The 58180-nt window shown below is 60.6% G+C and overlaps 4 protein-coding genes across 6 annotated transcripts; 3 read left to right on the top strand and 1 right to left on the bottom strand.

The window, feature by feature from the left end:
- Nucleotides 1-3974: 3974 nt before the first annotated feature.
- Nucleotides 3975-8290, top strand: MRGBP (MRG domain binding protein). Its single transcript, XM_026503872.4, has 5 exons — nucleotides 3975-4178; nucleotides 5120-5241; nucleotides 7174-7255; nucleotides 7588-7662; nucleotides 8102-8290. Exons 1-5 carry the CDS (start codon nucleotides 4031-4033, stop codon nucleotides 8281-8283), a joined length of 609 nt encoding a protein of 202 aa, XP_026359657.1. The 5' UTR covers nucleotides 3975-4030; the 3' UTR covers nucleotides 8284-8290.
- Nucleotides 8291-13891: 5601 nt separating this feature from the next.
- On the top strand, nucleotides 13892-22565 carry OGFR (opioid growth factor receptor). Its single transcript, XM_026503873.4, has 7 exons — nucleotides 13892-14111; nucleotides 16667-16735; nucleotides 17360-17438; nucleotides 18292-18370; nucleotides 19279-19345; nucleotides 19887-20035; nucleotides 20644-22565. The coding sequence occupies exons 1-7, from the start codon at nucleotides 13938-13940 to the stop codon at nucleotides 21587-21589; spliced, it is 1563 nt and encodes a 520-aa protein (XP_026359658.1). The 5' UTR covers nucleotides 13892-13937; the 3' UTR covers nucleotides 21590-22565.
- Nucleotides 22566-24643: 2078 nt separating this feature from the next.
- On the top strand, nucleotides 24644-42647 carry COL9A3 (collagen type IX alpha 3 chain). The gene is made up of 32 exons (XM_057312448.1): nucleotides 24644-25191; nucleotides 25809-25877; nucleotides 26969-27004; nucleotides 27566-27637; nucleotides 28262-28315; nucleotides 29053-29088; nucleotides 29348-29371; nucleotides 29602-29655; nucleotides 29982-30035; nucleotides 30387-30428; nucleotides 31479-31535; nucleotides 31906-31959; nucleotides 32479-32532; nucleotides 32823-32876; nucleotides 33121-33174; nucleotides 33582-33635; nucleotides 34271-34324; nucleotides 35046-35099; nucleotides 35198-35251; nucleotides 35405-35449; nucleotides 35550-35603; nucleotides 35698-35751; nucleotides 36262-36315; nucleotides 36436-36503; nucleotides 37586-37625; nucleotides 38075-38119; nucleotides 38835-38867; nucleotides 38995-39141; nucleotides 39254-39308; nucleotides 39748-39930; nucleotides 41006-41083; nucleotides 41994-42647. Exons 1-32 carry the CDS (start codon nucleotides 25120-25122, stop codon nucleotides 42182-42184), a joined length of 2049 nt encoding a protein of 682 aa, XP_057168431.1. The 5' UTR covers nucleotides 24644-25119; the 3' UTR covers nucleotides 42185-42647.
- Nucleotides 42648-42806: 159 nt separating this feature from the next.
- TCFL5 (transcription factor like 5) lies at nucleotides 42807-54602 on the bottom strand. 3 transcript variants are annotated; one of them, XM_026502828.4, is made up of 6 exons: nucleotides 53898-54602; nucleotides 52757-52943; nucleotides 52338-52500; nucleotides 50530-50776; nucleotides 48394-48535; nucleotides 42807-43563 (listed from the first exon to the last, which is right to left on the bottom strand). In XM_026502828.4, the coding sequence occupies exons 1-6, from the start codon at nucleotides 54569-54571 to the stop codon at nucleotides 43441-43443; spliced, it is 1536 nt and encodes a 511-aa protein (XP_026358613.2). In that variant the 5' UTR covers nucleotides 54572-54602; the 3' UTR covers nucleotides 42807-43440. The 3 variants fall into 3 exon arrangements, with proteins under 3 accessions (XP_026358613.2, XP_048078251.1, XP_048078252.1); XM_048222294.2 differs by having other exon boundaries at nucleotides 50530-50773; XM_048222295.2 differs by lacking the exon at nucleotides 42807-43563 and adding an exon at nucleotides 43932-47844 and having other exon boundaries at nucleotides 50530-50773.
- Nucleotides 54603-58180: the final 3578 nt, after the last annotated feature.

The raw sequence follows: 58180 nt of genomic DNA, 5'->3' as shown, positions 1-58180 counted from the left end.
CAGGGCTGGAGTTGGCTCTGAGTCATCTTGGGGGCAGGAGGTCTTCAAGGCCGACATCCATAAAATACCAACCTCCAGAGATCAACGGTCTGCTCCTTGTGCCCTGGGGCTGGGCCATGTCTAGCCGAGAAGCTGAGAACAAACACCTTGCCTGAGGTAGGGCTCCCTTCCCTGCACCTCTGCCCACGCTCTCCACAGCCCTCAGCGCCGACATCTGTCCTGGACAAAGGGGACCCTGCAGACTGGCCCATAGGCTCCTTCAGGGCCGTGGGAAGAGAAGGAGGGGGGCAGATTGGTCAGTCCTGCAGGGGGGACGAAATAGGAGTGCTGTCCCCAGGGACCCCCACTCTCAGGGAAGGTGAGAGAGTACAGGGTTGGCCCTCCACGGGTCAAAGCTCGGCTCCCCAGCTGGTATAGCGGACCATTTATCCAGCGTTCCTGTGCCTCAGTTTCCCACACACACAAAGGGGAGAATAATAGCCACCGGCAAAAATTAACCAGGCTTATTCTTCCTGACGGCTTGGCCCCTACAGTCACCGGTGAGGCCACTGTGCTCACAGCTGTCCTCAGGGCCTGGCTCTGATGACCAAGGGCTTGGGAGGCCACGGGTCCCCTGACAGGCAGTTGACAGGAGGCTCAGCTTCCCCAGGAAACTGGAAAATGAAACGATGCTCCAAAGCAGCTCAGCTTGGCCCCCATCCCGCCTCAAGGCCGCTTGAGAGCTGCAGGAGAGGCTGCTGGGTGGAACCCCCTCTGTGGTCCTCACGTGAAGACCCCAGGCCCTGACTCCGCAGCGCGGCGCGCGTGCGCGTGCTTGCGTGCGCGTTCATGCGTGCATACGCACCTGGGGGCGAATCTGCATTTCTGACAAGCCCCCCCCCCCCGTGTGATGCGAGCTGCTAGAACTTAGCCCTCTTCTGTGCGGTCTGTCGCAGAGCCCAGGGACAGGAAGTGCGCAATGCACCCCACGAGGCCCCGGTGGCTTTTCATAGCACACCGTGCACAAAGGACTTACCCATCAAGGCGGGAGGTGATGAAATCGGTTGTTGTGTGTTCTTACCTGGGGGTCCTCTGCACCCACAGAATCAGCGCCTGGGAAGCCAGGGTCTGGGGTCTGCCCTTGGCCATCACGGCCCAAGTCGTTCACTCCCCCTACAAACCCTAAGGAGCGCCAGCAGGGACAGGGCCTCCCTGTCCCTCGTTCACGGGGCTCACTTCAGTGAGAGGCAGATGGGATGCTATGGGCCTGGCAGTCTCTCTCTTTCAAGACAAATCAAGCTGCTGACCAGACAGTGAGCAGGACAAACGGGGTCATCACAGCGATTCCTCATATGCCCCGTGTGAAGAATTGGACTTTCTTTTCAAAATGCCATGACTGGCCCCCTGGCCCGGTGCCAAGGGAACAGGAAAAGCCTTCACTTGGGGCACCTGGGTGGCTCAGTCGGTTACACGTCTGCCTTTAGCTCAGGTCATGATCTCAGGGTCCTGGGATCAAGTCCCACGTCAGGCTCCCTGCTCCGCGGGGACCTTGCTTCTCCCTCTGCCTCTGCCTCTGTCTCTCTCTCTCTCTCTCTCTCTGTGCCTCTCATGAATAAATAAATACAATCTTTAAAAAAAAAAAAAAAAAAGCCTTCACTTGGTTCCTGACTGCAGATTTCTGAGATGTGAGTGCTGGTTTGGGTCCAAACAGTGGGTGGGAGACGCCCCCTAGAGGTGTGATGTGTGGGCTGCGAGCCACAGCTAGCACTGGATGGGAAATTTCTGCCACCATAGCTGGCGGCCACTGGGTCCCTTGGGCACCTCACACCGCTGAGGCCCCTCAGCCCAGGAACGGGGATAACGTTGCCTCCCTTGATGTCCAGATGTCAGGACAAGGCCCAAGGAGGCCCACAGTTGAGCAGGTGGACGTTAGCCAGTGGGGCCCTGCACTGGCCTCCCAACTCTGAGAGCCATGCTTTCTCTATCAGCGTATTTCTCCGGTGTCTGGGGGGTGAGCTCCACTATGTGCACCAGTGAGGAGCGGCCCACAGGGCAGTGCCAGCCAAGCTAGGGTAGGATTCCATTTCTGTCCCAGAGACTCAGAGGTGAGGACAGTGTGCCCAAGGGAAGGTAGACAGACAAGGGCATGTCTGACCAAAGCCTGCCAAACTCTCCTTCGTCTGAACCCGACTCTCACAATCAAGATCCAGATGTCCCCTTGAGAGTGGAGGACAGGTGCCTTTGATAAGCGATGGTCACTACGTTCCAGAGATGACATCAGCTTCCCAGGCAAGAAACTCTACTTGAGCAGAACCCAGAGCTGGTCTTGGGAATAATTTACAGTAGCCAAACTCATACAAGACTGATGAATAAACCAGATGGCTCCTGTGTTCATTGGCCACGGGAGAGATCCCTTTCCAGGACCTAGGTGTTTCCCATCTGGGGTCCAAGACCCCCATTGCTGGGATTAAGATATTTGGGAGGCCTACTGCATCTTTTGAAGATGTGGACGACACAGGTGGCAGTGGGGGGACAAGGGGGACCATTTGGCCTCAGTGATCAAGAGAGTTGGTCAGTTGGTCACTGTCCACCTGCTGTGTGCCAGACCAGCCCTGGCCCCCTGGATCTGACTGACAGCTGGCAGGGAAGGTGGACGCTGAACAAGTTGTCACCAATGGTTTGCAATGACAAGCAGGCAGCATAAGCACCGCAGGACACTGGCTGAGCGGCAGGACAGTGAGGGACCAGATGGGATCCTCTTGTGTGGGGGTCAGGGTAAGGTCAAGGACTGAGTGAGGAACTGATCTCCAGAAGCCACCACCCATGACCCAGCTCCCTCCCCAGCCTGCCAGGCCTGCCCTGCTCTGGTCCCCCTGGACCCTCAACTGGGCTCCCCCTTGCAAGCCACCTTCTGGCACCCAAGGCCATACATGCCTCTCCTTCCGTCCCTCTGCCTGTGCCCCAGCCCTCAGCAATCAGGTCCAAGGTCACCACCCCAGGGCGCTCTCCTGACCCCCAGACACAAGGGCCACATCTCCCAGGCGTCATGGAGGGGACCCGATCGCCAGCAGCCCCCCTGGCAGAAAGGACTCAGGCCCCAGACCACTGAGCCCACTCTGATCCACCGGGCTGTCCCGGGGGTGGGGCTGACCAGAGCCCGCACCAGCCAAGGGTAGCGCTCAGCAGAGCGGCACCAACAGTTCACCTGGAAGCCTGAGCTGAGCGTGTGTCCGGGTCAGGCCCAGGCCCGGGCATGGGCACGGGAGCAGCCAGGGGACAGGGCGCCCGACCATCAGCAGTCCCCCTGAGGAACGCGCTGTTATGGATTTCATTGCACGGAGGAGGAAACTAAGGCCTAAAGACGCTCGGCACCTAGCCCGGAAGCCAGGCCAGAGTCTACACACTGCGGGAGGCGAGGAGCGTTCTCAGCGGCGGCAGCAGGGCCCCAACGCCGGTGGGCGTGGCCTGGGGACGGGGCGGGGCGCGGCCCGCGGGGCGGAGCGGAGCCAGCGGCTCTGATTGGGTAATGCGTCGATTCCTCGCGGGACTTCCTCCAGGGCGCGGCCCCGCCTTGGCCCCGCCCCCGGGGAAGGCCCCGCCCCGGGATCAGGCCCCGCCTCCGCCGTGGGCCGAGTTGGGGGGCAGTAACCTCCACGGAGGCCCGTGGTCACGGTGAAGTCGGGCCGGGGCAGTGGAAGCTGCAGGGAACCCAGGCCGGGAGGCGTGGTCAGTTGCCTGCTCTTCTTCTGAAGCGCCTCAGTCCCAAGTGAGGCTGCAGTCCCACCCCGCGGAGCGCACGGCTCGGAGGGGCCGAACCCGGAGAGGCGCAGCCGGCGCCACCACCTCCCCACCGGAGCGCTTCCGCAGTCCGCGCGTGCCGACCGTGCTGCGCCGCGGGGGCCGCCCCTCAGCTGCGCCTGCGCCTGCGCCGGCGCCGCGCACGGGCCCGAGCGCGAACCCGCCGAGCGCGCGCCGGCCCCGCAAGTGCGCCTGCGCGGAGGCCGTGGCCGCGCCCGCTCCCGCTGGGGGCTCGTCGCTGGGCGCCCGGGCCATGGGGGAGGCCGAGGTGGGCGGCGGCGGCGCGCCGGGCGACAAGGGGCCGGGGGAGGCGGCCACCAGCCCAGCCGAGGAGACGGTCGTGTGGAGCCCCGAGGTGGAGGTGTGCCTCTTCCACGCCATGCTGGGCCACAAGCCCGTCGGTGAGCGGAGCGCCGCCGAGGCCGCGGACCCGCGTGGGGGCGGGGCGGGCCGGGCAACGGCCGGGGGCGCGGGGCGGGGCCTCCCACACCCGCCCACCAACCTGCACCTTCTCCTCCCTCTGCGCCCGGCCAACCCTGCGCCCACCCACCCCTCCCCGCCGACCCTGCCCCCTCCTGCACTCCTGCTGTACTCCTCCACCCTCTGTACCGGCCTTCTGTCCCCTGCTGCATTCCTCCACCTTACTATACTTTCTCTGTCCCCTCCTGAGCCCACCAACCCACCCCCCGCTGACCCTGCCCCCTCCTGCACCCCTCCTGTAGCCACCCACCCCCCAGCGACCCTGCACCCCTCCTGTACCCCTCCTGTACGCCTCCAACCTTTGTACCCTCCTGTCCCCTCCTGCACCCCTCCACCCTACTATACCCCTTCTGTCCCCTCCTGAGCCCACCCACCCACCCCCAGCGACCCTGCACCCCCCCCGTACTCCTCCACCCTCTGTACCCTCCATTTGTCCCCTCCTGCATCCCTCCACCCTGCTATACTCTTTCTGTCCCCTCCTGAGCCCACTCACCCACCCCCCCCGCTGACCCCGCCCTCTCCTGTACCCTCCCTCTGTTCCCTCCTTCCCCCTTCCCTATCCCTCCATTCTCTGTACCCTCCCTCTGTACCCTCCTGCACCCCTCCACCCTACTATACCCTCTCTCTGTCCCCTCCTGCATACCTCCATCCCCCAATATCCTTCCTCTGTCCCCTCCTGTGCCCACCCCTCCCACCCCCATCATTAACCCCACCCCTGCCTATAGTGTTCCACCCCTTCCCGGTCCTATATCCTCCGTTTGTATCTCCTACAACCACTCTCCTGACCCCTGCCTCCCACCTCTCTCCTCCCCTCTTACTTGCTGCCTGTGCCTCCTCCCCGGCTGACACTTTTCTCCCACAGGTGTGAACCGACACTTCCACATGATCTGTATCCGGGACAAATTCAGCCAGAACATTGGTCGGCAGGTCCCATCCAAGGTCATCTGGGACCATCTGAGCACCATGTATGACATGCAGGCGCTGGTGAGCCAGGTCCCCTCTCCCCCAGACCCAGCTCCTCCTCAGTGTTTGCCAGGCCCTGTCTTTAGGGGGCTCTTTGTCCTGTGCACGTCCCAGGGGGCAGCAGGAATTAAACAAGGGGCTCCAAGTAGTTTCACTAAAAACCCAAACTTGGTGACGGTAGCTGGCTCCCCTCACAGAACGTCCTTCACGTGGGGTGGTCAGTGAGAGTCTCTCCAGGGAGATGACCGGGAGCTGAGGCCTGTGGGAGGAGGCGGAGGCCCCAGAGTGCTCTAGGCAGGAAGGCAACAGGATCCGAGTCTGAGTCGGGTGAGTCTGGTGGCTTCTGTGAGAACCAGGCAGGCAGGGTCCCCGTCCTCACAGGACCCCCAGCTAGTTTCATCCCAAGGCAGGCAGCTTCCACTAGGTGACCGGGAAGGCCCAAAGGAACAGGGATGTTCCCACAGAGGGCCAGCAGGTGTCAGGGTCCTGTGGCAGCAGGAGATGGTGGGTCAAGATGCTAAGAGGAGGCCAGAGCCCCTGGAGAGTGGGGTGGGAGTGGGAGTTACAGGGGCGCAGAGTGGTAGGAACTTGTCCCTGGCTGACTCGGGGCCGCACCAGCCCTCCCAGCTGAGGCCTTTGTCCAGACCCAGTGCTGCCCTTGCTTCCTGTTGGCTGTGGGCAGGTCATTTGCACTTCCTTGTGATACCCTAGAGAGCGGATAAAGGTGACAGCTATGCTCTGGGGACTGACTGCTTGGCCCGCAGGAAGCGTTCTGGGGAGCAGCACAGCAAGGACCAGCAGCCGTCCTGAAGGGGCTGCTCCACAGGGGACCTCACCCCCACACCTGTCACACTGTGGGGTCACTTGGTCCCCAGACTCCCGGGGCCCTGACTCTAGGACAGTGGAGGCCAGAAGCCAGACACAGATGTGAGGCTGGCAGGGTCCCTGTCCTGGAGGAGCTCTTGGTGCAGCCCAGGAGACAGACACTGACACCCCGCACCAGGCCCACAGAACCCTGGGGAGCTGCTGCGGGGCACCACTCGGGGTTTCGGTGCTGGACAGGCAGGCCGCTTTCTCCCCTCTCCTCCTCAGCTTCTCCCCACCTATCCCTTGTTCGGGACTAGGCCAGACGTCAAGGCTGTCACCTCCTTAGACCCCCGTGCTCCTCTGGGGCTGCTGCCGGGGTCAGGCGAGACCCTGGCAGTACGAGTCTGTGGCCCCCACCGCAGGGGGACCCACAGGCCCAGGAGCCGTGGAGTTACTGAAGCTCCAGGAGACGTTGAGCAGCATATTTGCAGGCTAGCAGCTCGCTGTAACACAGCCCCCAGGCTGCCCAGAGGAGCCGTGTCTGCTCAGTCACAGTCCAGACCTTTTCTGCCAGCTCCCCTTTCCATTCCTCCGGGGGTCCTGTGTCTCCAGGGTCTCTGTCCCTTTTGGCCTGTGGGACCTGTAGGACAAGTGGACTCCAGTAAGCGCTCGGTGTCCCTGACACCACTTAGCTTTACCTGGTTTCCCAGGTGGAGGCTTGCCTCTCCCGCACCGTCTGTGCCTATGAGCACGTGCCCACAAAGACGGGACCGGAGATGCCACGGCCTTTTCTTGGGCGGCCACTGCCCTCTGAACGCACGCTGGTGGGGAGGGAGCCGCACTGGGGCAGCTATGGGGCATCCTGACCACTGCCTCCGCCACTGCCCCCGGGGGGATGCCAGGAGGTGACCCCTGCTGGAGGCTGGCACTGTAGCTTTGCCTTCTGCGGGTCTGTTAGAAAAGCCCAGCTCATAGACCACGAGCAGAAAGAACGTTCTTCAGCCGCTCACGCCCACCTCCACAGCCGTCCGAGACTGTGCGCCTTCATCCCATGCTCTTAAATTGGCTCTTAAATGTTTTTGATGACTTGCTAAAATCACTTTTTTTTTTTGTTTCTATAACAAAAATTGCCGTTTTTGCCATCAGCATGAATCTGAGATTCTTCCATTCCCAAACCCAGAGAGGAACTTTGTCCTTCCAGAAGAAATCATCCACGAAGTCCGAGAAGGTGAGGCTCCGGTGGGTCGGGTCTGGTTCGGGAATGACAAGGCAGGATGTGGGCTGAGGGCAGTGGTGTCAGGGTGAAGGTCGCGAGCCCCAGGGAGGAGTGAGGGTCGCTGGCGTGGTGATTCTTGGCCCAGGTGGACTGGGGGGCGGGGGCGGGTCTGGGGAGCCTTGGGGTCTGGAGGGAACTTGTTCAAGAACAATCGGCTCTCTTTGAAAGCGGCCTGGCGGCAGCTGAGAACCACACACACAGCCGTCCCCGGCCTGAGCCGTCCGCAGCATTGGGCAGGGCCGCGTCTCCCACCGTTTTGGTAAACGTCAGCTGTCGCCCCACAGGAAAAGTGGTCATTGAAGAAGAAATGAAGGAGGAAATGAAGGAAGATGTGGACCCCCACAGCGGGGCGGACGATGGTGAGTGGGGGGCACCCCTGACCCTCCCCTGGGCCCCGCGCACAGCCCCACATCCCCAGCCTGGGTGTCTAGTCTGCTTGAGGCCAGAGCTGCCCCGTCCGCTCCCCCACCCGCTTGGGAGGGAGCCTCGTGTGGTGGCGTGGGTGGCCCACACCGCAAGCAGGCCCTGGGGTGGCCTCGGGCCGGCACCCAGTCAGGTGGACGGAAAGCGTGCACTGCGCACACAGGCCGAGCCCCACGAGGCAGGGACGGCGGGTGGGCAGGGTCCTGCGCCCTGGGGCCGCAAGGGGGCCATCCTCTGGAGGACCTGGCTCTGCAGGCCCCGCGGCAGCCCCAGCGCAGAGGGCCGTGTGTGTAGATACAGGTGTCTATAACTTAGCAGGAAGACGAAATAAAATTCTGGATATTCTGTTTTCAGCCAAATGATTTTGTCTCCCAGTTTTTTCGTCTTCAGGAAGCTTGGGGAAAGCAACGGAAAAGTCCAGCAAAGACAAGAACTCCTCGGACTTGGGGTCCAAGGAAGGGGCGGACAAGCGGAAGCGCAGCCGGGTCACCGACAAAGTCCTGACGGCAAACAGCAACCCCTCCAGCCCCAGCGCTGCCAAGCGGCGCCGAACATAGTCGTGGCTCAGCCATGGCAGGGGGCCGGGGCACCGTTGTCACCTGGATGGACGCCCGCAGCCCACCGCCTGCCCTCGGGCACCTGAGGCTCCCACAGGGCCCAGTGCAACCCCCTGGGGCTCCGGGGGCCCGAGAGACCGGCTCGGGTGCGGAGAGCCGGGAGTCAGGCGTCCGGGCCCTGTCGCCCACCCCGCGCCCCCGGCCGGGCTCCACGGAGCAGAGCGCGGGGCACGGGCAGGACAGCTGGAGTGGCAGGCAGGGTGCCTGCTGTGTCGTCGAGGAGCGCCGGTCTTGCTGGGCCACTCGGTTCTTCCCGTCTGTCCGCGTGTCCATCTGTCAGCCGCTCTTCCTAAACCGGCTGCCCCCCTCGGGAGAAAGAGACTCAGGCCACCCTGCCGCACGTGCGCCGGAGAAACCGAGAACTGGATACTTTGCCTAATTCACTTGTACTGTAACGATGTATATAATTTGGTGGTATTTCACTATTTAATTTTTAAGAAGCCTATTTTACTAGTGTTTTATATGAAAAAAATACTGCAGAAGGTAACCCTGTGTTGTATTTTTCCCAAGATGCTTTGTGTTAGGGTAGCGATTGCTGAGACACTTTCCGCTCGGTTTTTATATGCCGGAAACAGAGTTTGTACGGGCTATTTTTGTATCTCCCGGTAACTTGCAGACAGACCAAATGAGCGTGTGGAGGGAGGTGCGCAGCCGGGGCGACTGAGATGCTTTCGTCTGAGCGCCAACCATTAAAGCACAGACGCAGCAGCCCGAGTCTTGTGATTTTGATGCCGAAATGAGTTCCCTTTTCTAGCAGTGCGGAGTGTTTATTTTCCCGAGGTTTATAGTGCGGCCTGTGCACTCTGTTTCGTGTTCCATCGCTACAATGTGCTTACCAACTAGAGACAGGGCCGGAGTGGAAACTCTTGAGTGTGACAAGTCCTTCAAATACAAAGTGCGGGGATGGCAAACAAGGCAGAGCTGGCGGCCGGCGGAGCTGGGACGGCCGGGGCTCGTCCTCAGGCGACGGGAGACTCGGGCTGAGTCTGTTCTCCACAGAGGAGGGTCCAGCCATCTGGGCAGAGCGAGACGGAGACGCCCTCCCTCCTGGTCAGCCGCCGCGTCCCAGGCTCTTTATCTCGACAAGTCACCTGGCAGCTGAATCCCCGTCCACCGGGCTGAGCCTCCCCCCACCGCCTCGGAGCAGGAGGCCAGCCTGTGGTGCAGCCCGCCAGGCTCAGCGAGTGGCCCAGCGCCATCGGAGACTGGCCTGTGCCAAGCCCGCCATCACTTGCGGGGCCTTGGACACATCGCGGGCGCCCCTTCTCCCCAGCAGGGCCAGTCCCCTGACACAGAAAGAGCATTTCGTGTTGGGGCTGCTGAGCCTGTCAGCCCTGCGCCGGCACCAGGAGCAGAAGCTCAGCTCAGGCCGACCCACTGCCGGGGAGCTTGGGGGGCGGGCCTCCGGCACGGGACCTACCTGAGCAGGAAGCTGGTCAGGGCCCAGGATGGAGTCCAAGGCTGCCACTTCCCCACCCGGTCCTGCCACTGGCGTTTCTTCTGGGTTCTGAGAGGCAGTCCCATGAGACCTGCTGCTGTCCCAACATAGACACCATGCTCGCCCCCAGATGCCCAGACGGGACTGTCGCTGTGCTTGCCACAGAGCAGGGGACGTGCCCCACGTGTGCCCGAGGGGAAGGGGGAACAGAGGTGTGCGTTAGAGTGAGCTCAGTACCCTGCAGCCCTCCCATGATGCCTGCGAGAAGCCTGGTCCTTCGAGAGACAGAATTGGCAGGGAAATGGGGCAGACAGCTCTGCAGTCACAAATGGTGCCAACAAAGATGGAGGGGTCTTCCACAGACTTGCTGGTAAACCCCTGTCTGAAACAGTATCTTCAGGCCCCTCAGAACATGCTGGAAAAGCCTAGTACCTCGTTCGGTGAGTTAACATCTATGCGCCTAAGAGAGGTGGGGTGAGGGGCATGCCTGGTGAGCCCATCAAGACAGAGGAGCAGGTGCCGCCCCACCCCCTCAGGCGTCTTTTTGGGGCCCAGTCCCCATGCCCTTGTACCTGGGGGGCCTGCGGTCCTCGGAGGGGTGAGGCCAGCCCGAGCATCCCTGGCCTGGCCGGCTCTCACCGTCGGGGCTTTCCTGCCCTGCGGCTGATTCAGGTCAAATTCACAGGCATCTGGGGCATTGAATCTCCCTGGCGTAGGGGTCCTGTCTGTGACACGGGGGTCTCATGGGCCCTGCTCGTGTAAGTAGGAGATGTCTAAAAGAGGCCGGGAGCTGGGATGAGGTGGCCGCAGAACAAAGGGAAACCACAGTCGGTCGGTTGTGGACCTAAGCCCAGGAACCTCCACAGAGGCTCCGTGTGCGGGACACCTGGGACCGAGCACCCTCCCTGCAAGGGGGCGGGGGGGTGGCGGGGCAGGTGGGTATGGTCTCAGCACTCCCTGCTCTAGGCCAGCCCAGCCCCCCCAGGGGTGATGCCGGAGGAGAGTGGGCTCCCAAGCACGTACATCCTGAGCCATACTGAGAAGCAACGGGGTGCAGCAGGGCTCCCCTGGGGCTGAGGGTGGGGCTGGGGCTTTGGCTGCAGCTGGTCTTGCTGAGGAAAATGTTCAGGTGGGTCCAACCTGAGCACTGAGCCTGTCTGCTGACCTCCTGCGAGATCCCTCAGCGGGGAGCAAGGCCACCCGCGAGCATACCACCTACCGCTAGTGCACGGACGAGGCACAGGAGTGCGCGTGCAGGCGTGTGTGCACGTGTGTGTGCGTGCGTGTGCATGTGTGTGCCTGTGGGCATGGCGTCCTGGGCAGCGCTGGCAGCAGGCACTGCTCTCAGCCCCCTGGCCCACCCCCTGGCCCAGCCCAGGCAGCAGGCTGTCCAGAGCTCCGAGCCCCCACGGGCATCCCCGGGCTGTGGACGGGAGGAATCTGTCTCCGGCACAAGACTGGGGCTCCAGCTTCTTCCTGCACCGGAATCTAGGCTCCAGGAGTCACACGCCCTGAGGTAAGCCCGGGGCAAAACAGTTGACAAAAGCAACTCAGGGTGTGATGGTGTGACTACTACTCGTAAAGCAGCCACGGGCAATGTCTTCAGAGCCTCTGTTGTGGGACCGTCTAGTCGGAGGCTCAGTGCCTGAGCACAGGCTGGGGCGCCGAGCAAGATGCCGCCGCACAGTGTGCACGTCTGCTTTCCGGGCAGCGCCTCTCAGAGCAGCCGAACCCTGTCCTACCACCCCCAGTACACGGACCCCTGCATCAGAGGCTCCTGGCGTCGTCCACCTGGAAGTCGTAGCCAGGGCTCCAGGGCCAGCTGTGAATCACACAACCAGGTCAGGCCTGTGTCGGCAACTTGCATTGGGCTAGCCTCGCCAGAAGCTGCCAGGTGCACGGTGGCTGCCCGCTCCCCCAGAAACCTGCCCTGGCCATCTGTGGCAGACCATTTGCAGAAATGCCCAGATGGGGGCACCCGGGGGGGCTCAGTCGGTTAAGCATTGGACTCAGTTTTGGCTCAGGGGGTGATCTCAGGTTCCTGAGATAATAGGGCCTCGTGTTCAGTGTGGAGTCGCTTGGGTTTCTCTTTCTCTTTCCCTCTGCCTCTCACTACCCACCCCCCACGCCCGGCCGCACTCTTTCTAAAATAAATAAATCAGGAAGAAAGAGAGGGAAGGGAAGGAAAGGAAAGGAAAAAGGGAAGGGAAGGGAAAAGGGAAGGGGAGGGGAGGGGAGGGAAGGGAAGGGAAGGGAAGGGAAGGGAAGGGAAGGGAAGGGAAGGGAAGGGAAGGGAAGGGAAGGGAAGGGAGAAAAGAGGAAAGAAAAGAAAAGGCAGCCTGGCCCAGATGTCCATAGCTTTGGGGCGTCCCCATCATCCTCTTAGAAAGTGAGGCAGAGTGCACGCAGGTTCAGCCAGGTGAGAGTGTACCCAGAGAATTAACGAAGATCGACAAGCCAGCAAGGAGTCGGGACCCACACCAAGAAAGGCCTTCACTGGTGCCCACAACCAAGATTGGAAGGTTCTGGTGGGCTCTCAGCAGTCACTGGCCGCGCAGGCAGCCTGGGCCTGTTAGCTGGCTTGCAGGGCTGGGGGAGGTCAGCATCCCTGGGGGGCCGGCTGGGCTTGACCCCACAAGCCATGCTCATGGCCGGATCCACCCAAAAGCCAGACTCCGGTTTCAGCTAAGCTTTTTGAAGCAATGAAGGGCGGCAGTAGTTAGTTACAGAAGACAGATGTTGCCTGGGGCGGCCACCCCCAACGTTCATTTTGAGGGGTGGGTCACCAGCTTTGCTGGAGCTCCTGTGACCACCCGCGGATGTCAAGGCGGAGACTAAGTAAGGTCCCCGCGGTTTCTAGGAAGTCTGCCGCTGAAGTGATCCTCAGCTGTCTGAAATGTGCCACCGGCAGCCGCCCCCAGCCCTCAGAGAGGCCCCTGGGGTGCTTAACGGGGGTCACTTGTGTTGAACGGCCTCAGGGCGACCCCCAGTCGTTTCTGCGTCCTGCTGTTTGGCCCTTCGTGCGCGCCCTCCCTCCAAGTGCATGCAGCCCCTGTGCTTTCTTGTCCCTGAGAGAAGGTGGCTAAGGGGACAGAGTTCAGGACTCGCAGCTACACCAGAAAGAGACTCTGGCCTTCTAGAAGCAAACTGCCCAGTTGTGAACCGACTATGGAGGGACACAGGGCTCCCCATCCTACTCCCCCAAGAATGATTTCTGCCTAAGTCTGGGGGGTCATGGAAGTAAACTGCCGTCCAAAGGAGCCTCTGATGAGACTGCAGCCCCAGCCTCCACCTGGAGGGAATATCCTGGGGACATCTTCTGGGGGGGGACACCTTCCAGGGTGTATCCTCCTGGGGGTCAGCCTTATGGAGGGACACCCTCCTGTGGGCCTCCTCCAGGGACATTCTCCAAGGGGGTGGGTAGACTTCCTCCAGGAGGGACATTCCTCTGGGAGGACTTCCTTTAGGAGGACACTCTTTGGGAAAAGGGATATTCTGGAGGAGGGGGCTTCCAGGGGGTGGGCATCCTCCTGGCAGAGAATCTTCCAGGGGAGGCTTCCTCTGGGGGAATACTGTCCTGGGGGGCATTCTGGGGAGTGATCCTCTGGGATGAGTGTCCTCCACAGACATCCCTGCAGGGGGTTCCTCTAGAGTGGCAATACTCCAGAGGGCATCCTGGGAAGGGCATCTTCCAGGGAGGGGCATTCTCAGGGAGGAGGCCTTCGGGGGAAATTCTCTAGGGGGTGTCTGTCCAGGGCTGGGTGCTGCCGGGGGCAGGAAGGGGATATTCTGGGAGGGACTCTCCCGGGGTAAGTAAGACACTCTGAATGGACAGCCTCAAGGAGACATCCTACAGGGGGGACATTCTCGCAGGGGGAAGGGATGTTGTGGGGAGGGGGTCCTGGGGGGACATCCGGGTGGGGCGCATCCTGCGGGAGAAATCGCCGCGGGAGGGGCACCCTGGGAGGAATCTTGGCAGCGAAGGGCGCGAGCTTCCTCCGGAGGGACGTTCCCAGAGCGCGGACATCCTCGGGGCGGGCGGTGGCGACGGCGACGGCCCCGCCCCGGCCCGCCCCCTGGCCCCGGCCCGCCCCCGCGCTTCCTCCCTCGCTCACTTTCGCTTCCGCCTGAGCGCGGGTCGTACCGCGGCCCGAGCATGGACGACCCGGACTGCGACTCGACCTGGGAGGGGGACGAGGAGGAGGACGGCGAGGGCCCCGGCGCGGGGGGCGACGAGGATGGCGAGGCCGGCGCCCCGGGGGACGCGGACGCGGAGGACGAGGACGAGGACGAGGAGGACGCGCGGGCGGCGCGGCCCGGAGCGCTCCAGGTGCAGCCCCGACGCGCGCTGGGGTCCCCGCGCCCCCGGGCAGGCCTGCCGAGCCGCCGGGAGGTGGGGGTGAGGCCCCGCTCCGGGGAGGCCGCTCCGCCTGGACACCCGGCCTGGGGCCCGGCGCTCCCTGCAGCTGTTGCCCTCTCCCCCGCCCACGGCCTCCTCGTGCCCCCCTCAAGACCCCCGGGCACCCTGAGATCTGCCGGGACCTGCGCCTCCCAGCTCTGGCCCAGCCCGGGGACCTTGCAGGGAGACACAGGGCCGCCCTCAGATCCGCGGCCCCAGAACGCAGTGCTGTGCCGACACTTCCTCAGGGGGATGCCCTGGGCACATTCTTAACTCCCCTCTCTGTCACCTCCCAGCCCCAGGCTCTGTCCTCCGAGGAGATCCCAGGCCTCGGTGCTGCCCCTCCACGCTTCTGCCCGCCTCTCTGCCTCTTGGCGCTGCCTGATTCTGCCCTGCAGCTGCTCGGGGAGCGCCCCGCCCCCACCTTTGCTCCGGGGGTGCAGCACCCACACTCGGGGCCCCGCCTTCCTGGAGGTGGCCTTGGAGGCTCCGTTTCTGTGACTTGTCCGAGCCAGGCCTGCACCTGGAGCGCGCTGGGGTGACCCTGCTGGCTGTCATGGGCAGCTGTCACTTGTGTGACTACGGATTACTTGTGACCAGCAGTTACTTTTGTCGCTGCTGGTTACTTGTCATTACCATGGTTACTTTTGTTGCCACCAATTTTCTCCAGTTACCACTGGTTACTTTTGTTACTAGTGTTACTCTTCCTTACCAGGGGCTGGAATTCACCCTGCCCCGGGCAGGCACGGTGGTTCCAGCTGGGGTTCCAGGTGTTACGAAGGACACGGCATGGTAGCTGTCGCTTTTGGGGGATGGTGTATTCACAGCGTGTCTGATTTCCAGGCTGCAGGGACTCTGGGTTGGATTCTCCCCCTAACAGATGAGAGCCCTGGTTTGGGGTTTATCTCTGTGTTGGGAGTGGTCGGTGAGAGGGACCCCGAGGGGCTCCTGGACCTGTCAGGAAGGCCCGAAGCCTGAGCCCATCGATGCTGTTTGGGGCAGGCGTGAGGCTCTTGGGGAGACAGGCTGGGCCGTGGTCAGGGTCACGGGCGTGGAGTGAGAGGGCAGGAGTCTGGCTCTTTTCCTGCGGCAGATGCCTACTTGGATGGAGCGAGAGGACGCTGTCCTTGCCGTGGCTTCAGGGGCACTACTCCTGAAGCAGTGCTCTGGCACCTCGGCCACCTGTGAGATGCCCACAGTCCTCCGCCGCCTGTAGCTTCTGTCCCTCCACAAGTCCTAACGGCCTCGCTTCCCCTAGCCCCCCCATAGCACTCCCCAGCTGCCCCACACTGACCCCGGCACAGCTCCTTGGTGCTCTGCCCTGGGCTGTGTCATCTGTGCACCTGCGAGTCTGGCCCTCTTGCGCTGACCTGGGGAGGCACCTGGCTGGACCCAGGGAGGAGGAGAAAGTGAAGCTGGCGGTGGGCGGGGCCAGCTTCTGCTGAGTTTTGGTTTCTCCGCTGGCCCTTGGCTGGTAGGCGAGAACATTACCAGCTTGCCCTGGTCTATAAATTGGGCAGAGAGGCACCCCCCGATCCTCGCTGGAGCTCAGAACCATTTGGAGCATCTGGGGAGTGGGGATGGAGTCAGAGCCAGGGGACACGGTGGTAGGCCTGGCCTCCTGACTCCCCTTCCAGTGTTCTTTTGCTCCTTCCAGGATCCTGGGACCCAGGTATTTCCCTGGCTTGAGCTGTCCCGTCTTGTCATGCCCAGGAGCGTTATCTGCCGGGGCCCTTTCTCCTCCCCAGCTTCTGTGAGACCTCAAGCCCGGCACAGCCTTCCTCATGCCTCCCACGCTATGACAGGATGGGTCAAGCCGCATTTACCTAGCGTCCTAGTTGCCAGTTACCTTCCATCCTTCCCAGGACCCTGGGATGCTTGGCCTGCGGAGAGGGGGGCTGTAGGTGTTGGGGGGCAGCGAGGAGCTTCTGCATCTTGCCGAGAAGGATCCCCCATAGGACGGGAGGCCGGGAGACGCAGGGTCTGGTCCAGGAGCGTTGGGCTTGGGCAGACACAGGACTGGCTCCCTGGGCCTCGGTCATTCATCTCTTTGTCAGACAAGTGTTTGGGGCCCCTCCCAGGGCTGTGGGCTGTGAGGCTGCTGCCTTTGGGGACACAGGCCTGGTGACAACTTAGAGCACAGTGCAAAGAGGAAGCAGTGGAGTAGGTCCCCGGGGGGAAGTCCTAAGCCTGGGGTCCAAGTGGAAGTAACCAGCGAGTATGGGAGTAGGAAGTAAATGTAGAGCTGGGGGGAGGGTGCTGCCCCCCAAGAATGTGCTGGTCAGCCTGGGCGTCCTGAGAGCTGGGGCGGGCAGCAGGGGCCCAGCAGGCGGCGGCCTCGCTCCAATCCCTCCCATCCCCTTTGGTTTTGCTGATAGCTGACCCAGGTCCTTGCTGCCCTTACTGTGATGGGGGCTCACTAGGGGTGGGGCCTGCCTGCCTGTGGGTCTCCCGTGGGGCTCTCATCCCCTCTCCTCTCTTCCCAGGCCAGGATGCTGGGGTCCCGAAACTGGCGAGCCATGCGGGACACACGCAGGTACCGGCACCATTACCCGGTAGGTAGCAGCTGCCGGGGGTGCCCTCCCACCTTGGCAGCCCGGCCGGGTCGGAGTCCTCCCACCCTCCACCCGGAGAAGCCGTCCAGACAGCGTGTCCCGTCAGCCCTGCTCTCAGACCAGGTCCCCTGTCCCGCCTTGATGGCTGCTCCTTCCCCTTATCGCCGGGTGACAGGCGCAGCGGGCCGGCTGTCCAAGCTCAGCGCCCTGACCTTTAAAACACGGGGCCAGCATCAGCCAGTAGGCCCATCCACACAAGGTCGCACGTGCGGGGGCCCGTGCTGGTGGCATTCCTGTTGCCCTCGTCCCTGCCCTCTGCACCCTCGTCTCAGGCAGCCCCCGGGCTGCCTCGGGGTGGGGTGGGGGGCAGATGATGGGGACCTGCCAGCCCTGGTCCACACTCGCGAGGAGGGGAAGGTGGCGGTCAGAGGGAGTAGCTGTCCTCACCTGCGGGGTGAGGGGCCCAGGCTGGGTACGGGGGTCCTCACAAGCCCTCAGCATCTCAGAGGTTTGTGCGCCCAAGAGCAGACGCCCCCTCCCCCAGGAATGTTCTAGTGTGAGGGGCCCTTGGAAGCAGCCTATTTCTGGAGATGCTCCCACAGGCACCTTTCTCTGGCTCTTCAGGATTTGATAGAACGGGATGGCAACGGGGACATGCCAAACCTGAGTTTCTACAGGAACGAGATCCGGTTCCTGCCCAACGGTGCGCGCTTGCTGGGCTGCCTGCGGCTCTGTCCCGTCCGTCTCCCCTCCACCTGACTGCTTCTGCCCTCTGGACCCGGCTGGTCGGCCCGGGTTTTCAGCTAGCCCCGCGGCACCCCCTTCAGGCCGCTGAGGGGACCCCCCGGGCCCCAACCTGCAGCGTGTTTTCTGTGAAGGGCCAGGCAGGGAATATGGGTGGCTTCGTGGGCACCCCTCCGCTCCCCTGCCTTAGCGGGAAAGCCGCATATGTAAGCGAACAAGGAAGTATCATTGTGACGTTTTCAAATGGTTGGAAAAAACAAGGTGCAATATTATTTTGTGCAGTGAAAGTTACGTGAACTTCAGTTATCAGTGTCCGTGAGGGGGACCCTGTTGGGACTCACCCGTTCACGCACACTTCGTCTGCGGCTGCCTTCCCCCCACAGCGAGGCACAGGACATGTGGCCGCAAACGCTCACTGTCTGGCCCTTTGCAGAAACAGCAGCCGCCCCCCTGGGACCCAGGCTGTGGGAGGTCAGGTTCCAGCCGGCAGGCTGTGGTTTGGAGGGGCTGGTGAGGCCACCTTTCTGCAAAGACAGGTGTGGGTCTGGAACCCCCATGTCCTTCTCCCGAGGGGCTTCTGGGGCCTTCCCACCCAGCAAGCCCAGTGTGGTCTTCTCACCCAGGTCTGCCCTCGGTCGGCGGTGGAGGTCCCATGTCCAGACTGCAAAGAAATCAAGGGCTTTGGTTGGGGGGTTATGGTCACATGAGACGTATACAAGCTTCTGAGCCCCAAGGTCCTCAAGAAAGGAGGGGGAGGGGAGGGGGCGGGCTTCCAGCAGCTCCTCACTGACTTGTCGCCGTGGGGCCCCCAGGCTGTTTCATTGAAGACATTCTTCAGAACTGGAGGGAAGAGTATGACCTCCTGGAAGAGAATCACTCCTACATCCAGTGGTGAGTGGTAGGGCCGGGGGGGCGGGGGGGCTTACAGAGCAGGGGCCCCTATCTCTCCAGATGCTGGCTTTGCGCTCTCTGCTGTCCTGCGTCTGTGGGTTCGGCAGCTGTGCAGGGCCTCTGAGGCTGGGAGCTGAGCGCTGGCGTGGAGGACAGGAAGAGCAGCACGCAGGCTGGCTTGCCTGGGGGGTACCCGGTGCCAAGAGGCCGTGTGGCCCTGCAGAGCCCCTCGGACGCTCAGGGTGGCCGGGTTCTAACTGTAGTCTGAGGTGATCCTTGCCGGCGTGGCTGCCTGGGGACCCTTGACATTCCCCCCAAACACAGTGTGCGTTTGAAGATGGCATGTTGGGGGCCTCTCCTGGGCACAGAGCATTGTGGGGAATAGCTCTGCAGCATTCATGACAAGAGAAAAAGAACGTAAGAATAAAGAGCCTGGGTGGCTCGGTCGGTTGAGCGTCTGACTCCTGGTTTTGGCTTAGGTCGCGATCTCAGGGTCGTGAGATCGAGCCCCACATCGGGCTCTGTGCTCAGCAGGCAGTCGGCTTGAAGACTCTCTCCCTCTGCCTCTGCCCCTTCCTCTGCACGCTCGTGCTCCCTTCTCTCTCTAAAAATAAATAAATCTTAAAACGAATAAAGAGGAGAGTCTGGAACGCCCTGCTGAGCGCCCGTCCTGAGCCTCCCGTGGCTGCATGTGCCCCTCCCCTGTGCCCTGGTCCAGAACAGCCCCCCTTGACTTTCCTGCCCTCGCCCCCTGCCTCTGACTCGAGACAGCCCACAACACAGGTTCATCCAGCCAGGCCCTCCTGGAGTTGAGGTTTGAACCCCGAGAGGCTGGTGAGCGCGTGCCCCGTGCCTGGGAGCCCGTGTTTGCCGCGGATGGGGGACCCGTGCCGTGTCCTCTCCCACAGGCTCTTCCCTCTGCGCGAACCTGGAGTGAACTGGCACGCCAAGCCCCTCACGCTCCGGGAGGTTGAGGTGAGCGGTACAGGCTGGAAAGCTGTCCCTGCCCTGGGAGCCTCTTCCCTCCAAACAGTCCTTGCCTCTGTCCCCTGGTGCTCCCCATGGGCTTCGAGAGAAATCTGATTTTCTTCGGTAGTTCGCCTCAAGTCGGGGAGCCCAGGGCCAGGGCTGTGAGCAGAGTCATGGTGACCGGGGCTTCTTCACACCTGGTTTGCGCTGGGACAGGACACTTGGAGGGATGCGAGGGTCTGGGGAGCCGAGGAGACTGTGTTTCCTGCCATATGCTCAGCCCTGGGAGCCCCCTGAGCTGTCCCCGGGGGCTGGCAGAATTCCTCTGGGGATTAAAGCAGATGCCTCAGGCCCCAGTGAGACCTCGTAGCAGCTAGAAGAAGAGTTACTTTACGAATTCTTCTCTGGACTCCTGCCCTCTGTCACTTCACCCAGAAGTCTGAGTCCAGGCTGCTAGATGAACCCGGGGCTGAGGGAGGTGTCAGCCAGCCCGATGTGCTGGTGATGGCCCCTGAGCTCTCCACTGGCCTCGGGGGCTGTGTTCCAGGCATTTAAAAGCTCCGAGGAGGTGAGGGAGCGGTTTGTCCAGGCCTACGAGCTCATGCTGGGGTTCTATGGGATCCAGCTGGAGGACCGAGACACCGGGCAGGTGTGCCGAGCCCAGAACTACCAGAAGCGCTTCCAGAACCTCAACTGGTAAGGAGTGGCCCTCACCCCACCCCCAGTGAGGAGAATGGGGGCTGTGCTAGGTTTCAGGCAGGTGTGGGGGAGCACTTTGGGGAGGAGGGACTCCAGGGGTGCTCGAGCAAGTGACTAAGGCTCTAAGCACCCTCTTTGTTTACAGGGTGGGGTGTGAGAACCCAAAGAAAGTCCTACCAGTCAGTCTCACGAGCTGTGCCCCAGCATCCACCTGGGCGTGGGTCAGGCTGCCCACAGCTCAGTCAGCTTTGCAGGCACAGGGCCCCTCACCCTGTTGAGAAGCACTGGGTGGGGAGGAAGCGCAGGGGGTGAATCAGCCCTGCACGTGGGTAACAGGCGCCTGTGCGAGGCCCCGTGCTCTAGAGGGTCCCCTCCAGCTCTCCGCTGGCCCTGCCACGGCTGGGGTCGGGGAGGGGGTGCCACGGGGACGGCACCCTTCTAGAAGATACATCACAGCCTCCTCCCGCACCATCTGGGCCCACAGGCCACTTTCCCCGGGGCTGGGGGTGAGAGGGCGGGGCGGAGGCTGCAGGGGGGCCAGCCGGGAGGAGGAGGGCGGTCGTGCCACCGCCAGCGCCCCCCCCCCCCGCTTGCCCCCGTCGCAGGCACAGCCACAACAACCTCCGCATCACGCGCATCCTCAAGTCCCTGGGCGAGCTGGGCCTGGAGCACTACCAGGCGCCGCTTGCGCGCTTCTTCCTGGAGGAGACGCTGGTGCGCCGGGAGCTGCCGGCCGTGCGCCAGAGCGCGCTGGACTACTTCGTGTTTACCGTGCGCTGCCCGCGCCAGCGCCGCCAGCTGCTGCGCTTCGCCTGGGAGCACTTCCGGCCGCGGCGCAAGTTCGTCTGGGGGCCCCACGACAAGCTGCGCCGGCGGCGGCCGCCCCTGCCCGCCCGCCCCGCGCCGGCCGAGGGCGAGGGGAGCCCCGGGGACCCCCTCCTCCAGGCCGGCGCCTCGGGACAGACCTGCGGGCCGGGCGGGGCCGGGGGTCCCCCGCCGCCGCCGGGCGCTCTGGCGAGAGACCAGGGAGGGGAGGCGTGGGGCTGCGGGGAGGAGGAGCGGGAGCCCCCGAGCCCCAAGGAGAGCAAGAAGAGGAAACTGGAAGCCAACCGGCGGGAGCAGGCCCCCGGGGAGCTGGGCGCCCAGAGCGCCTCTGACGTGGAGAAAATCGCTCTGAACCTGGAGGGCTGCGCCCTCAGCCAGGGCAGCCTCGGTGGGGGGTCCCAGGAATTGGGCAGCCAGGCCCCGGGGGAGGCCGAGCCGCCCTGCCCCCAGCCCCCGGGGGCCAAGGTGGCCGAGGAGGTGAGGAAGAGAAGGAAGGTGGACCAGGACCAGGAGGACGGTGCCTTGGTGGGTGGTGATGGTGGGGACGGTGGGACCAAGAGGCCAGCCTCCGCCCCGCACGGTGCTGCCACGGGGTGCCCTGAGGCCAGAGAGGGTGAGAATGGGGTGGAGGAAGCAGAAGGCTGGGCAGGGCTGGAGCAGGCTGTCCCTGGGACCCCAGCCACCGCAAAACCGTGGGTAGATAAGGAAGCTGAGGTGGGGCTGTAGGCCAAACCCAGAAAGCCTTAAGGGAAGCCAGTACCCGTGGGCATCCTGGCCCGGCCACAGGTCTGGGGAGCCCCGTTGCCAGCTGTTCTCAGCACCATGCAGTACTGGCCTCTCTCCCTGGTGGGCACTGCAGTGGCCACCGCAGCTGCTGGAAGGCGGGGGGCTTCAGAATCCTTACCTCCAGCTCACGCCCCGCCTCCCTCCTCTGTGCCCCGCCCCCTGCCCCTCTTTGTAAATTGGCCCTAAGCGTCTGGGGGTGGGAGTGGGGGTTCATTTTCTTAGTCTGGTGCGAGGCCTTTTCTGAATAAACTGATTTGACTTTGAGCGTTCGGGCGTGGCCAGGGGCCCTGTGGGTGACCAGGGTCCGGGAAAGGGGCTGGTTTCACGAGCGGTGCTGCCCGATGGGCTTCCTCCCCTTGGGTGCGAAGTGGCCTAGCCCCGCTGCAGGACCACCTGGCCAGTGTAAGCACCTGTGGAAACAGCAGACTGCAGTCCCCTGGACACAGGCGTCTGTCCCAGCACCCTGACCACATGGCCTCCTGGGGCCTGTCGAGCTGGGCACTTGGTCCAGTGGCTGCCTTTTGTCACTGGTTTAGGAGTAAGCCTGGGACACGTGCACAGTCCCCTCAGGTGGGCCGAGTGGGAGGAGCCGCGGTTTGGAAGTGCCCTGGGTCTAGACAGGGCCTTTGCCTACCCCGATCTGGGGTGCAGTGTTGTGCCCCAAGGCCGGCTCCCCTGGCCATCCCTGTGGCTCTGTCCCCTTGTCCCTACCCTGGCAGCCACGGCAACCCTCCACACCTCAACCCCCTTGACCCCTCCAACCTGGCATGGGCGGAGTGCACCTCCCTGTCCTCCAGGCACGGTGGGCTCTCAGCTGGGCTTTCCCCCCTGGGCCAGGACCCCCCCCCCCCCACTGTGCACGCGCGCGTGTGTGTACACACGCACACTGGAATTTCCGCTCAGCACCAACAGCGCGAGGGCACTGCGGAGGGCTGCCTACTTGCCTTGGGACGAATGAAGTGACGAAGGTCACAGCTCTTGGGGGGGGTGGGAGGGGAGGGGAGGAGCCCACCTCACTCTGAGAGTTCCTGGCTGTGATTTGAGCTCCGTTCTTGGGAAAAGCGTTGATGGTTAGCTCCTGTCCCGGCGGGAGGGGTGGACAGACAGGAAATCATTTTGGGGGAGGGCAAGCCCCTGAGTTAATGTTCCCCAGTGCTGGAGTTGGGGCGGGGTACGTCCTATGCTGCTGACTCTCCACCCTCACCCCCACCCCCCATCTGCTGGAGGGATAGGACCCCCAGTACCTGAACTCCAGTTTGACTCAGTGATGGGGTTTCTACCACAGAGGGGAAACTAAGGCACCAAGATGAGAGTGGGGCATCCAACACTGAGTCTTCAGCAGGGTCCCGCTGAACCCCTAGTGGTGAGACTCCTCAGTCTAGACCATTACAGAGCACAGGTTCAAAGGAGAAGCTTGAACCCCGGAGTGCGAGGGAAATCCCATTGGAGCAACGCTGGGGGAGGGTGCCTGTCCCCAGCAGTGGGGACCTAGGGGACTGGAGGGCAGTGCTGGCCCACCTGATCCCCAGACTTCGGGGAGAGTGATGGTCTGAAACAGGTGGATGGTGCTTTGGTTTTGCCTGGAGGTACCAGGTGTGAGGTCGGCCCTGGCCTCCTCCAGCTCTAGCCGCTGGGGCTGAGCTTCGAGGCAGGGCCGGCTCTGCAGGGGGAGGGGCCGTGTGGAGCCAGGGACATGTTTGCCATGAAGGGTGGAGCCAGTTTCAGGCACCAGGTCACTCCCTTGACCCAGGTGAAGGCCAGCTGGGCTTCCTCTGAGTCTGATCCAGCAGCGGTGGGGGGGGGGGGGGGCAGGTGGGGTGCTGGGGCCAGGCAGGAAGGACTGAGGGGGGATTGGTGGGGAAGAAAAGTCTTGCTCCCCAGGTGGTGGGCTTGTGGGTGGGGGTGGAATGGCTGGCCTGTCTGTGGATGTCCTGGGATGACTCGAACTCTGCTGGAGGACAAGAGCTTTTGAGCTTGGCCTTTCTGGATAGAATTCGCATACACCTTCCCATCTGAGGGAGTGGCCAGGCCAGTCTACCCCGTGGTGAGCTGAGGCTCTCGGCTGAGTCAGTTTGCTTCCCCACTCTACCCCTTTCATGTTGCACCCACTGGTCCCCTGTGAACACACGGCACCACAGAAGTCCTGAGTTCCCAGCCGCAGAAATGACGTTCATATCCAGACAGGTCCAAAGGGCGTTCGGTCAGTCACAGATCAATTGAACTCTGTATTGCACTCTTTCCCCACCTCTCACAGTTGTACTTGACTAGAGACAGAAAAAAGAAAGAAAGAAAGAAAGAAAGAAAGAAAGAAAGAAAGAAAGAAAGAAGAAAAAAGAGAAAAAAGGGAAAGAGAAGAAAAAGAGAAAGAAAGAAAGAAAGAATGAAAGAAAGAAAGAGAGAAAGAAAGAAAGCGAGCAAGTAAAACGAACCTGTAACAGCATACTGTAAATCCCAAAGCAGCATTTCCCAGGGAATTCTAAACATTCCGATACTCGGCTGTAGGTGGGACTGAGATCCTGCAAATTCAGTGCGCCTGTTGGTGACCTGGATCTGTGAGCGTCCCCTAGGGTGGCCACGGAGGCCTCGCAGGTGCGGCCCCTCACCCTGCTATTCCTATGCCTTCCCAGGGTGAAGCAGGGTTTGCCGAAATCCAGCGACCCTGAGCTGCCCAAGGCTTGTGAGAAGCAGGAACAGCCAACACCAGCCTTAGAGTTCGTGTCCGTCCCCAGCTTTGCTCAGGCCCCGTGGTCATGGTGGTGCTTCCTTCCTCGGCCAGCACCACCACTTCGCGTGCTCTCGGGGTCGGAGCGCCAGAGAAGAGTCTGGCCTTGGCCGGTGCTGGATGACGTGGATGGACCACTCAGGATAGCTGAAGTCTGGGGTAAGGACCCTGGGAATAGGAGGTGTCCAGCCCAGCAGGCACGGCCCTAGACTTCAGCCTGTGGCAGGACAGGGTAGCAGGGACCAGGGCTGTAGTGGGCCTGCTCTGGCCCCTGGCACGGGGATGCTACCCCTCTGCGGGGGTCTTCCTGGGCCTTGGGTAGCCTCAGTCCCACTCAGGACTCTGGGGAGGTCCCCCTGTTTCTAGGGCTGGGGCTGCCCCTTCTCCAAAGGAGCCCTTCAATGGGGGATTGTTCCCCTCTCCACACCCAGGTTGAGGAGCAAGCGGAGAAAAGAGCGTCTTTCTTTTTGCTAAAAGGTGTATGTGTGTAACTCATCAGACTCAGGGTTAATTTTAACTCAGAGGCTGGCCAAAAAACGCCACTGGGTTTCTTTCTTCCCCCCGCCCCCCACCGGCCGCTCGGCGGGGAGGCGTGGGGCGGTGCGGAAGCCCCAGGTGGGCCCTGCTGAATGGGGGGCTTGTGCCTCGCCGGCGGGGCGGGAACTGGCGCCCAGCCCACCGCCCGCCCCGCCCGCCGCCCAGAGCCCAGGCCGCCACCGCCGGCGCCACTCAGAGCGCGAGTGCAGCCATGGCCGGAGCCCCCACGCTGGTTCTGCTCCTGCTCGGGCATCTCCTGGCCGCGGCCATGAGCGAGGCACAGGTGAGCGCGGGCTGGAGCGGCGTGCTGGGCTCGCACCGGAGAACAGCGGCGGCCAGGGTGGGAGTCCGGGGCTCTGAGATGGGGCGTCGAACCGCGCGGCTGGGGGACGACCACCCCCCCACCCCCGCCAGCCATCCTGGGCCCGCGAGTGAGCCTGGAACTCGAGGACGCTTGGAGACCCGGCGCAGCCCTGAAGCCCGTGGCCCATCTCGCCGTGGGGCTGAGTCTGGGCGCCGCACCGAGCCCCTGCAGATGCCGAGACACCTCGTGGATGAGCCCAGGACGTTGCCCTGTCCTCGCCTGGCCGGGTCGGCCGCTGCCTGGGCCGCGGCCACCAGAGAGGCACAATGTCGCCTTTGTTCCCCGAGGCTCCCGTGGGGCCGTGGCACAGCCCCTCCGGGCCCGAGGATGGAGGCAGCAGATACCGCCGGCTCAAGGCTTGGGGGGGGTCTCCAAGGCAGGCTTGGGTCGGGGGGGCCCCAGGAGCCAGGCTCCAGAACCGCTCTGGGCCCAGGAAGAGGGACCACTGTTGGGCTGACCCGAGGCCAACCAGGGGGACCTGCCCCACAGGAGAGGGTGGGAAGGCAAGGCTGCATAATGACGTTTCTCCATTTCAGAAAGTGGGACCTCAAGGCCCCCCTGGCCCCCAAGGGCCACCTGGGAAGCCGGGCAAGGATGGCATTGACGTGAGTTGGGGGCGGGAGGGGCCGGGGAGGGTTCGGTGGGGTTTTAGTCCAGCCCCAACTTCCCTGAGCCCCCAGACCTGATGGAGACAAAACCAAGCCCCACTTCCCAGGGCTGGGGCAAAGTGGGGTACGGGATGTGAAAGGGTTCCTGCTCCGGGTTCTCCCCACAGCAGGGGCGGGGGCGCCACACAGTAGCCCTCGGACTGGAACTGTGGGCACTGAAGGCTGTGTCTGCAGGTCCCCAGAGGGGCCCACTGTGGTGGGGGTGCAGGGCCTGTCCCTCTGCGTCTTGGTGGAGGTGGCTACGGGGCTGGAGCCAGCTTTGGAGGGGGCTTGGGAGCTGGCTCTGTCCCAGAGATGGCGTCCTCCGTGGGTGTCCCAGGTCAAGTGTGGCCCAATCCTGCAGCCTGCCTCCCCCCGACTGTCTGGGGCGAGCCCCCAATCCAGCCGCCTCCATGAAAGGCAGGGGCCTGCCAGGCCTCTCGTCACCTCTAATGTACCGCAGGAGCCCCCCTCGACCAGTCCTCAGCCTCTCTCTGAGTCCCGCAGGCCCTGGATGGCCCCGAGTCTCCCACCCACCCCAACCCTGGCCAACCCCAACCCACAGGGTGCTCAGAGACAGCCCTGCAGGGTGGGGGCAGGGAGGGGCAGGACGGCCCAGGGCTGCCCCCCCACCACCGGGGCTGGCCCTGGCCCCCCAGGACTCCCAGGCTGACGGGAGTTGAGTCCTTCCTTCTGGGGAGGCTTCCCCTTAAAAACCTGGCCTGCAGGCCTCCGTTAAAGGGTGTCACGGGGGAGCGGGGGTGCCTCCTCGGGCCTCTGCGAGTCTGGGGTCTGCCGCCCTGAATCAGGTGGGGGCAGGAGGCGTCCCAATGCCCACAGCCTACCTCCTGAAGCTTCTCGGGCTGGTGGAGGGCGGGCCCTGCAGGGGCTGAGCCCCAGCTGTCGGCTCCCTGCTCTCCCCAGCTCCCGCCTCTGCACCTGACCCCAGAGGGAAGGTGCCCCCTAGATGTGGGGGTGCTCCCGGGTCATCGCTTGGGGCTGGGCTTTCAGGAGATACTGCTCACATGCGGGTGTCTTCCCCTCTGCAGGGAGAAGTTGGGCCTCCCGGTCTGCCCGGGTCCCCGGTGAGTGTCCAGCTCCAGTGAGGGGAGGGGTGGACCTAGAACAGAGGGGTCATTGACACCCCTTCCCACCACCCCTGGGTTGTCTGCCAGGCAGGAGGACTCCAAGGGCTCAGAGCAGGGGCCTGGCCAGGAATCGGGTGGGAGGGGGTGTGTGGAATTCAGTGTGTCTCCGGGCAGGATCCGGCTTGGAAGCTTTCTTTGTGCCAGGCAGGCCAGATCCCTCAGTGAGAGGGTCCTGGGGCACGCTGGCGGTCCCACAGAGGGACCCACTGGCCCTTAGCTGGGGCAGCCAAAGCATCAGGTGAGCAAAGCATCCAGGTGAATGTCCTACAGGTGTGATTGAGTAAGGGGGGGCAGCTGGAGAGGGCAGCCTGCTGGGGCCCATGGTGGGGGTCTGCAGGGAGCAGGCAGGGCCGGGCCTCTGGTGGACAGGGGCCAATCTCTAGTTGCTGGGTTGTGCCCCAGCTCGAAAGCCCTTCTCTTATTGGTGAAGGCCACGGTTCTGGGTGGGACCTGCTCTCACGCCTCTGCTCATCCCCCACCCCCACCCCCTTCCTCCAGGGACCAAAAGGGGCCCCAGGGAAACCAGGGAAACCAGGAGAGGCCGGGCTGCCGGGACTGCCTGGCGTGGATGTGAGTGTGCCTGCCCCTCCCCCCTCTCCCTTCTGAGAGCCCCCTCTTCTGAGCCCCTCCACTCCCCTCTGGGCTTGGACCTGTCAGGGTTTGGTCCCTGAAGTCAAGCTTAATTGCTGTCTCCCACTGTGCCTGCTCTGTCCCAAGAGAGTCTCCGGATGTCCCCCAGCAGGGGTCCATTGGCCTTCAGCCCAGACCCTTTAGCGCCTGGCCATGGCGGCTGACAAGGACAGAGCCAGCCCGCAGCCGGGGTGAAAATGCTGCCGGCTCTTGCTTATCTGGAGACAGACGCCCCTTATCTGGGCCCCTCTGAGCCCCAGGTGGGCCAAATGGGTCCTCAGGGCTCCAGGCTGGCCCCACGACCACGGACCACCGACCACTGGGGCTTTGTGGGGGCCAGAGCAGGGCTCTGAGAAGTGCGCTCCCCGGCCTGCTGCACCCACCAGCTCCTCACTCCTCTGGGGCCTTGGGCATTCCAGGTGGATGGCAGGTGGGCTGGAGCGGAAGGAGAACCACGCAAGGCCCTTCTCAGCCTCTGGACCCCTTTCAGTTAGGAAAGTGCCCTCTGTGGGGCCTGTCCTCCCCGTGTGGCCCCTCGAGCCCTCCCTCTGCCTCTCTCCCCAGGGTCTGACAGGGCAGGATGGACCCCCCGGCCCCAAGGGCGCGCCTGGAGAGCGGGTCAGTGCTGCCCCACATGCACGGGTTCTGCTGGGGAGGGAGGTCCCCGGCTGGCCGGCCAGGCTGAGCGTTCTCTGTCCACAAGGCTGGCGGTGCTGTTGGGCCCCAAGTCTGTGGGGAGGCGGAGGGGGCAGAAGGGCAGGTGGGCACAGAGCGACCAGTGGCCAGCCCACCGCCTCCCACCTGGCCTCTGGTCATGGTTGTCCTCGGAGTTCAGACCAGGCTGGGGGATGACCGGCCTTCTGCGCCATGTCCTCTTGGGAAGGGGGGCAGCTGCAGACTTTCTGTAAGAACCCCTGGGGGCAGGCGCCTCCAGTGCCAGGACCGTGTCTTCCGGACGCAGGCAGCAGGAGGCCCTGGCAGCCTGGGGTCCCGGGCTCCCTACTGTGGGCTGCGGCCAGAGCTCTCAGGAACCAGAGCCAGGTGTGGGGCCTTTCTGTGGGGCTCAGGGAGCCCTGGTGCCGGGCCTTCCTGCTGGCCTGGCCTGCCTGCCCTGTGCTGCTTTCTGCGTCCACTTCCAACAGCGTCTGGATTTTCCTCAGCAGGATTGTTGGCAAAAGAACTGTCCCGGGCCCCTGGGGCATCCGGGGTCCCCCCTGGGCCTGTCTTCTGTAAAACGGAGACACACACACACATCCCCCCGCTTCAGAGTCAGGGAGGGAGGGGAACAGGTTTGCTCTCAGAGGCCTGAGAGCCTGGGCCCAGCCCGCTCCTGACACCCCGGTTTCCTTCTTCAGGGAAGTCTGGGACCCCCGGGGCCTCCCGGGCTGGGGGTAAGTATCGCTTACCTGCAGCGGGACTGACCAGGGTGGGGTGCCCTCCGGCAGCTCTGGGAGGGAGTGTCCAGCCCCCTTGTCTGCTGGGCTGGCTCCTGGGCCGTGCCGTCTCTCCCCCGGGGCAGGTCTCCTGCACCCCACACTGTCCCCCGAGGTGCTTCCCTCCTGCGACCCACCTGTCTTAGGAGAAGGGGTGGGGTGGCAGGCAAACCCGTCCCGTCCCCAGCAAGTTCTGACCCGGTGCTTGGCATTACAGGGCAAAGGCCTCCCCGGACCCCCCGTGAGTACTGACCACCCTTGTGTCCCCCACCCCAGCATGCCCACCACACTCAGAGCCAGGCTGGCCGCCAGGTCCCAAACCGGGGTGAGGGTGGGCCTCCTCAGGGGTATCTACCTGACCGACTGCCGGGTTCCTGTCCCTTCAGAGGGGGCAGACCAGGGCTGTGTGGGGGTCCTCAGAGCTCTGTGGGTACAGACCCTCGTGTCTCACTTCCTTACCCCCCCACCCAGGGAGAGGCAGGAGAGAGTGGCGTCCCAGGTGGAATGGGCCTCCGGGGCCCCCCGGTGAGTGGCTGCCCCAACCTTCCCCCACCTCTCAGAGCAGGAGCCCTCCCTGTCAGGACACCCCCAATCCAACCACCAAGGCCTTTGCCCACCTTGTCTACTTCCCCCTCCTCCCCCCCTTTCCTTTCTTTGTGGTCTTGATAGGAGCCCTGACTGACCTTCAGGGACAAGGACAGACTAGGCCTTGGGATCCACCGTGGACACTAGCACAAGGCCAGGGTGGGGGAGGCAGGCAGAGCGGGGCGTCCCCATAAGGGCACAGGGAGGGAGGCTTCTCTCTGGAAGGACCTGGTCACCTCCAGCTAACAACGTAATCTGCCCCCCAGGGACCCTCCGGACTACCAGGCCTCCCTGGCCCCCCGGGACCTCCTGGACCCCCCGTGAGTACTGGGCAGGGGGCCCCAGAGCTTCTCGGGGGGAGTGCCAGGCATGGTGGGCTTGACTCTCCTGTCCCCCGGGGCCCCCAGCCCCGAATCCACGCCCGTGAGGACTCCCGTCCTCTTCCCAGACGTGCGAGCAGCCCAGGGCTGCGGCCAGGTCAGCTGGCGTGTGGATGGGCGGGGCTCGGGCCCAGTGGCCACTCCACCCCAAAGGCAGCTGCTCTCTGTCCTTGTTGGTGCCCAGCACCGGCCACTGCAGGGAGGCAGGGCCTGAGCCCCCGGCAGGCCTGTAGGGGTGGGCGGCAGGGAGGGAGGGGAGGGCAGCGTCAGAGTCAGCTGTCTGTGTTCCAGGGTCACCCCGGGGTCCTCCCTGAAGGCGCCACTGACCTTCAGGTAGGCGCTCGCGGCCATGTGTTGGGGGGCTAGGGTGGGGCCCTCGGGGGCCCATGAGGAGCGCGGCCCGTCCCCCACCTGCAGGAGGGCAGGGGTGGGGTGGTGCGGGTGCTGCCAGCTCTGGGCACAGCCTCCCTGCGCCCTGGCCACGCAGCAGCACGGATCTGAGCTGAGCGAGATCGCATTGTAAACCCGCCAGCCCCTCCGTGGTGCGGCCACGTTCTGAGTGCTCGGCCACGTGTGGCCAGTGTCTGCGGCCCTGAGTGGCACCGACACAGTGTCTCCCCAGCACAGAAGGCTCTGGACTAGTGCCTGGGACTCACTTCTCTGCTCGTCTTTGAGCTTTGTCAGTCCTGGACACACAGGAGCAGCGTCGGGGGTCCCCCGGTCTTCCTCTGCCGTGTGCAGCCGTTCCCGGAAGGGTCAGCGTCCGGCTGGCGTGCAGAGGTCTTGTGCTTCCGAAGGACGCCAGCCCCACCCCCTGTCCAGAGTGCTTGACCAGTTGGTGTCGCAGAGGGAGGGTTTAGGGATCTTCCAGAATCAGGAGAACGGCCAGGCCCCTGGCAATGGCCAGGCAGGAGCAGCGAGGGCGGAGATCGATGGCGCTGCCTCTGTGCCAGATTACTGTGGAATGATCTAGAAAACCCAGAGCCATCCCTGGGCATGGAGCATCCCGTCCGAGCCTGCGGGACACCTGTCCAGACACATCTGTGCACTGAGGAGAGGCCCAGCCTGAAATCTGCCGCAGGCAACACAGCACTCAGGCCCCTTTCTGGAGCCAGCAGCCACCACTGCTAAATGTCCGCTGAGAAAGGGGAGCCAGGTCTGAGCAGGGGGCCGTGGGAGTCCAGGCAGCCGAGGGCTGGCTCTGTGCAGCACCTCCCAACACCCCACAGCCACGTGGAATGAGGCCTAGGGGTCCCGGGAGGCCCTGGTGCGGCCTGAGGTCCCCCTCGCTCAGCGCAACGGCCCATCTCTGGGCCCCTGGGTGCAGAACTCTGTCAGGTGCCGGGCTGTCTGCAGGGCTCTGACCACTCTGTTTTCCAACAGTGCCCGGCCATCTGCCCCCCAGGTCCTCCCGGCCCCCCAGGAATGCCAGGGTTCAAGGTGAGCAGCGGCCACAGGGTGACTGAGACCCGAGCCCACCTCCACACCCCACAGGAGGAAACAGCCTGGTCCAACGTGGGTGTCGAGATCTAGAGGGGAGGTGGGGGGGGGACACAGGGTCCAGAAAGTCTGCCCTGGTTTTTGCAAGAAGAAAGGAGGGCTGACTTCCGGCCCAGCCTGGGGGCCACACTCTGTCCCCATCCCCCATTCCACAGTGGTAACTGCTGGGCACTGGTGTGGCCACCAGGACGGGGAGGCCCTGCCCCTCTTGACCAGGCCTCAGTTTACCCACCTGGGCGGATGGCCACGCAGGCCTCTGTCTGGGCCGCTGGGGGTGGGCTGTGACTCGTTGCCCCCCACTGGTTTTCAGGGGCCCACCGGCTACAAAGGGGAGCAAGGAGAGGTCGGAAAGGACGGCGAGAAGGTGAACGCGGGCCCTGGGGGTGGTGGCAGGGAGGGAAGGGCACTTGGCTTGGGGGGTCGGCTGGGACCCTACGGGTGGTGGGTGAGGGAGTGCGGGCTGCATCTGGGATGCGCTGTGCACGCTGGTCAGAGCCAGGTGATCTGGGGCAGGGTCTGCCCACCTGCCTGGTCTCACGTGAAGTTCCCTGAGCTCAGACGCCCCCGCCCCCATGGCTGGAGAAGTGTCTCCTGGAGGCCCCCCACCCGCCCCCTGTGGCCTCTGCCCGTGGAGGGTGAGTTCAGGTGAGGCTGGGTACATCTCTAGCTGGTGAGGTCACCACATGGGCGGCAGAAGGGCCCCTGCCAGCCAGCCAGAGGTGTCTGGGAAAGGCTGGGGGCCCCACTGTCTGGAGGAAGGCCAGGACCCCTGAGCCGCAGAGGCTCAGCTGTGAATAGGGCGACGGCCCCCACGGCATGGGCTTGGAGAGGGGCTGCGAGAGCTTGGGCTGACCCAGTTCATACCCCTTTACCTCCATTGCAGGGTGATCCTGGCCCCCCTGGGCCCGCGGGCATCCCAGGCACTGTGGGGCTGCAGGTGAGGAGGGGTAGGGGCTGGACAGGGGTGAGGAGGTGGGATCGGAGCCCCTTGGACTACGTAGGGCTGCAGGGGATGGTTCACCAGGTACCCACGCAGGGAACCAGGCCGGGTTCTGCCTCTGCCGGGCTGCAAGTCCCAGGGCCTCGGACCCCTCCCCCTCCCCCTCCCAGGCCTGGCCTGAGGTCAGGAGCTTCTAGGAAGACCATAGGGCTCCCAGGGGCCTGTGCAGTCCCGAGGGGGGTGGGGGCAGGCTGCTGGCCCAGGCCTTTCCAGCTCTCTCCTCACAGGGGCCTCGGGGACTTCGAGGCCTGCCAGGGCCGGCTGGACCCCCAGGGGATCGGGTAAGTTGGCCACCCCCACATCAGCCCAGGCTGCTGTAGAAGGCCACCCCCAGGTGGGGCGGGGCTTGTGGGGAGCTGGAGAGGAGGCCCTGGAAAATGGGGGAGGAGGGAGGGTTTGGGACCACTGGGTGGCCAGTGGGGAGGGGCTGCTGGAGGCAGGATCACTCTGGATGGAGCCAGGTCCTCTGAGGGAAGCTGGCCGGGCTTCAGATGAGAGGCCCAGGTACCCCCTTCTCCTTCACAGGGTCCCATTGGATTCCGAGGACCACCAGGGATCCCAGGAGCCCCCGGGAAAGTGGTACGTGTGCACCCGGGGGTGGAGGGCAGCTTCGTGCGGGCTTAGGCTCTCCGTCCCCTTCCCCCTCCTCCTCCTCCTCACTCAGCTGCCTCCCCCAGTGCCACGGGCTGCGCTGTGCTGGCCCTTCCGGGGGCTGAGTCCTCTCGCGGTCATGTACCCCTGGGCACACCTGGGGGGGAGTTGAGTTTACCAGAAGACCCTGTTCTTGGTGGGACATTGGTCCTCTTCTCTCTGGACACGCGTGACGTGTGGTCGGCGCCCTCTGGCCTCTGTGACCCTCAGCAGCACCCATCCTGCTGCCTCCGGCCACTTCCAGCACCAAGCCTGGCCATCTCCCCTCAGTCCCGCTCTCCCACCTTCTCAGGTTGTTAACTTTTTGTACCACCACCCCCCCGCCATCCTTTTAGGGTGACAGAGGCGAGAGGGGCCCAGAGGGTTTCCGCGGCCCCAAGGGTGACCTTGTAAGTAAGAGAACCTTGCTTCTCTGGGTCCTTCCTCCAAAGAATCTGATCTAGAGGGTGGGGTAGGACACCCAGATGGCACGTGCCAGGGGTGGGGGGCCTGCCCTTTCCTGGGGGGTGCGTCACTGGACAGCAGCTGGGCCTGGCCTGTGAGGGTCCCGGGCAGCTCTCCTGGGGCGCTAACGAGCTCGTGTCCGGTGGCTGACACCCTGGGCCGTGCTGGACCCTGGGCCGTGCTGGACCTTGGGCCAGGGTTGCCCGGCTGTGAAAAGGGATAGCAGAGAAAATGTCTCTCGGGTTGAGTGAGTGAACATAAGCTGAGAGATGATCAAACAACGAGGTGACTGTCCCCAAGCCGGCGTTTGTCCGCGGTCGCCTTCACAGTGGCCTCGTCGTCCCCTGGACTGAGCCCAGAGGTCAGGCATGCACGGGCGGTTGCAGGGTGCTAAGCGAGGTCCCAGGCCGACAAGCCTTTCCCCTGCTACCGGGATGGGCTAACGCAGCTGTCCCCCAACCCTGAGCACGCACCCGGCGTCCACCGTCCCCGGCCCGCGCCTGCCTGGGAGCGAGGGGCATCCTCGGGGAGGAGCGCTCCTCAAGGTCCCCCCAGATGCAGCGGCTTGTATTTCTTTCAGGGCAGACCTGGTCCCAAAGGAGTCCCTGGGCTAGCGGGGCCGGGCGGAGAGCCGGTGAGTTCCCACGGCTGCCACGGTGCTGCAAAGCCTGGTGGCCCTGTGAGAGTGGCCCTTGCTGCCCCTGATGGCTTCTGCCATCCGCAACTATCCCCCCACCCTGGAGAATCCCTCTCCTTCAACTGCGGGGCAGCCCCTGGCCAGCCTGTGGCCCTCCGTCGGCCCCCTGAACCTTCACAGCGCCTGGGGCCACGCGTTCCACACACAGATGGAGGGTCTTGAGTTCCTCTGCCTTCCAGGGGCCAGAAGGGTCCTGAGGGTCCGGGGCTCCTGTGCCCCTTCATCCCATGCTCAGTCCGTCCCCACACTCCCTCCCGACCCCTCCTGACTCCTCCCGACCCACCCCTTGAGGACGGGCCCCACTGGGCTCCTGTGGGCAGGCAGGACGAAGGGAGGGCACGTGAGGGAGGCCGTGTGCTCTCATGCCGGCCCCCAAGCCTGCTCCCTCGCCTGCGACCCAGGCCACGGGGAGATTCCCTGCAGGGACGTGGGGTGGGAGACGCATGGTCCGCTGGACCCTCCACAGCGTCCTCGGCCCTGGCCGTGTGCCAGTGGCCATCCGCTGCGGAGTCTGAGGGCAGCCCAGGTCACCCTGCGGCCGCTGAGCTGTGCGACCACAGATACCCCGGGCAGCCCGGGGTCGGCGGACACGGCGCAGGGACTGGGGAGGAAGGGGTAACGAGGGGCACGCCAGGCCTCACGCCGTTCCCGTCCCCAGGGTATGCCGGGCAAGGACGGCCGGGATGGTGTTCCGGGACTCGACGGTGAGAAGGTTGGTGTTGGGCCAGTAGCCTGCTGGGGGGCGGGGGGAGGGGGGCTGCGGCGTTCAGCCTCCTGGGCCTCAGCAGCCTGTCCCCCGATCTCCCGCAGGGAGAGGCTGGTCGCAACGGCGCCCCAGGAGAGAAGGGTCCCAACGGGCTGCCGGTGAGAGCACGGGCTTCCTTCGCTGTTCCCGGGATGGGGTCACCTCCCCTGGGTCCCCCCCGGGTCCCTGAGTGGGGGCTTGCATGGGGGGAGGGGTCCTCTCTGGGTGTGCTCTACCGCGGGCTCAGCAGCCCTGACCTCTGACTTGTGCAGGGCCTCCCGGGACGAGCAGGGTCCAAGGGCGAGAAGGGAGAACTGGTACGTGGCTTCTTTATCCTGGTTGGGGGGGGTCAGGGGCAGTGCCCGGGCCTGGACGGAAGGGCCATGTGGGCACTCAGGGCTCTCTCGTCCTGTGCAGGGCCAAGCTGGAGAGCTGGGGGAGGCTGGCCCCTCAGGAGAGCCTGGCATCCCAGTAAGTGTCCCCAACTTCCCGCCCCCGGCCCCCCCGCCCCCCCCCCCCCGTCTACGACCCCCGCTGACACCCGCGCTCCCCTTTCCCCATGCAGGGAGATGTTGGCGTGCCTGGGGAGCGTGGAGAGGCTGGCCACCGGGGCTCGGCGGTAAGTGAGGGGTGCAGTGTGGCCCAGGGGAAGGGCATGGAGGCATCACCGTGAGACCGCGGTTCTGTGCGGGCTGGGGAGGCATTTTGGCTGCATCCGTGGGCTGACCCCATGAAAGCCGAAAGATGGTGAGGGCCAGGCCCAGCTGGTCCGAGCTTGAGACTTCCGTGCCGAAGGACTAAGTCACCACACCTGGCCGAGGACAGCAGCCCGGCCTCGGGCTCCAGCAGGTGCCGCGGGAGCTGCCCACGCCTCCCATCCCCTCCACAGATGGACAGACGGATCATGAGGACGCGGGGCTCCGGGCAGCCCTGGATGTGGGCGCCTGGCTCCCAAGACCGAGACCAGGGATCTGAGGGCAAGCCTGACTTCTACAGCCCCAGCTGCCCCCCACCAGCGCCCCCCCCCATCCCCAGCCCCTGGGCGCGTTGGCCGGGGACCGGCTCCTGGGTTTGCGCAGACTCCCCGGGGGAAGCAGGGTGGGACTCACTCCTTCCTCTTCTCTTTCAGGGGGCTCTGGGCCCACAAGGCCCTCCTGGAGCCCCTGGCATCCGAGGCTTCCAGGTGGGTGAGGTTTGGGGTCAGGGATTAAGTCCAGCGAGCCCAGGGGGGCCTGCCGGGCAGGGGCTGGGGTTCCCGCTGGGCTCCTTTGTGGGTGCTGACGGGCTGGGTCCTTGTCTGTAGGGCCAGAAGGGCAGCATGGGTGACCCTGGCCTGCCAGGCCCCCAGGGCCTCCGAGGTGGCACAGGTGACCCGGGTGAGTGGCTGTCTCAGCTGGGGGGGGTCCTCCCCCCCCCCCCCACGCTGCAGTTTGCCTTCCCGGGGACCCACAGGGTGGACCGCCCACTGCTGGCGGCCTGCAGTCAGGTGCTCCGGGCTCCGCGGGGGCTTGTGGAGCCGAGGGGAGGGCCAGCGGCTTCATCTGTCCGGCTTTAAATGCGTGTGACAACCACGGCTCTAAGCACCGCTAACTCTCACCGCTTCTAACTTTCCTGATGGTCTCGTGACAGTTGGTAGCTTCACTGTGGGGGTCCCTGTCGTCCGGGAACAGTCGGGGCAGCACGGAGCCCTGCTCAGACGGCCGTGCTTGCCGCCAGACTTCACTGCAGAGGGGGAGACCCAGGAGCCGCCGGCCCAGACCTCCCTTCCTCCTGGGGGAGGGGGTGGTGGGGAGGGGGGGGCACGCAAACCACCGGGTGATGGCTGGGACCCTGGGCCCTTCATTAGCCTCCAGGCAGGAAACCCAGGCAGGAACTCGCCAACAATGCCGGGGCCTCAGAGAGTGTGACAAGGCCCCTGGGGGCTGTGCCTGCAGGGGTGGTTCCTCAATTCCCCACCGCTATGCCAAGCCTGGCCTCCAGCAAGCCTGGCCTCCAGCTTCGTCGCGGGGAGGCCGCAACTCTGCCCCTTGGGCAAGTTCTCATTCCTGCTATTTGAGCAAATGGACAATTTTTATTTTCCGGGTGATCCTAGCCGCTCCCAGACATGTCCCTGGTCTCACAATCCGCTGGGAAGGTGACGAATAAGAGGTCTGGCTCTTTGACTCAGCAGTTCCACGCGGGGAATGACCGGCGCACAGCCCGTGGTATTAGGAGCGATACCAGATTTGAAGAGGCCTGTCAAACAGTCGCGGCACCCCAGGCGGTGCAATGCTCTGGAGCCCCTAAGACAACAGTTCTTTAGGAAGATTCCAGGAACGGGGGGCCTGTGCAGGACGCTGCTATGGACGGTGCACCTGGGCACGGTCTGCTCTCCGTGGCCCCCTGTGCTCCGTAGCTTGGTGTGGGCCACCTCAGGGATCCCTAAACTCCCTCTAACGCTGACCTTCTCTGTGCCAGGGCCCGGGAGGAGCCGCCGGCCTTAAGGGAGACCAGGTGAGCGAGTGCCCAGGGGTCAGGTCCCTTCTTGCATTTCTCTCCCTCCTTCATTGCCCGCTCTCCCTCACGCCCTCTGAGCAGAGGGGACCGCTCTGGACACCCAGCCCCACTTCACGGGGAAGTGTGTTCGCACGGACCTTCTGGGAATGGGACCTTGTGGGGGGGAGGAGTCTGGGCCCCAGGCCTGTTTGTAGAAGGCGCATTCTCTCAGGAAAGGCGTGGGGGCTGGGCCCGTGACCTCCGGTGGCCTCAGGCCCTCTTTGTATTGGTCGAGGACCTAGAACAATCTACAGCCCCCTGAGATTCTGCTTGGCAAGAAAGGCTTAGTGTGTCCAGCCAGTGGGTCAGCCAGCGTCCCCACCCTGGGCTTGGGGCTCGGGGCGCCCAAGCTTTGAGAACAGCTCGAGGAGGGGTCAGCTCTCTGACCTTGGGACCTATTGTTTCAGGGAGCTGCAGGTTCCGATGGCATTCCTGGGGACAAAGGAGAGCTGGTGAGTGGGATTAAGTCAGCCTCACTTTTACCAACTAGTCCCGTTCGGGAGAGGAGGCAGTCAGTCTGCAGGTCCGGGAAGCGTGGGAGGCCCCAGGGAGGCCGAGGCTTGGGCCGGGGGCCCGGTGACCGTAGCCAAGACAGTCTCAGGGCTGCGTGTGTGCACGTGCACGGTTTCTTCTGGCGAATTCCTGGACAACCTTGACCAGCAGGACCCCGGCCTCCCGTCCCCGTTAATCTGATGGGGGCGGCAGTGGCTGCCAGTTGGGGAGCCCCTCTGGCTGCGGCTCTGCGCTCCACTGCGTGGCCCGTGTGCCATGTGGCTGGGACCACGTCCCTGTCTATGTGCAGCTGGGAAGCTTCCTGAGGACACAGCTGGGGAAGGGGACTGTAGGCACAGAGACGTTCAGATGTTCGTGATTTATTAGAATAACGAGGAAGACAGGGAACAAAGTAAACACGTGTAACATGCTGCGCGGCTACTGAAAACACGTTGGGAAAGTCAGTCACAAAAACCTCCGTGCACAGAACACAGTCCCAGCGGGGTAAAAACCGTACCCGGGAGAGTGGACGGCAGTCGCCACTCGACGTCCTGAAGCAGTCAGAGGGTGGCTTTGTGGCTGTTTCACACCCTCCCCAACTCCCCCCGTGCCAGCCCGGCTCTTTGGAAGCAAATGCCACCAGCTAACAGCGTGCGAACAACTGCTCTCTTGCAGGGTCCCGGTGGTCCAGTCGGACCCAAAGGAGAGGTAAGTGGCCGGCAGCCATTCCAACGACAAAGTCCAAAGGAGACACCAGGCCGGCCTGCGAGGGGGGGGGGGCAGCGGCTGCTGGGCACTGCTTGCCTCCAACCCACCTTGTCCTGTTTTCCTCTAGTCTGGCAGTCGAGGGGAGCTGGGCCCGAAGGGCATCCAGGGTCCCAACGGCACCAGCGGCGTCGAGGGCCTCCCAGGCCCGCCCGGCCCCATGGGCTTCCCGGGAGTACAAGGCGTGCCTGGCATCACCGGGAAACCCGGAGTCCCGGTACGTCTTTCCCTCTGTTGAGGGCAGTGTTCGTTGGCATCGGTCACTTTTCCGAGACGGATGGCAGGGCGGGGGCACCCAGTCTGCTGACGGACTTACGGGGTGATTTCAGGGCCGAGAAGCCAGTGAGCAGCACATCAGGGAGCTGTGCGGAGGGATGCTCAGTGGTGAGTGCCCTCCACCCCAGCACGGCTTGGGCCGCCTGCACCCCGGCCTGCTCCACCTCTTCCCCACCCAGAGGGTCCAGTCTCCATCTGCACTGGGGGGCTCCCTCCCCCCAGGCTTCAACACAGGGGGGGGACCCAGTGGGGGTTCTCGATGTCTGTGAAACCGTCAGCAGGGACCGAGACCTGCGCCCTTCCAGCCTCTATGGACCGTGTGGCCATCTCTTGGCCACTTTGATTCACAGGATTTGTAAGGAGCTCCCCTAAAATGAGCGCCTGCTCTTAGGCCTGTGACAACCTCCTTGGTACATGGGAGAAATGCAGCGGTCCCTCAGTTCCGGGCCCTGAAGCGAGTTGGAGGCGGCTCGATCTTTTCCGCTTCGCACGGAGCACTTTTGCGAATCCTCCTCGAATAAATGCTTGCATCTTTGTTTTCCCAAAGAACAAATTGCACAGTTAGCTGCTCACCTGAGGAAGCCTTTAGCGCCCGGATCCGCAGGTCGGCCTGGTCCAGCTGGGCCCCCAGGCCCCCCGGGCCCCCCGGGCTCCATCGGCCACCCCGGTGCCCGAGGGCCCCCTGGATACCGTGGTCCCACTGGAGAGCTGGGAGACCCAGGGCCCAGAGGTGAGTCGGCCGCCCGCGTCCCCTGTGCAGCTCAGTTAACACCTTCGTCACCCCACGGGCACCACAGACACCGTCAGAACAGCATTTGGGGGCGGAGGGGTAGACAAAATGTGCGGGATGAACAAACGGGAGCCCGTTTACACGTCACAGCATGTGCCTTCAGAAACACTGACATACGCGAACATTTCTGTTGCAAAAATTCTACAAAACTCCCTTGTAAGCACGGTTAAGTATAATTAAGAAACCAGACGACCTCACGGGTGCGCCCTGTTGCTGACGCCAGGCGCTGGCCCGTCCGGGTCCCTACCGAGCCGGCGGCAGCGGGTTGCTCGGGCCCACAGACGGGCCACGTGGCTAACACAGCTGTGAACTGGCCGCCGAGCTTTTCCAAAACGGCCTTTAACACCCACTTCTGTGTGAGTTCGCACCGCGTCCCGCCCGCACCGCGCCGGCCGGCCTCCTGGCCCCAACTCCGGAGTGAAGGGCAGGACTCCAGTCCGCGCCCACTTACTGATCGAATAAGTCTATTTGTGAAAAACAGTGTAAGACAACGTTTCTGAGGGAAACTTCGCTCTGTGACCTCCTCTCCTCAGTGAGGCGGAGCTTCCACACTTCAAATCCGGCTCTCCCAGGAGGAGCGGAGCCGCTGCACTTATTTTTAAGAAACTTCAAGGCTGAACAATTTCAGCCCTGGAGACAAACACGTCCTCCCAGACGCGGTGTCGGCCCCGAGTTGACGGTCAGCCGGCCTCACGTGGCCTTGGAGCTCTGAGCGTCTCCGGCGCCAGCACGGGGCGCGGGGGCTTGCTGTCTTCCAACGGCAGACCCAGCGGGTTTCTTCAAGTAGGGATCTGAAGGTTGAAAGTACAATTCACAACTAGCCTCCATCACTGTCACCGGTTCCGGTGCTCGTGCTACTTTTCGGAGAGTGTTTTGCTTCAGGAGAAAGCTTGCCATGTGGGTGCCCTGCCCGTCCCAGGGCCGGTCACACGCTGGCGGGGGGCTCATGCCATCGCACCAGCGGTCCCTCCTCCAACCCCAGCTGGGTCCTCATGTGTCTGGTACTTTCCAACAGGGGCTCCGGGAGACAGAGGAGACAAAGGCTCGGCGGGCGCGGGTCTGGACGGACCGGACGGAGACCAGGGGCTGCAAGGTAGGTGCCTGTCACGGGCAGCGTTCTCATTGGGCACCTTTCCCAACACGTTGTGACTTGACCCCGTGCTGTGTCTGGGTGGTGAACATGTGTCATGAAGTCCCTCTTGGCCAAGTCCTCTCAGATGGTCAGGAACCGTCTGAATGACCTTGTACAAGTTTGAGCAGTAACGGATTCCCGAGATCTATCCACGTAGATTCAGTTATCTATTCGGTGAAAGCGGTCTAGCGTCTAGGTCAGTTACACTCCAACAGAATCCCCTCTGAATCGGCCCACGTGCATCCCGAATGTTTAGCATCCGACACAAATGCTTTGTGGAGATGGGAGCAGCCCCCCGCCCCCATGGTCCATCCCGGGCCAGCCCTCGCAGAACATACAAGCGGCAGCTCGCACAGCCTTCCCGCACCCCCACAGCATGGGAGGAGTGGAGGCCACACTCCAGTCCTCTCCACATGCCCAGAAACCCTCTCCTCCTCTCCCGGCCCTCGAGGCTGCACCCACACTCCGGCCCCTCCTCAGCTGACCTACTCTGCCTCCGCCTGCTCCGGGGCCCATCCCCGAGGTGGGGGCCCTCCGGGGCGCATGTGCAGGCCATGCCCACAATCACCTCTGTCCCCGCTCACCAAGTGACTCCAGCCCCCCCCACCGGCTCACAGGGCTCCTCCCGCCCTCTTCCCTCGGCTCCCATCAGCTCTGCTCAGGTCCAAGCCGCCACACTTGGGACAGGCCCCGGGCCTCCACACCCTCTCCCCCCTCGTCCTCTGCCCTTGCCCTTCTCCCCACATGGTCTCTCTTCCCCTGGGCCCTTCCAGAGTGCGGAATAAGCCCCCTACACAGAAGGGCAGGGGGTGGCAGGCTGAATGGATGTTCTATTCTTACGTCTACACTCACCTTCCCGCTCCATCTCAAGGACCGCAAGGCGTGCCAGGCGTTAGCAAAGACGGCCGCGATGGGGCCCACGGCGAGCCCGGACCTCCAGGTGATCCTGGCCTCCCTGGTGCTGTCGGTGCTCAGGGGACCCCCGGCATCTGTGACACCTCGGCCTGCCAAGGAGCCGTGATGGGAGGCGGCGGGGAAAAATCAGGTTCTAGAAGCTCCTAAAACATAACCGAAGGAGGTGAGAAGGTGGTGCCGACGCCAGCAGGGAGCTCTGGAAGGACGCCAGGAGTCGGCAGCGCGCTGTGGGGGAGGGGACAGCATGGCATCCGTGACGGCCCTCGCAGCCCTCCTGGCCTGCCCCTCGTGTCCTCAAGCAGCTGACCAGACACGTGGTCCCTGAGAGCGTCCTTCATCGAGCTGTTGTCCAGTGTTGTCTCTATGCGCATTTACAAGGGTCCGTCAGCGGTCGCATTGTCCCTCAGACACAGGCCCCGTGTGCGCCAACTAGACCCCCCCCGTCTCAGAGGGGTGCAGGGCGCACGTATGCAAACTCGTGTGTGATTCCACGAGGCCTAAAATAGCAACCTGTTTACACAGCACTTGTGTAAGGACTAAGAGTCACAGTGAGACGGCAGATGAACCGCAGACACCCCGGTCTAACAAATAAAGGGTTTCACGTACGGTACCCCCCACATGGTCTAGTCTGATTTACCTGCTTCTTCTGTGTACAAACTTTGGACTGTCTCCAATTAGCAGTATTTATTGAAGGTGACTCTGTATTGCAAGAAAGTCTACTGCTATGACCCTGTTGTGATAAATAAGGCCACTCGTGTGAAAACCTCAGTTCCAAACACTACAGTTTATTACACAGAAAGTAATGACTCTCAATATGAAAATGAGGGCATTGAAGGAATCCACTGTGACAATATCTCATTCATGGACAAAAGTGGCTTCAAAGGGAGTCTCTGGAAAATGTCCAGCAGCAAGGCTGGACACGGACCACATTTCACAACGCGGGTCCCAAGTCAGCACAGGGGGAGGGAGAAACAAAGGAGTAAAATTTCCAAACTACTTCTAATTAAGAACAATTTAACTTGTTCCAATTGCTAAGCGGGCATATTTAAAATGTAAATAAAATAAGTAAAAAGCAGTGCACCTTGGAAGACTAAGGAAATTACGAAGGATGTTAATTTTTGAAGTTATCATGTTAAGAAAACATGATGGAATCAGGCAGATAATTGAAATTTTCTTGCTAATTGTCAACATGTCTTCATCCCCAAATGGTCTAAGAGGACACGAATGGCTAAGTATTTTGTTCTAGACAAACATCTTTACAAACGTGCTATAACGTCCCCACTAGAGGCCCCCCAACTGGACTCACGTCCCCTAGAGCCAGACCGCCGGGGCTCTGGGGCTGCACGGACGCTCGGGGCCCCGGGCAGCAGCCGCCACCGCCGGGAGCTAGCGGTCCCTTCCGGTCACTTGACATCCATGGCCGGGCTGCTCTGTAGGCTCTCCTGCGCGGGACGCGCCGCCAAGGAGTCCGGTCTGGTCAACTTGAGCCTTCGGCCAGTTTTACCGCAAAACACACTCTCAAATTCCTGAAGTTGAGAAACAACCATTAATGTTCTGAATTTACGGACTTGGAAACTATCTTAAAAATACAAAAGGCTGGGGACGCCTGGCTGGCTCAGTCAGTGGAGGCAAGCAGCTCTTAATCTCGGGTCGTGAGTTCGAGCCCCGCAATGGGCATAGAGGTTACTTAAAATGAATAAATAAAATTAAAAATACACCAAAGGTTGAAATTATGAGCCAAACTACTTCAAGATACATAAAGGTGTCACCCACAAACTCATGTCACCTCTCGTAAGGGGGTGTGTGTGATAAAAACAGGGATTCAAACATTTTTCTCAGAGAGTCACATTTACATGTACCGTTAATTTTCCAATAGACTCCCATAATGCCTGTCCACGTTATAAAGCCTTCTTTATTTAAAAACAAGCAGCCACACTCACATTTTTTAATGTAGTAAAATACGCATACGACTTTACCATTTTCACGTGTGTTTGCTGGGCCGCATTCCGCCCACGCACACTGTGCCATAGCATCGCTACCATCCGTCTCCAGAACTTTCCATCGCCCCACAGACACCGTGCCCATCACGTACCCCACGCACACTGGTGAGTGCTCCATGGCAGGCCTGGTGTCAGGGGCCAGCTCTGGAAGGCTGAAAGCTGGCTCCCGCGGAGCCCTGTCGACCGCGGCCCTTGCTCATGCTTTCTGCCTTTCGGAACTTTGACAAGCCCCGGCTTTCACGGCGGGGTCACACTGGCTGGTCCTGAGCATACGGGGCAGCCCCGAGATCACAGAAGGAGAAGGAAAGTGCAAGCAGATGGCCTGATCTCATCAGCCTCTGGGAACAAAGATCAGGGGTCTGCAAATGCACAAGGTGGGAAACCCTAAAGGACAGGGGCTTCCATCTCTTCCATAAGGACAGGGAAGAGAGGAGGGGCCATCGTGGACTCAAAGGTGTTTGCGAGCTGCCAACGTTGGGCTGGATGGCATTTGGACCCTGATTCAAGGAAGTCAGCTGTACAGAGACTGCGGTGAGCCCATCGGGGCATCTGGATGCGGTGGTGCTTTTCAACCACACTTCTATTTTTAAAGATGCCCTTGTCCGTGAAACCGAGAGATCTCTGGAACGCTTTAAAACATCCACTGAGGGTGGCAGGATGGGGTACTGCCCAAGGCCAAGCTACAGGACTACAGGAGCTCAGTGTTCTCTTCTCCCCACGTCTGTGCATGGATACACTTCCAAATTTTTTTGTTTTTTAAAGCATAGCATTCTTTTTTTTTTTTTTAAAGATTTTATTTATTTATTCGACAGAGATAGAGACAGCCAGCGAGAGAGGGAACACAAGCAGGGGGAGTGGGAGAGGAAGAAGCAGGCTCATAGCAGAGGAGCCTGATGTGGGGCTCGATCCCATAACGCCGGGAGGCAGATGCTTAACCGCTGTGCCACCCAGGCGCCCCTGTTTTTTAAAGCATAGCATTCTTAACAATTAAATTTACGTTTACAGATTTTCTATTATGGTAAAAAGTCTGTAACATGAAGTCTTCCATTTTAGCCACTCCGAGTGGTTTTACCCGGTGGCATTAACTACCTTCACAACGCTGTGTGATCAGCATGATTTCTGACTTGGCGTCGCCCCACACGGACACTCTGTCCCCAGGAAACACTGACTCTCGCCCTCCCCCAGCACCCACCCACCATCCCGCTTTCTGTCCCTACAAATCAGACGACTCCAGGGACCCACAGAGGACGCGCACAGCAGCCGGCCTTCCGTGAGTGGCGTCCTTCACTCAGAATAGGGTCCGCAGGTGCACCCGCGCTGTGGCAGGAGCCCGAGTGCTTCCTTTCCATGGCTGAGCCACATCCCGCTGTCTGTGCACACGCTGTGCTCATCCACTCGCCTGCCGACGGGCACTTGGGGGCCTTCACGTCCTGGCCGCTGGGACTAGCGCTGCTGTGGACATTCACATACAAGTGTCCACCTGGGTCCCTGCCCGCAAGTACAACTGCTGGGTCATCTGGCAATTCTAACGTCTTGAAATCTGTCCCCCGATTTCCCACGGCAGCTGCACGGTGTTCCACTCCAACCTGCTATTCCGTCTGTCTGTACCAGCTACGCCTACCGGGTGTGAAGGGCGTGGCCACGTGGTTTGGATTTGCATCTCCCTGACGACTGACTGGCGATGTCAAGCGTCTGCTCACAGACCTGTTGGCCATTTGTTTATCTTCTTTGGAAAAAGATATTCAAATTCCGTGTTTGAATGGTGTTGTCTTCCTGTTGCTGGGCTGTAGCGGGTTTATACTGGACTCAGGTCCAGAAAGGGAAGCAGAGCTACCGCGCTGGGCTAGGTAAGCCCTGGACGGCCTGGAACGGCTGAAGCACACTACCTGTCCACCTGCCAAGTGGCGTCTGACCAAGGCCACCTGCCGCTGGTACTGCTACCGCACTCAGGAGCTATACCTGCACGTATCCCTAACTTTCTTCCCAAACTTCAAAGGCTTTTAGGGTCTTGATGCACTTTAAGATGAGCCACATTTTGACGATTGCCTATATCCTGACACCCAAAGGCCCAAATATAAAATATTTGCCTATATTTGAGAAAGTAGAATTTACCTTTGGGAATAATTACATAGAAGTCACAAAGAAGGAAACAGTCATTTCTGACATAAGGAAGTACTCCAGAGACTTCCTGAACAACACGCACAGAACGAGGTGAGCGCCGGGTGTCCCCCTTTGCTGTGAGCACTTCCGCCAGCAACGGGGGAGCGCGGTGTGGGCTGGGTTCTCCCGGGGCCCCCGCACCTCCTTCGCGGGGCCAGACGCAAGCCGGCAGCCACCGTCCTACTCTCCACCGGCAGCTGTTTCCACGAAACCTCAGGGGGATGACAGAGTTTCAAGGGAGTTTTACCACGAATCAGAACAGCTTGAGATGATGTCTGGCCAAAGCTGATATTCACATTCGGTTGGTAAATATGAGAATGCGAAATATAAAAGGTGTCTCTTTTGGGTCACCTGGCTGGCTCAGTGGGAAGAGCATGTGACTCGTGACCTTGGGGTCAGGAGTTTGAGCCCCACCCTGGGTGTGGAGACGACGTAAGTAAAAATAAACTTAAAAAAAGAAAGCGAATTTCTTAATAGGAAAGAGGCTCCAATCACACGTCAAGGAGCCGTGCCAGGAAGCTGTGAAGACAACAGGCAACGGGCGCACCTGGTGAGCGCTGACCCACCTGAGCAAACGCTCAGGGAACTGGCCGTGCCTCTCAGAGCGGGTCTGCCAGACAACAGAGGAGAGGAAGAGTCTGGGGGTTTTTTTCTATTTTTTTTTTAAAGAAAATTTTTAAAAATTAATTTGGGGCGGGGAGAGCGTTGAGAAAGCACAAGCAGGGCCAGAGCCAGAGGGAGAAGCAGACTCCCCGCTGAGCAGAGAGACCCAATGTGGGACTCGATCCCAGAACCCCAGGGTCATGACCTGAGCTGAAGGCAGACGCTTCATCGCTGAGCCACCCCGGTGCCCTGAGAGGAAGAGTCTGAATCGCCATTAATGATCTCAACCTAAGAAACACAGAATTCACCAAACAGAGGATACACATTCTTTCCAAATAAATACAGAACTTTTAAAAACTGACCACAGAAGAGGTCACAACGGAAGTCTCTGCAAACTCTCAAAAACTGTTTCCTTATACAGACCGTATTCGTTGATGACAACGTAACTAAAAAATGTGAAAAACAAACCAAAAGCTTTTAAACTCAAGATGTCAGAAAGAACAAAACTTTTAAAAAATAAAGAAGGTAAGCTTTTAGAACAATATACAAGGAAATTACAACAGAAAAACACACTACCACTGACTCCACTTGCCCCGCAAAAGCCAACAGAGCAGAACAGCTCACGCAGCGTGAATGCCACGTGGAGACAGGAGGGGACACAGAAACACAGCCCACAGCTCCTGGCCCCACCGCGATCTACACACAGGAGGCTCTTTTTAAAACACGTCCACGTGTACACGCCAACCTCGGCTCAGTCCCTGACAGATGCCGCAGCCACAGCAGCGGCCACACGACGGCTTCGACCAGGAGCAGAACCGGGCGCGCTGGGCTTGCCTCACCTCACCAAGGCCTCGTCGGCACTCACCCTGACCACCAGCATGCTGAGCCCAGTGCCTGGAGCCGGGGTCCCCCTAGGGCAGAGCCCTGAAGCCAATGCTGCGAACGCCTCCGTCCTTCCGAGCGGCCAAGGGAGGGGCGGCTGGACTCGACTCACACCACGCGTTCGGTCCTACCGGGAGCCGCGCTCACTCGCTGCCATTGTCCCTGGGACCGAACAGACAGGGTCAAGGCAGCACTGGCTGCACTGAAGAGCCAGGAGCTTGGGCCCCAGGCCCCCAAGCCACCCCCGGTCACCCAGCCCATGGAAGAGTCTCTCTTCCCTGCCTTCCGAATGCATCTGAAGTCCAGACTGTTTAACGTTATTTGCCTCTCTCTCCCTTCTGAACTAGTTTCGCTTCATCCCTTCACAAAGTTTTCAGAGGGTAAAAAACATACATCTTACAGGTCTCTGAAAGCCCTTCAAGCCCCATACAATCCACTGCATACAGCAAGTGCTCAATCTGTTATCAGACAACTGATACTTCAGTCACTTAAACTCTGTATGTCAGTGAACCAACGCAGGCTGTAATTATTACTTCGATGAACGATGAGTTACAACATTAATGCACGGAGTTTTGTTCACAGTGAACTCAGTATCTGACATTGGATTCCAGGAATCAAAGGACAGTCAGGGGTATCTTAGGGAACAAAGAATAAATAACATCACTGACAAGTTTTTAAAATTCTGAAAATCTACCTGCCCTGAATACTGACCTTTTTAAGAGAATCTCCATGTCTTTCCTGAATGTACTTCAGGAACGCCGTGGTCCACTGCAGGGTGGTCGCCTTATCCGTCTCCGCGTTGCAGAACGGGACTAAGAGATTCAACTCATCGCAGCAAATGCGGATTCTGCGCCTACAGTCAAAATCCAAAGTAATCACGCTGAGAAACAGAAGCAGTACTGCCGCTCCTGGCCCGCACCGGTGCTTGGGGCCGTGCTTCGCCGGGACGGTCCTGCGCACGGGACAGGAGCACGGGCCAGGTTCAAGTCTCTAGACCAAGGACGGGGCCAAACCCCCGAACCTGGAAGCAAAACTGTGTATGTGCTTCTTCTGGGCAGACTGTTCTTCACTTAACAGTTATTACCCTGCTCTCCATGTGCCAAGGAACTCATCCACAGCTAAGAGTCACAGCTTTGACCTCCAGGGGGCCCTGGTTCAAAAAAGGATCACAGACTACCAGCATGCTAATACCCTGAAACCCAGTCTTTTCAGAGTTTTGTGTTTTGTTTTGTTTTTTTTTCCAGAAAGAACTTAAATTACAAGTTGGGTCTTAAGATTAGACTTTGTTCATCCTCGCAGATGACATTCTACATCATGCCGAGTTCTACAGAAGCCAACACGGAGCAGCTGACCCAGCACGACCCTTGCTGCCCACCTTCCCAAGTGCACGCGTGGGAGCTGACGTAGTGATCTCGTAAGGCAAACACGACAGCTGGCACCTCTCCGCAGCCCGTGCAGGAGACAGCTCTACTTCACAGACGAGGAACGGAGATAAGAGGTAGTGACCGCGCAGTGTGTTACCCTAGGGAATGGCAGGGTGCCAACCTACGGGGTAAGGGTTCTCCCACGGTGGATACTCGGTAAACGTCGATGAAATGTCAGAGTAGGAAAGCTGTCCTTCGTAGTTCAGAGACGTCCTTTACTTCGAGCGTGTGCGTGTGTAGGGGTAGGTGTGAATGACGGCTGGTGGGCTAGCTAGCTCTAACACATCCCTTAAAGAGTAATAAATTGCCTCAACACTGGAGCCTCAGAGTTGAATATTTGCCTGCCCCGTGCTACAGATAGGAAACTGGGGGGCGCCTGGGTGGCTCAGTCGTTAAGCGTCTGCCTTCGGCTCAGGGCGTGATCCCAGGGTCCTGGGATCAAGCCCCGCATCGGGCTCCCTGCTCCACTATGAGCCTGCTTCTTCCTCTCCCACTCCCCCGCTTGTGTTCCCTCTCTCGCTGTCATGCTCTGTCAAATAAACAAATAAATAAAATCTTAAAAAAAAAAAAAGAAAGAAAGAAAGAAAAGAAACTGGGACCAAGTACCCCATAAATGACTAATTATGTTAATTATGTTAGGGAAACATCAGGTAAAAACCCAGCTGTAATACGGAAAAATTAACCACCTTTTGGTTCTATGTAAAATCTAAATAAATTCTAAATAAAATCTGCAGATAAAATGACCTAAATAAGCCCCTTTCTTCCCCACCATTCTTAAAATAACCAGGCAGCGCTGGGTGCCCTGGCGTGCAGCCCGGCTCACAAGGCTGGCCCCGACGGCCTCTGGGAGCTACGATCTCGGGAGGGCTCCCAGTACTATTAGTGAGGTGCCCAAATGTGCCTAAAATGTTTGTACAAATGATACGGTTCATGCTGAGCACTGGCTCTCCTTCTGGGGGCCCGGGGTTGAGCGGCTCACCGGGTAGGGAATGCCCCTGTGACCCGCCCGCCAGTAAAATCTTGGGGCACTGAGTCTCTCACGAGCGTTGCCCGCTGGCAATTTCACCCGTCTCAGGACCCCGTGCTGTGGGAGCGGAGTGCATCTGAGGGTGCCCTGGGGGGGACACCTGGGAGCTCGCCTCTGGCTCCCTGGACTTCTCCCCAGGCACTTCCGCTAAGTTTGCTGTGTCCTTTCTCTGTAATCAGTCAAAGCCGGAAGTCTTCCTAATGAATCATGAAACCCGGGGGTGGTCCTGGGGACCCTGCTCCACCTAGCAAAACAAAGTCAGCTTTTACTCTGGCCAACTTTTCTCCACTTTGAACACATTTTGAAATAACTAAACTATTGTTTCATGAATAACTTGCCTGTTATTGCTAGTGACTATAGTAAACTTGCGTGTCGACGAGCAATCACACGCATTACCTTCTATCTCTTTCCATGCGGTTGTGCCTCTCCCTACGCTGCGACCTTCCTCCCTGGGGCCCGCTCTGGGTCTGCTCCCCAAGGTTTGCCTGCGAGGACTCCGCGGGCGGCCAAGCGCCCTGTGTGGCGGTCGAGCCTTCGCCCACGTTCTGAATCTCTCCAAGGGCTCTTCGTTCTACATTTGTGTCCAGCTGACGTATTCTACTCCGATTCCTCTTATTTATGGCTTGCTTACATAGCGCTTCTTCTTTGCAAAAGAAGAAAAAAGTGGTATTTTAATTTTTTATTTTACTTAACTTGTCCCCATTAATGCTGAATGTTATTTTGTGGCATTTTTCAACCCAGAACAGACACATGAATGGGCAAAGAGTGCCCAGAACAGAACAGAAAGAGCTGTACTCGTGACAGGAACTGGGACAAGCCATGAGCACAAAGCTCCAAGCTCCAAACCACAAAACTGAACATAAATCTGTTACTAAGTTAAAACACTCTGAGTATTATGGGATCAGGAGACCTTTGTCAGAAGTCCCTTCTCCATCAACAGGTGTTAGCTGCCATCTATGAAGAGAGAAACCAAGAGGTTGTTCGATTTTTCTGATGTTCAGAATGGAAAAAACAAACTTTCTCCCAAAGATTTTCTTTTATACAATTACTCTAACGTGACAGCAGGTACTCGACCTCTGAAGAGGACAAAACCTAAGTGCCTCAGGGTTCCATGTGCCCTCCGCTGACACGAGACACTGCCCCCGGAAGGAGGAAGCACACACAGCTCTTATTTATGCTGGAGAAACACGGCAATTTCCACCACATCGAGAACAGCCGGCGCCTAACCATCATGTGTGCTGACGTGCATTCCCAAGACGCCAAACGAAACCAAAGTCTCTGTGGACAAAGGGTCCCTATGCACAAGGTTCACAATGGGACCTGCAAGGAAGACGTGGCGGGAATTCACAGCGTGGGGAACGTTTTGTTCCTGAAGCACAGGAGTCGGCCCACAGTTTACTTTACTAGCAACCTTCCGCGCTGCAAACAGTAGCGCGAACTTCTGCATAAAAAGTCCTAACAGGAGAACGACCCACTGCCCGGGAGAGCGCAGCACTCCAACCCCACCCTGCCCACATCAGCTCTGGAAAAGCTAGGCGTTATTCTGTCGGGCTAAGTCGAAAAATAATTTGTTTGCAGGGAGAGAGGGATTGAGAGCTCACTCTCAAGGTGAGCAGTTTGCCTTCAGCAGTTTCTTTACTTCTAAAACTTTCTGAATCACCTTATGGCCTCTTGCTCCCAACTCAATCCTTTGCCCATCTGCAGACTGTCTCCTAAAGCTTTTAGCAGATTTCAGACTCCTGCCTCACTCACGAAATATAAAATAAGAAACAAAAAAACAACTATTAAGTGCTTTCAGCAACTTGAAGGAAACTGAAAATTTACGCAAGTCTATCACTTTTCCGTTTATGGAGATTATATCAGTAAGAAACAGCAGCCCCCAAACTCAATGATTCCATACTAAGTATAAATATGATGTCTGAGGGCTCCTGGGTGGCTCGGTGGGTTAAGCGGCCAACTCCCAATTTTGGCTCAGGTCATGAGATTGATCCCCTCAGTGGGCTCTGTGCTCAGCATGGAGTCTGCCTGAGATTTTCTCTCTCCCTCTGCCCCTCCCCCTGCTTGTGTGCTCGCGCTCTCTCAAATAAATGGATAAATCTTAAAAAAAAAAACAAAAACGCTTCATATTTATATTTGGCCTCTCTCCCTCCCCACCCATGGCCAAGATGCCAGCAGGGCAGTGCTCCCTCCACTTTATGGCTTACCTCCTACTTTAATCCAAACCTGCTCAGGCAAAGCTTTGTTTCTACTGCCCAAAGTCTGTTTAGTGGATTCAATTTCCTGCTGGTAACAGAAAGAAAATGCTCTAGGCAATCCAATGTCCTGATGCTTGGCAGCTTCGAGTATAGAACATGGGTTACCAGAACCCTGGAAAACATGAAGCAACAGGAAGTTTATCAGCACGCACACAAATCAAATGCACTCGAAACGGAGTCACGGCAAAGGTGTTCATGCAATCTCAGTAACTCTACGTACACTGAGGATTTTAAGACATTCCCAAACCACAAAAACGCTCTTGATCTTAAAGACGATTAAGCTCAATGAAAGAACAAATCCTTCAGACCTAAAGAAGGTAAAATCCATTTAATACAAAAGAGCAGCACCTGACGAGTTCCTCCCTTACCTGCGTCTGTGAGAGGCTTGAACCCCCGGCAGCAGAGCAAGCATTCGCCGTGAACAGAGGGCACGTAAATTGTAAAGCGGTGGCGGCTGCCGCGGTTTTATTTTTCACCAACGTTGTGCATTTGTTTTGTTGCTGATGAAGAGGGACGTTCATGAATTCGGAAGGATGTCGGATAAGCGTTACCAAGCTGCCAAGACAAAGGAGACCCGGAGACACGTGAAGACCGTGTGGCAGGCAAGTGTGCCGTTAACGCTTTTATCAGCATCCCGCTCTCCTGGTTAGCCCAGGACTTCTGGACAGCTCAGATTGGGCAGGATGAGCCCCCCTCCTCGTGGAGACTTCCACAGAACCGTGATCAACCAGCGCTGCAGGGGACAAGCTCAAACTTCTTCCTCAAAGAGGACCAAGGGGCCGGAGGTCGCCTGATACCAATATCTGTCGCTTTTTTTTTTTTTTTGCCATTCTCCAAAATCTGATGACTAGGGGCAAAATGGGGAAAACCACAGGGTGGGGAGGCATAGAAAGCTGAGGAGCCCCCCAGCACAGAGGCTACCCCTCTTCAGTAGTTCTGACAGGCTGGCATCCTGGTGGCAGGGTGAAGCTGCGTTCTGTCATCAGGACACGTTCCTTCCACCAAGGCTCATCCATGTGTCACCCCTAACCTGAGTCAACGTGGGGGGGAACAGGCCTCTTCTGACATTTAGGCGGATAATGTGGTGCAAAAGCTTTGGTCCTCAGAACCATCTGTACACTTATCTCAACTGAGCTCTCGTCCACGTGCAGACCGAATACACACCACACAAGGGCAGGCTTCGCCGTATGCACTCAGGACTCAAAGAGCATTTGCTCATCAGCACCTGCGCAGACCACAACACCTTTCAAGTCCGCCCCATACCCAACAGGGTCTGCTCCCTGTGAAGATGCCAGCCAGGGAAGGCTGGTGGCTTTCTCCACAGATGACTTCACCTACACCCAGACCCACCTGGGCCTAATCCCTATTAAAACACAAGCTGTAGTAAGGCTGGTGGCCTCGGCATCGGACGGCCTCGTGTGCACACAAACCCGGCGGGCCTGCTCCCTGCGCACCCGCGCCCTCCCCGCGCCAGGCCACCCCGGAGGGTGGCGAGGGAGGGACACCCACTTGTTGAGCGCCACGCCGGCCTCGGGGGGCTCAGCGCCGCGCGGGGCGGGCGGCGGCTCGGCAGGGATGCTGTTGAAGCGGTCCTCCAGGCGGACGCGCACGGCCGACTTGGCCCGCGCCTCAGGCGCGCCCTCCGCGTTCTCCTTGCAGCCGCCGTCGGGCGCCTTGGGCCGCGGCGCGCCCGGACCGGGGCCGTCGGCGCCCGGCGTCTTCTCGGCGGGGGCGGGGGCGTTGGCGGGGGCGCCCGCCTCGCTCAGCAGCATCATGCGCAGCTCCTGGAAGTCGACGTGGCCCAGGCAGGGCGCTGCGCCCGCGAAGCCGCCGTCGGCCAGAGCGGGCGGGCACAGCACCGGGTACACGGGCGCCGCGCCCCCCGCCGCCGCCGCCGCCGCGCCCCCCGCCGCCGCGAAGCCGCCCGCCGCCGCCGCGCCCGGCGCCGCCGCCGCCAGGAAGGCCGAGCTGAGGCGCGCGTCGAGCTCGCCGTCGGCCGCCGCCGCCTCCATGTGCGAGTAGAGGATGTGCTGCAGCTGCGTGTACTCCACCTCCGTCATCTCCACCAGGCTCAGGTCGGTGGTCGTGAAGCTCAGCCCCGCCTCGCCCGGCGCCGCGTCCGCGCCCTCGGGGCCCGCCGGCCCGCCCGCCTGCGGCGGCTCCCGCGGCCCGGGGCCCGACATGCCGGAGCCAACGGCGGGGCGCGCGGCGGGGCCGGCGGGCACCGGGCCGGCGCGGCCTCGCCGGGCGACGTTGGGGGCGGGAAACCGCTGGGCCCGCAGCGCGCCTGCGCCGCCCCGCCCCGCAACGGAAACCCCACCCCCTGCGCCGCGGCCCCGCCCCCGCCAACCGCCTGGCGGTCGGCCGGCTGCGCCGCGCCGCGCCGCGCCCCGCCCCGCCCCCGACGGCGGCGGCGGCGGCGGCCAAGGGAGCTGCGCGCGCAGGTGTGTGTGTGTGTTGGCGGGGCGCCCCCTCCACCAGGGCGGCAGGCTGCGCGCGCAGGTCACAGGTGCTACACTTGCGCCGTGTACCTGTGTGAGCCGGCTCCCTGCAGCCTGGTGACGAGTCTTCAGACCCGCGCGTCCCAGAACAGACAGTAGCCTGCGTCCCGAGCGCGGAGCGCTCCTTTGCCGCGTCCTTTCTCGGAACAAATGCGAGATCATACCCTGCGCGCGGTCTTAACACGCTTGTCTTTTCTCCCACTTAACACGTTCTCCGGAGGGAAGTGGTGCAGTCCTCAGTAAAAGGTATGGGGACAGCGGAATAATCCCGTAGAAAAAACCAAGTTAGAGCACCTGTTTCCACCCCACAGAAATCAGCTATAGATGATTGAAATACATAATCTTAAGCGAAGTTATAAAGCCACTAAATGCATGGAATGACATGGATAAACTTTGAGAAGATTCCAAGCATGGCACCAACACAGACCATAATGCGCACAGAATCGCCAGGATCCTATTAAAAAGCAGATTTTGATTCGGGCCTGGGTGGGACCTGGAAGCCACCTTTCTAGGGAGCCGCCCTCTGATGCGTGTGCAGCCGGTCAAAGGACCGCAACTTGAATAGCAAAGTCACAGAGTACCGTGAAATTTACAATGTTTAAACGAGAAAATAAAATCCAGGTTATGTCCAATATGGCTTTTCACTTATTGGAAATAAAGACCATTGGCACCTACATAGAGTGTTTTGTTGTTTCTTGTTTGGATGGACTTCTTGCAGATAGCAGTTTTCAAGCCTACTTTTGTTTAGACGTGAAATGTGAGAATGATCTGACTTTACTGGATTTTGCATTCTAAATAAAATGTGAACAGAATACCAAACATGCTTTTTTTCTAAAGTCAGTGTAGCTCCCAGTGGTTCTGCGTGCCCCTCAGGAGGCAGCCCTGCAGAATTCTCGGACTGAGAATTCAAGGCGAGCCTAGTGTGCAGGGAATGAGGAAGTCTCCAGCCATGGCTCCTGTGAGCAAGTAGCAGGCCTCTGCCCCAAACATGCAAGAAAATAAAATTTCAGAGGGACTCTGAAGAAAGGACTAGCCCTTCAAGGACAGGAGGGCAGCCTGGCACACATGGTCATTATCTAGGGGAAGACCCATGGTGGGTCATAGAGTCAGTTCCGTGACCCTGGAACCCACAATTGAGAACAAAAAGCACACCATCCGTGTGAGCCCTGTGTCATGAGGGTAAGTGTCGAATGTGAAACCGTTACACAAACATGCATTCTGTGAAACCAGCGTGACTTGATATCAAAAGCACATAGAGATATTACAGGAATATAAAACCACAGAGCAATATCTGACATGAACAAACATGCAAAAATTCTCAATAGAGTCTTCGCAAATTGAATCCAACAAGATTTTTGAAAAAGAATAATATGTGATGACCAAGTAGAACTTATTCCAGTGACACGAGTGTTGTTTACATTTAAAAGTCAACCAACATCATTTACTCTGTGAACAGACCAAAGAGGGGGAAAAGGGGTTTGACAAATCTAACATCCATTTCTGATAAAAAGTCTGCAAGCCGTGAATGGAAGGGAACTTCCTCAACCTGATACAGGGCGTCTGAAATAACTACAGCCAGCATCAAACGTACCTGTTTTCCCCTAGGTTAGGAGAAGACAAGGACCTCCACCATCACTACTTCTATTCACCATTGTACGGGAGGCTCAAGAAAGCAAGTGGAAGAGAAGGTATCCCGATCGAGAGAGAAGCGTGGCCGTCTTTCCTTGCAGACGACGCGATGATCTACGTAGAAAAGACTGTGGAATCTATAAAAAAAAACTACCAACTGACTTCACCAAGGTCACGGAATAGAAGAACAGCATTCAAATATCACTGTATCCGGGGCACCTGGGGGGCTCAGTCAGTTGAGCGTCTGCCTTTGGCTTGGGTCATGGTCCCAGGGTCCTGGGGTCGAGTCCCAGATTGGGCTCCCTGCTCAGCGGGGGTCTCCTCCCTCTTGCCTCTGTGATCTCTCTCGCTTTTGTTCTCTCTCAAATAAATAAGTAAAATCTTTTTTTAAAAAGCAAAAATAAAAAATATCACTGTATCCTATATGTTAGCAATGAACATGTGTGCATCGCGGTTAAAATGCACTACCATTTACAATCACTCCAAAATACGCTTAGGTATAAATTTAACAAAACACGTACAGTACATGTATGTTGGATATCATACTGAGCATTTTCCTTAGAAATCCTCTGTGCTCTGCCTATTCATCCCTCCCCCCCCTTGGCCCCTGGAAGCCACTGATCTTTGTGTTTCCATAATTTTGCCTTTTCCAGAATGTCCTATAGTTGGCATCATACAGTGTGTGGCCTTTCTCATTGGCTTCTTTCTCTTAACGATACACGTTTAAGGTTCCTCCGTGTCCTCTCATGGCCTGACAGCTCCTTTCTTTATAATCACCGGCTGACGGGCATCTTGGTTGCTTCTGGGTTTGGGGGATTCTGGAAATAGCTGCCATAAACATCCGTGTGCGGGTTTTTGTGTGGACATGAGTTTTCTAGTTCTCTAGATAAATACCAAGGAGAGTGGCTGTGGATTGTATTGTAAGAGTTTTGTAAGAAACCACCAAATTGTCTTGCACAGTGGCTGCCCACTGTCGGGCTCCCGCCAGCGTGGATGAGAGCGCCTCGTCCTCACCGCGTTTGGTGTCAGTGCTCTGGATTCTGGTTGTTCTTATAGGTGTACTTGACAGCCTTTTGCAGACTCCGTCACAGGGCCAGCTAGGGGGCCGCACCCTGCAGGGCTGGGCCATGTCCTCCAGGGCACAGCACGTGCTCTGAGTCAGCTGCCAGTCGACGATGCTCCTTCCGCACAGCCAGGATTCATGATCTGGGCGTCAGGGTGGAAATGGGGTGGCTCCTCTCACTGTTCCTTCTCCTGATCCTCGAGCTGTATGTTTGCTGCCTGTTCCTGCAACTTCTGGTTCTAGAAGGCTCAGTCACGGGGAAGAGAGCCTCGTCCAGAGGACGCAGTGATGGTCTCGCTGGGCTGTCGGCTGGGGCGGCCACCTGGCCATGTGGGACCCTTCATGCTAGTGAGTCAACGGACAAAGAAGGGAGACTGTACTGGCCAGGCTGATCGGGCCTGCCTATCAAGGGGCAGCGGGTCCGGAGGACATGCCTGGAATGCAGGAGGATTCCCCGGGGCACCTCCTGGTACCCCCAAGTCCTGTGATTGATACTATACGGTGCAAAAGTATAAGGATGCGATTCAGGGGGGCTTGCTGGGAGCCCAGACCCGTCAGGAAGGAGGCTTTGGGGCTCCCACCGGGCAAGGAGTCCCAGC

This window comes from Ursus arctos, unplaced genomic scaffold (assembly GCF_023065955.2).
Source record: "Ursus arctos isolate Adak ecotype North America unplaced genomic scaffold, UrsArc2.0 scaffold_16, whole genome shotgun sequence".
Taxonomy (NCBI): domain Eukaryota; kingdom Metazoa; phylum Chordata; class Mammalia; order Carnivora; family Ursidae; genus Ursus; species Ursus arctos.
Note: the sequence above shows the minus strand (reverse complement) of the source record. Positions and strands in the feature narration are given on the sequence as shown.

Bases quoted from the DNA above. Each gene is read 5' to 3' on its own strand.
- OGFR (XM_026503873.4), top strand. From the start codon at position 13,938: ATGGACGACCCGGACTGCGACTCGACCTGGGAGGGGGACGAGGAGGAG. The intron at 18,371-19,278 runs GTGAGTGGTAGG...CCTCTCCCACAG, and splicing joins AATCACTCCTACATCCAGTG to GCTCTTCCCTCTGCGCGAAC. The intron at 20,036-20,643 runs GTAAGGAGTGGC...CCCCCGTCGCAG, and splicing joins CGCTTCCAGAACCTCAACTG to GCACAGCCACAACAACCTCC.
- COL9A3 (XM_057312448.1), top strand. From the start codon at position 25,120: ATGGCCGGAGCCCCCACGCTGGTTCTGCTCCTGCTCGGGCATCTCCTG. The intron at 32,877-33,120 runs GTAAGTTGGCCA...TCTCCTTCACAG, and splicing joins CTGGACCCCCAGGGGATCGG to GGTCCCATTGGATTCCGAGG. The intron at 36,316-36,435 runs GTGGGTGAGGTT...CCTTGTCTGTAG, and splicing joins CTGGCATCCGAGGCTTCCAG to GGCCAGAAGGGCAGCATGGG.
- MRGBP (XM_026503872.4), top strand. From the start codon at position 4,031: ATGGGGGAGGCCGAGGTGGGCGGCGGCGGCGCGCCGGGCGACAAGGGG. The intron at 4,179-5,119 runs GTGAGCGGAGCG...TTTCTCCCACAG, and splicing joins GCTGGGCCACAAGCCCGTCG to GTGTGAACCGACACTTCCAC. The intron at 7,663-8,101 runs GTGAGTGGGGGG...TTTGTCTCCCAG, and splicing joins CCACAGCGGGGCGGACGATG to TTTTTTCGTCTTCAGGAAGC.
- TCFL5 (XM_026502828.4), bottom strand. From the start codon at position 54,571: ATGTCGGGCCCCGGGCCGCGGGAGCCGCCGCAGGCGGGCGGGCCGGCG. The intron at 52,501-52,756 runs GTAAGGGAGGAA...CATGTTTTCCAG, and splicing joins CAAGCCTCTCACAGACGCAG to GGTTCTGGTAACCCATGTTC. The intron at 48,536-50,529 runs GTAATGCGTGTG...TTTTGACTGTAG, and splicing joins CGCATGGAAAGAGATAGAAG to GCGCAGAATCCGCATTTGCT.